General features: G+C 28.9%; 1 long non-coding RNA gene across 1 annotated transcript; it reads right to left on the bottom strand.

Annotated features, from left to right (window-relative positions):
- Nucleotides 1–37,078: 37,078 nt before the first annotated feature.
- Nucleotides 37,079–55,826, bottom strand: LOC122270099 (uncharacterized). Its single transcript, XR_006225602.3, has 3 exons — nt 55,688–55,826; nt 48,172–48,272; nt 37,079–37,399 (listed from the first exon to the last, which is right to left on the bottom strand). It is a non-coding gene; the product is annotated as an uncharacterized LOC122270099 (long non-coding RNA).
- Between the last annotated feature and the right edge of the window lie 16,263 nt (nt 55,827–72,089).

Raw genomic sequence — 72,089 nt, forward strand, 5'->3', positions numbered from 1 at the left:
CATTTTTAAAGACAAAAACATCAAGATATGTAAAGATATTAGTTTGAAAATAATTTTCAGCGTTAAAAAACCATTTTTTTGAAGAATTTTTTTCTTAAAAAGAATGTTTATTTCAAAACATTTGAGTTTAAACAAAAGAAAACCATATACATTTTTAAACATTGAAATGGATGAAATTTTAAAAATAATAATTATTACATATTCATTAACATTTATAATATTGTTAAATTTGAACATAACATCCTTGAATGAACATGACAGATCTTGCTCTTCAGTTTCTGTCAAAATTACCCGATGTCCTATAAAATATATTTTTATGTGTTAAATCGTTTGATTAAGTCATTAGAAAAATCTTTGTAGAAGAAAAATAATAGTTTACCAGGAAGTTTCACGTGTTTCTTGAGAATTTTATTAGAGATAGTATTTCTGTGGATTTTGTACTTCCGAGAAGCTTCTGCAATCGACATACCACCAACAACTGCTTGCAAACATTGTTGCAGCTTTTCTAAAGTGTAATCACGGTAGTTTCTCATTCCAGATATTTTTTTATAACGTCTGACCATTTTTCTGTCGAAAACAAAAACGAATGAAACTTTGCACAAAGTAGCCCCAAAATGCATTTTTTTTTTCATTTTCCATTTATTTGTTATTAATTTTCAAATTTTTTTAACTCTAATATGATATAATTGTTTATTAATATATAAATAAAAAATTTTGCACTTACGACAATTTTTTTATCAACGTCTTTGCATTTCACAGCTAAAGTTTTCACGCACACTTTTTGACATCCGACGTCCTCGGAAAGTTGTTGGCATTGGATGAACGAAACACACTCTGAGATTGTTTTAAAATTCGAAAAAATGTTTGTAGTAATAGAAGAGACTTCTATCTTCAAATTCCACACATTTTTAACGTGAAATAAACATAATACTGAATAGCAGCACTTGAAAAATGTCAAATTCGAATTTGCACAAAGTAGCCCCGAATGACGGTATCATAAGAGTTTTGGTAATTGTGGTAAAATTTAGTATGTTCATCAAGATCGCTTAGGACAGTGGTTATCAACTCTCGAGTCACGGATCAGCTCTGGCCCATGTTTAGAATGTTCCCAGAAACCCAAGAAGGATTAAATTATTTCAATTTTATTTACTGTGGTGTATTTATCTCTAGTTTGTGCTGCTTAACTGGTAGCTGAGGTAAAACTTAATCTGAGATAAATTTAAAACTAAGATCCCTCACTGGAAGCCGATTCATACTACGCATGAAACTTCTCTTTGCTTTAGACTCAGATACATTTCTGAACCACAGAGCTTTCGCCCCTTTTTTCAGTTTGTTTGGATGTGCTGAAAAGGACGGGAAAGGCAAAAACTGACAACCAAAGCAGCTACCAATTTAGCAAAAACTTATTACCATTTAAAAAAAATCTCTGCGAATTAAAAATAATACTAGTAATGCACAGTCTTAAACCATGTAAAAAAATACTGTTCAAAAAAAGAAACAAATTAAAATTCCAAAAAAAAATAAAAAGACTTTGAGAACCGCGCATGAAATTGTAGTTTGCTTAGAAGGCATGTGCAAATACAATTAAATTAAAACCATTTCAAATGTAAATAATCAACGTTCGTACCCCCTTTTTTCAGTAGGCTGCGGTAAAATTATCAAACGTTGACTGATCCAGAGCGATAACAAGTTTGTAGAGAACTGTCTTAAAACATTACATTAAAACAATATATTTATGACAAAAAATTTACATAAAAACAATGTATTTATGACATAAAAACATGAAACCGTAAGTCATGAAAATCATGAAACCTTAGTACTTGTCAGAAAAACCAATTATTTGGATAATTTTACTTAAATATGAACATTAAAATTTTTTTAAGCCGTTTCCACATGAACGGAAAAATAACCAAATTAATGATTTAAATATCGTATATTTCGGTATTATGTTTTTTTTTTCCAACTAAATTCTAAGTTTTCTGTCATATTCATACTGTACGGGGAAATTTTACTAGATCTTCTTTTCTCCGCGTTGCACAGTGCACACACCATACCGACTGCAGTTGCAATATATTCCCAGGGTTGACTAAGCATTGTTTAGAGTTCAATTACTGTCATTAAACCCATGGGTAGGTTTTATTTGTCACGTAATGTGACGTAATGTTACGTAATGTGCCTCTCAATGTGATGTAAATGTAGTAAATTTCCATCAAAAATTACTCCACAAAGCCAGGTGTGCTTGTAGGTTCATACGGTGTCTTCTTTGCCTTTTGATTTAGGGTTCACTATCTCCAAACTACAGAGTTGAATCGCTTGTATATGAATTTGTGGATCAAAGCTAGCATTGAATATAATGTAACGAAAAAAACGCCTTGATATAAATAATTGTTTTAGTTTATAAATTGTATAATTAATGCTTATATATTTGATCAATCTTATCATGAATTATTGCCATAAAAAGTACAGCCCAAAAATAATATTGTAAATTGTGCTTTACTTGGAATGGAGAAATTATTTATTTCAAAATATACGACTTGAAATAGCGTATTGATGATAAATTAAATAATGACTTATCTAGTTGTCTATTTACTGACGAAATTACTAAAGCAAGCGAACTGAAAAAAATTGCATTTAATTATTTGACTTTAGAGAAAATATATATACTAATAAAAAAAATGCAAAATTGTTAGAACGTGCAACCATGATACAAAAAACGTATAATTGTTACTTGTATTGCATCTTACTTTTTTCAAAGACTTAAATCAAATACCTCACCAGAAACAACTGAGCATAAAATTAATTAGCTTTTTTCCCAATATTTAGGAAATGGTTTTAAAACGAAAACTCATTTTTTGAGTTAAAAACCCTATCAACAGGAAAATAATTAAATTTAAGATTTCTTTTCATAAACTATGAGTTCAATTAAGGAGCACCGAAAAAAAGTAAATGCAAATAATTTGAAATGCGAGATTAAAAACTGATGCTACTTTAAACAATTCTAATTTTGTAACCCAGCTTTTTTTTCACCATGAACAACTAAAAAGCACTTCTGCTTTCTATCATAATCTTCTTATTTATATATTTAATCTACATTATTTAATCTATCATTATTTGAAATAAAAGGAGAGTAATTTCGATTTATTTGTTTAATCAAATGTGCTTTCGATGAAAAAAAATATTACGCAAGGACTTTAAAAAAAAACCCAATTAACCATGAAACGCCTAAGAATATTTTAAAGATATTTGAAGTTTTTTTAAGCATATTTTGCAATTAGAGAGAGTTCTTATTAAAGTTCCTGCCGACGTAATTAATTTGAAATAATTCCTAGTATTATCATTGAGTATCGTATTTAAAATTACAAAGAATAATAAGGAAAATTAATTTATTGATGAAAAAATAATGTGTAAAATTTTAATACCTCATTATTGTTTCTAACAGTAAACTTATTGAAATGATGATTTTTCTGTTTTTTTTTATTCTTATTAAAAATGCACTGTACATATTACTGTGAAAAGCACTGGCACTCTAAGTAGAGTATACATAAAAATTCATATTTACCATAAGACAGTATGCATATTTTTTACGGTAATATATATTTAATTACAGTGATTTAGTGACTTACTGTAAAAATCAAGATAAATCAGATTTTTGTTCCATAAAAAATACTGATACCCTGACTGCCGAAACATTTTACGGTAATTTGATCTTGAATTTTTTTAGTGTGTACTAGGAAAAAAGAAACTTCGTCATGCTTTTTTTATAGTAAAGAATAATCGCTCCTTCTCAAGATTGTTGTATTACTTCAATATTAATCATAAAGAACTGTCATACACTCAAAAATAAAATGCTCTGAAATAAAATGTTTTAAACAAAGAAGGCAAAAAGAAAATAAATTTGTTTTAAAATCTCACATCGGTGAAGTCTAACTCTGGAAAGAGATTAAAATGCACTTTTAAGAAATGTGACACTAAAAAATACGTCTTCTATCTTCTATCTTATCACTATTTTCTCTCCCCTTACCCCTCTGGGGTAAAGTTTTGCCCCCTATTTCTCTTTCCTGTGATATTTCCTTGCTGAGGTGTCCAAAAGAAGCACGCCAAAAACATGAAAACAATCTATTTCTTAAACTAGGAATCAGTTTTATTTTTCAATCTATACACCAGAATGCATCACCAGACTATTTGTAATGTGTTTAGAGAAAGTTAGTTTACTGTAAACTAGAAGTCAGAACTCATCAAACATGTAAGTTAAAAATTGCCCCAGAAATTAGAAATGAATACATATGCATACACAGTTATACATAAATTTATTGAAAAAAAAGAGCTTTTATGATTGTTTTTTCCTTCTAAAAATTATGCGACTATTAAGGGTATAAAAAAACTGACGCAGCTCAAAATGCATATTTAAGAAAGTGACACATTATTTGATTCTCTCTTTCAAACTTCTCGTACTTAAATTGTAAGTTAAGAGCTAATTTAGAAAATTATGTAAATTTTTTGAATTAGTCTTTTTTTCTAAGGTGAGCAGTTGTTTTTCCAACGTTGTCATAGGTATCATGGTTTTATAATGCTGGTATTATATTGCGGTTCTACGAATTTAGATTAAAAAAAAAAACACCTTGTACTTTAGTGTCCTGAATGTGAAAAAGTATACCCAGCGCAGAATACATCTAAAAAATATGCATCTGCAATAAAAAAATACATCTGTAGTATGGAAGAATTTACCCTGACCCGCCCTTAATTAGGGCGTACGGGTAAATGTTTATTAAAATAAAAAAATCCAGAAAAAAGTGCAATCATAAAATACATAAAATACACATCAGACATGGCAACAGCCCATGAAGCTAAGCGCAGAGCAGCTAAAATCATGTAAGGTGATAAACATTAAAGCAGCAGTATATTAAAAGTGTCAATTAAAAGAATAATTTAAAAGAACAATTTAAAAGATAAACGTGCAAAATTTACAAAAGAACAATATTGTAAAACATTTAAAAACAGTACTTTTAAAACCAATTAAATAGTTCAAAAGAAAATATCAATAAAATTGGAGCAAGTAAAAAAAGAAGAGTTTATAAAAGACATAGTAGAAAAAATGAGACACCCAAGCTGGAAGGAACAAGTTCCGAGACATTAAAGACCGTCCCCCAATACATCCTCTAAAGTTTGTTTAATAATCTTTTTTATGATATTTCTACAAGTCAGGTTAGCATAGCATTGATGTTGACCAATATTATTAAGGTTATTGCCCCGGATTGTCTGGAATTGAGAACAATTCATTAACAAGTGATCAATAGATTGATATTCACCACAGTAATTGCATTCTGGAGTTTTGTGGAATAATTTATATTGGTGTTCTCCAAACACTTCGTGGCCTGCTAAAAATTGATTGAGAAAGAAAATTGCTTGTAGTCTATTTAATTTCGGGTCTTTAAAAAACTTGAATGTCTGTCTCTCTTTCTCGGAACTCCGCCATTTCAGCCCCCAGCGCTTCATGCTATATAATTTAACCTGAGTTTTAATTTGGGCGATGGAGCTTGGGACCTCAAGGGAAATTTGGCAGAGATTGGTGGCTTTCTTAGCTGCTCGATCCGCCTCCTCGTTGCCTTGAGTACCTATATGAGCTTTAACCCAATTACAGAGTATATTAGATCGCCGTAATTGCTTAGTGTCAACAATTTTTGAGTTTGATACTGGGTTTTGTAAGGCTTGCTACGGGGAAAGCGAATCAGTATACATAGTGGCGTCTGGATATTCTTTTTTGGAGAGCCAGAGAAAAGCATTATTAATTGCCACCAATTCTGCCATGTAAACACTACTATTGTTTGAGATCCTGGTGGAGGTTGCCTCAATTAAAGTACCGTGCATTTTAGTAACAATGCCGAAGCCAGTTCTATATTCTGTGGTATCAGTAGCGGAGTCGGCAACCTCCATCCTTGATCCATCAGTAAAAATTTCAAGGCCGCTGTTTGTTGGGAGTGATCTACCGTAGGGAACGGAAATAAGTTTTGATGGGTGAATCCTAGTTGGTGGATTATCCATATGTGCTGTGAGGAGAATCTGCTGCATCTCTGAGTCAAAGTCGTTAAGTCTCCAATTCCACTTAAGTCTTTTAATGCAAGTGTCCTCCAAAATCTTAAGATGGATAGGTTTCACCCCCGCCAGTATCTTGCGGGCCTCCGTGCTGGTTGTAGAGTAGGCCTTAGTGATGTTAATGAGTGAGATTCTCTGTATGGATTTAAGTTTTTCGTTGATTTTAACAGTATTGTGGTACCAGACACTGGCGGTGTATAAAATGATTCTCTCCGTAGCCCGCATTTAGATCAACTTAAGGATAGAGGGTTTTAGGCCCCAAGTTGCCCTGGTCACCCTTTTAATTAAGTTATTAAAGTTGCTGACTCTCTCTTTGACCTGGTTTAGATGTGAGATCCAGGTCAAACCTGAGTCGAGTACAACACCGAGATATTTAAGTTCTTGCACTTTTTTCACTGAATATTTATGATTTGGACTCATTTTAATAATTGGTTGTCTGCCAATTCTTTTTCTATTTTTTGGAAAAGTTATGCATTTCGTTTTGGTGTCGCTAAATTTAAGATTATTACTCTCTGCCCCGGCTGAGAGTTCAGCAAGGCAGTAGGTGGCCACTTGATCGAAGCGATATAAAATTGGGTGTCTCAGTAAAAGCAATAAATCATCCGCGAATGCTATTATGCGGCAATCATTAAGATTAAAATCGTGGAAAACATTAAAATCAATACAATTAAAATAGCTAAAAACCGAATTAATGTATATCAGCCACAGCACCGGTCCAAGTGATGAGCCCTGTGGCACTCCCATAAAAATGGATTGCCTAAAAATGCAATTGCCCTCCTCGTCAATAAAAGTGACCACTCTCTGGCTAAGGAAGCCAAAAATAATTTTAACCAAATTATCAGGAAGTTCTAAACTGTTAATTTCAGATTTCAAGGTTGCCCAATTAGCGTTATTAAATGCATTGTCAATGTCCAGAGCCACCCCAACACTATGTTTATTATTTAGCCGCGCTTCTTCAATAAATTTGACAACCTCCAAAAGAGCGTCATCAGTCCCTCTCCCGGTTCGGAAGCCAAATTGATTAGGACTTAAGTGTTGATTGTTTTCAAGAAAGTAAGCAAGTCTCCTAGATAGTAATTTGTCTAATATTTTACCCCAGACCGGGAGTAGAGAAATGGATCTATATGAAACGGGCAAACTTTTGCCTCTGTCGGATTTTGGAATCAGGGTGACTCTGGCACATTTCCAAGCCATTGGGAAAGAGCTTAACTCAAGGCATTTATTAAAAACACGCAATAGCCATGCCCTATCAATAATGAAAAAAAAACCTCGTTAGGGAGGCCATCAGGGCCCGGTGCTTTATTAGATTACTATACATCTGTAGTATATCCAGCCAGACTTAGGGGATAGAGCGTTCGCATTCCAATGAGGTGAACCGAGAGCGTATCGCAGCGATGGCGGCTGGTTGATACGCATTCCGCATCCGGCTTGCATGGACCACAGTGCTGACGTAAAATATCATCAGTGTTAGATGGATCATATATTATATTTCCCTTGCCGTCAGGCTAACTGAGAGAATTTTTCGTAGTTTTCTTCTCCGTGTAACGTAAGTGAGGGTTAGTTCCCGTAAAAACTCCTTCTCAAAGGCAAATTTCTAAAAATACTTGATCTTGAAGTTTGATTGTCTTCTGGATTGAGTTCAAAAGTGTAAGGCTACGGAATTGGACATTAGTAGTCGTAAATTTTAAATAGAGTCGATTGTTCAACGACGGTTATAAAGTGAAACATTACGTTTATTTCAATTATTAGATTGATTTTATTGCTTTTTAATAAGAAAGACTGAAATAATTACAAATGGTATATCTGAATATAGAATATTTTGGAATCATAATATATTTATTTAAAAATAAAAAAAATTGCTGCACTAAGCTTATCTGAAAAGAAAATTTATATTAAATACCAATTTTTTGCTGAGAATGGGTTTTTGACTTGAATATGAATAAAAATTCAAGAATACTTTGGAACAAAATAAGGGAATGATATATTTCAAGATCTACTTAAAAGCTTAACAATGGTTAGTATTATTTGTAATCTCCTTTAATCCTAATGCATCGCATAATTAGCCCTTTATATTCATTATATCTTTTAAATTTTAAACGTACATAAAGGTAAGACTTTATCCGGATTAGGATGTTTTCAATTTATGAATAAATCGCAGCATTGTTCTCATATACTACAAATTTTACATAAAATATGTGCACCATTTAAATATTTCATTCTTTAAGGAAAATATTTATTTTAATTATTTTAAAAAAATAAAATACTTACGTATTTAGGAAATTTGAAGATTCATTAGCATGTATATAATATTATTTATAAAATTTCTTCTGCTTAATTTGTATAAATAAATATGTGTAAGAGCCAATGCACTTTATAATTTTATTAGCAATCTTCATTAACTATCTGCTTTAAAAGTAAATAGGCAATTTGTTTGGTTTTGAGTTTTAGAAAATACAACATCTCTTAACATACACAAAAGGACAAATGATTGATAACTGTCGAAAATGTATTTTTACAGCAAGTTACATTGTTTTCCATGTTTTCTTTCAAAGCTATACTCATTTTTTCTTAAATTTTTCTCTTTGAGGAAGTTATTGCTCTGAATTTCGTAATATTTATGCCCATATATTTAGTAAATAATTGATTCTAATCACAATATTGTTCAAGATAATCGGTATGAAAAAAAAAACAAGTATATCTAAAAATTTTTCGCCAAATAATTTCTTTATTAGGAGCTGTGTTGTAAAGGTTATAAAACTTACTATAATCCAAAATCATGGAGCAAATAATTTCAGAAATATGTCGGAATTGGCATAGCTATCTTCTTAAATATTTAAACAACATCTCTAGAATAATTTAGGTGTGCATGATTTTGCAGTTCGTATTCCCCTCAATCTCAAATGGGTGCTTTTTTAATGCAAATTTTCTGTGTCACTGGATGCCCTAGTAAAAATTTTTCAGCTCTAATCAGAAGTCAGACATAGTTGATAGTACCATTTAATCAGTTTACCAAGAAATCGTAACGTCGTTAACATTTGACAAAGTATGATGAATTTAGGGAACATTTTTCAGGTGAAAAGCAAAATTCAGGTAAAAAAAAGTAACATTTCTATCATTATTTTGCGTCAAACATTACATTTATTCAATTTACTTTATGTCGCCAAATGTAAGAATGTCGTTGACATTTGGCGCAATTTAGTGAAGAAAAAAAGAATAGCTGATTTTGTTGTAAGAATAAAGTCTACATTCAATCCAATTCAATATCGCAATTACTAGTAACATCGTTTAAAATTATAAAACGATAAAAGTGTTTCTAAAACGTCCTAGTCATATGTCATTTAAAGAAAAGGTTTTTACGATAATTTATTAGTTGTAATCAACGATAGTTTGTAAATTGTAATCATATTGTATGGGAAAATCAACAAATTATTTTATGTATTATGTTACATCACAAAAGATATTTTCACGCTACGTAAGTACTTTTTTTGGTATTAGAATATTATATTGTAACAAAGTAATTTTGTTTAAGCAAATAAAAATTATTAACCGAATCTGTAAGTGGACACCTTAATTAACATTTTAATAAAAAAAATTCGTTTTGTTAATTAACTAGCACTGTTTTTAACAAATGAAGCTGAAATGGCGCCTTGCGGACGATTGTAACAATAAGTAAAGGGACGATTGTAACAGCTGAAAATAAATAATCTTATGTTTACAAACCATTACTTAACTCTTTAGGAACCACCAATAGTTCCCTATATCATTTATATTATGTTGCATGTGCATTATTTTATTTGTCACTTTTCACAGCATAAATTAAAATTTTTAACCCCTTAAAGTTAAAAGTTTAACCCTTTAGGTCTCTGCTCATTATTATTTTTACTCCAATATCACTACTATTTTGATCAATAAAAAATGTATCACAACTATGATAATATGTATAATTAACTATGTTTTAGTTGAATTTATGTAATGGGGACAATTGTAACAAGTGCACGACTGTCAAAAATTGTTAATAACTAATATAATAACATTTAAAATAAGGTATTTTTTTCCAGTAGAGGATAGTCTCCTTTAGTCGTCTGTCAATTAATACTAATGATGTATTGGATATTTTGTTAGTTAAAAATAGTTAAGTAAAAAATGTTACAATTGACCCCACTCTCTCTTACATTTTTTGCACTTAATGATTATTTTATTTTTCAGAGAAACATATTGATGTCAAACACTCAGTTACATCATTAAGAAATAATTGTCTTTTTTTTATGTTTCTCGAATGAAAATTCGTAAATTGGAATCATTTTTCACGAATAAATCATGGTATATTTTTATGTATAATTTAACACGCAATTCAAGATATAGACAAGTATGAAAAAATAAATAAAGTGATTGAAGAAGATATATATTTCTGCATGTTTGCTTCTTAAGCTCAGTAGAAATCAAGCAATGCAATGGAACGTACATACTATCTATAAGTATTGGGTTTTTAAGATTGTAGTCACGTCGCAACTCTCCACAAACTTTTGATTGGATGTCTAATATTTTATCCGGATATCCTCTTTTTGTTTATTTTGTAAAAAAAGGAGTAAAGAAATAAGGAAGTATATATTTTTATAGCCAAACTGAAACATATATGCTAATGTATCATATGCTCAATTATTTGGACTAATCAACAGAAAAAAATACACGAAAAATCAGAAAAAAATGGAAAATTGGAAAAAACACTCGAAAAATAGAATTTTTTTTTCTTTAGAATAAAAATTGAATAGTGATAATAAAACGCTTGTGGGTTAAGCAAATAAATATTTGAATATCATAATTAAATTTTCAATCCGTTTAAGTTAGAATATTTTTTTTTCTATGTGACGTTAACAGTCTTGTTCCAATATCGCTCAAACATATTTATTTAGTTTTAAAATAATGTATTTTTTGTTGGAAACTAAGCTCATATAAGAAGTAATAAGCAATATTATATAATGATAAATAATCAAAACTATTAAAGTTTTTTTTAAAAAATATTATTAATTTTTTCCTCATGCTCAATGCTACATCAAACACTGATGATTTCTAAAACGAGCAAACCAAAGTAAGGTAATCAAGCGTACATGCACAGAAAAAATTCCGGTAAAAGGTACCGGTACTAACGGAGCCAGTATTTTTTTTTTATCTTGAAATACATTTTTACTGGAACCAGTTACAGAGCAAAAAAAATTATACAGCATCATTTGCACAGTAATAATTACCATAAAATAACTGATTCACTCTTATTAAATAAATATTACTGTGAAAATTATGGTAGATAATTTTACGGTAAAGATGGATTTTATGCCCTAAGTGCCAGTATTTTTTATCGAAATTTAATCCGGAATTTTTAATAGTGTACTATACTTAAAAAAAATTTAGGGTTGCTCTTAAAATTTAAAAAGAAAATATTTCACAACGGAACGTATTTTTCATGCAAAAAACTCCTTACATGTTAGTTTATTACAGCTAATTTAAAGTGTGGATACTTTGCTCCAGGTTGCGCTAGGGTCACTTTGTACCATACAAGTTTTATACTTAAGTTAAGTTTTACTTAAGTTAAATGACAACTAGGAACAGGATTATAATTTGAGAATAGAATTGTAATCATGATTATAAATGGAGAATTTTCCCCATAATTTTTAATTCAGAATTAACCCATAACTTTTAATATAAAACCAAATTTTATGGTATTTAAACCAATTATTTAGTAATTTTTCCTTTCATATGGTAACAGTTTAAGAAATTCTGGTTCTCAAAATTATAGTTCTTATTGCCACACATTTAACAAATAAAAAAACAAAGAAACGGTAAGTAAATTTAAGCAACAAATGGTTTGTATGCTGTATTTAAAAGTATTATGATAAAGTTTTCAAATTTTACCACTTTTATGAAATTTTATCCCATATTATGAAACTATATTTTATTGTTGATTTTTCCAAAATCATAACCAAAGCATTTCTGTGAAAGTTACCGAACTTTTTGATATTGTCGTAAAGTCATAGTAAATGCAATAATCCTCGCCATTATTAATGTTTTCTTAATGCCGAGCATTATCAATAATTATCAAAGTTCTTACTCAAACCTACCTTATCATTGATAGAACATTTTAAATCCACCTATAAAAATTTAATTTTTCTCTTATAGCATTTAACGGGGGATTGAAATAAAAACAAACCTTACAATACTAAACCTTAACTGAAACAATGTCGCACATTTCAAATAGAAATTATTGGATTTAAATCGTCTGGCAGTTGTGACAATAATTTTTAAAATTCTCCATCGAATTAACATTAATATTGACGTAAAAGGTGGACAGTATTGTATCTCTTGTAGGACGTAAAACATTAAATGTAATTTACTTTTGAGAAGAGTAATAAAACCATTTAACCAGAAGTTGAAAAATCAGATGTGTCATATTTTATATAAAGCAACTTGTTCAATAAATGTACTTTATTATATTTTAAACTACAAGTAAAAGAATTTAACTACTTCATCAATATAACTAAAAAGCAAGTTTTAAATATCCTCTTTGACAATTTTTTAAGCTTAACGACGTCTTTTGAATAATTTATCTCAAAACTTTCTGAAAACTTTGATGGCAAAGTGCTATAGTTCGAAGTTTTCAATTAAAATTCTGACATCTTTGATGTCTTAGCCGTTTAAGTTTATCGAAAATTTAAAAATAATATTATTTTTCAGATTCGAGTTTCAAGTTTGTTTTAAGTCAAATGGCGGATAAGAAATTCAATCTTTAGGAAAAGTTTGGTTAAGCGTTCGGAAATACCCTGGAATATTTAGTCGGTAAATATTTAAATAGTTATGATCCATTTGGCTTTCTTAATAATGAAATATGGATAGATAATGGGTTTTAAAGTTTCTCTTTATCTAGTAAACTTCTTTTATAAATAGACGCAAAAGCGCTTAATTCTTGAAAACATTAAACTTACATCAGCTTTTGATGGATTAGATTTGAGATTTGTTTAATTTACATTTATAAACGAAACATAAAGAAAAATCCGTATGTAGATTTTATTTTCTATGAGCGATTTCTCAAACTCAATGAATAATTTATAGAATTTAAAAACTGATTACTCGAATGAGAGAAAAATCGAAAAAGTAAGATAAAAGAAGTCGTAATTTGTAATAAAGAAATTTTTTTTTCAAGTCTAGATTTATTCTTTTACTTGCATATACGTAAAACATAATTTCTTCTCTAAAAGGCTCCATCACCTGTTTGTTTTGTCATTTTTTTATCTTATTAAATTATTACATCGAAATTAAAAATTCTTAAACATTTTTACTGTATTAATTCAGACTTAATTCCTCTGAGTTAGTTTCGGATTCTATTGAAATAAAGTTTAGACTTACTAAAGGCAGAACCACCCCTCCTTGTGCAAAAAATAAATTACATGTTTTTAGTCTAGATTTAATCTTTTACGTGCACTTGGACAAGCATCATTTCTTCACTAAAAGGCTCCAAAACCTGTTTGCTCCATTCACCAATCTGCAAAATACTTTTTCAATCATCTTTTCCATCGTATTAAATTGATGCATTGATATTACAAATATTCTAAAGTTTTTACTGTATTAATGCGGACTTAATTCCTCTGAGTTAGTTACGGATGCTATTGAAATAAAGTTTAGACCCACTAAAGGCAGAACTACAGCTCCTTGTGTAATTTTTTGAACATATTTGATGCATTCAAAACTGGAATTTGGTAATTTAACTCTCCAAATAGTCTTACTATATATCGAATACAAGTTAATATGATATAGTTAAATGATGCAAGAACATTTAATGCTAATATTTACATTAATGCTAATACTTACAATTAAAAACTTACGTTAATAATTCAATAATTTGAGTTAATAATTTAAGTTAATAATTTAATGACGTTTTCTAATAAAAATTCACATAATAATAAAACTTACTTGCTTAATGTGTTTTTACAGGTGCTTTTAAAACAAGTGTGTCCCACTCCAAACAAAACTACTCAACTAGATTTTCCATCTTAATAATTTAAACTAATTCTTCTGATAAACGATTAATTTAATAAATATAGAAGAAATAATGAATTATTTATGATTCAGGTATTATTGTATTTAAGTTGTGCCGACAATAGCATTTTCTATCTAACACAGTTAGAATTTTTGTTCTGAAATTATGGTAAAATAACTAGATGCTGCCTGTCCAATCGATTAACCATAAAGTTTACGATTAAGAACAGTTCCTTCCCTTCATGGTTTTGAAACCGTTTACAGCAAATATGGTTAAAAGCCGTGAGTACAAAATTATGTAGTTTCGTAACCATTTAGAACTGACATGGTTTTGAAATCATAAAAGTGAAATTTAGCTGAACATTGTAGGATTAGTGACATTTCGTCAGGTAATGGACAATAGAGCTACACTGAGGTTGAGTTGTGTTTTATCTAATGGACCATGAAATATAGCTTAGTTAGTTTATGTACTGGTACAATCTATCATAAGACACGGGAAATTTTAGATTTTTTGTGTTAAGCAGCTTGCTACCATCTATGCGTGTATGGGGGCTCAGTACTTTTATAGTTCAAGGTGTTCCAAATGAGAAGTGCGAGACACAGGAAGCGTTGCGTGCATTGAAAGAATTAGGAAACACTGCTGGGTGAACACTGTGAATCAAACTTCCGTTCAGCCGGTCATGCGAGTGCCAGATTACGCTTTTCGGCCATAGTATGTATCCTGCTTTAAGAAACTACGTGGTTCCATAAGGTAGATGATGGTTATTAAAATTAAAGTTGTTTAACCGTTTTAGGTAAAAACAGTCAATAGACAAATATTATTATGGTTAGCAGTTTGAATACCAACTTTTTTACAGTTTTATAGCTATTTAACTGCTATCGGTCAATATGGCAAACTAACAATAAAATAAATTGTAATAAAGTAACCATAAATAAAATAATCATTTTCTTTCAAAAAAATAAGATATTTTTGAGGTTGTTTTGATTTTGACAGGTGCTAAAATATACAACAGTGGTAAAAAGTGAGGTTTTGTTTTGCAAAAAAAAAAAAAAAAAAAATCCCGCAATAATAAACTTGAATTTCAATCTCATTTGCACCTCGCAAAATCAACCTCATATGTAACTCAGAAATAATTTTTGTTTAAATCGGGTGAAATTATTTACACCTCAAATATACGTATATGCTTGAAGTGTAGAAAAGATAATCCGTACACATCAAAAACAATCTCCCTCAGCTCTAAAGTAGATTTCCATCAACCTCAAAACAACCTCAAGTATGAATAGAACAACTTCATGCACTTTCATTTTATACCTTGGGAGGTTAATCTTCTTTAAGGTTGTTTTTGAAATCAACTTATAAACCTCAAATCAACCTTGGTGCCTCATAACAACCTCAAATTTTTGTAAGGGTTTCTTCGGAAAAATTTTTAATAGTAAAAAGCCATTATTGAAATTCTTTATTCGAAGATTAATGGAATTCTCATTGTCTTATTTTAATTTTTTTCTTTTTTGCATGCAAACAATTTAATTTAAAATCAAGAAATTTCTACAAAAAAAGAAATGTTTAGCTATTAGTTTGGTAGTCACGAAGTCAGTAAAAACAAAATTGCAAAAGATTGTTATATTCTTCTCTGTTAAGAATGAAAAATGTAGGGTAACCTTAAGTGAGATTAGTTAATTTTTATTTTGAATATAAATTGTTTAGAATTTTTTATACAAATATAGTTTCAAACTTTCTTTTAAATTTCCATTTAAACAAGAGCTTAAATATTTCCAATTTGTTTAAATAACAAAAAAAAAATTCTTCAAAATAGTTTTTTTTTGTTTTTAGATTCTATTAAAAAAAATTCATTCTAAAGAAGAGATAACAATAGATTGGAAAACTTTCTTTAATATCTAAAAAATCATTCTCAGTTTTCAATTATTACTTAATACTTTTTTCTATAACAAGACTTATATTATAAAAAGAATTTCAAAGCATATTTTGTTTACTACTGAAAATCATTAAGATAGACTTACTGCTCGGGTAGAAAATATTTTTTTTATAATGAAGGAAATAAGCTCACAAAACTAGAAGTTTAATGAGAAAATATTTAAAACAGTTTCGAAAGAAGTTTAAAAGTTTTTTTTATTTACTATTTTAAAATTGAAATAAGTGATTGTTTTTGTTGATTTTTTACAGTCTTTATTTTCATGCATAAAATTAGAGAGCGAAACTATACTAAAAATGTAGTTATTTCGAAATAGACACAAAAAAAGAAATATGTTTCAAATTTACTTGATATACATTACATGTTGAACTAAAATATCACTCAAATGCAATTAAGCATTAATGTAGTATAATTATCATATTGCTTTGAACTTGACCACCCAATGCTTTAGATCAATTTGAAAGTAAAATGGTTTAATTTCTCACTTTCTTTGTAGAGTAGTAGCAACGTAGTATTATAGTTTACGATACTGAAAATATGATGCATTTATAGTATATATACACCGAAGAGCCATTACATTATGGCCACTCTGCTAATAACATGTAGGACCATCTTTAGCCCTCAAAACTGCTAGAACCGCCATGGCATCGATTCCACAAGGTGCTGATAGATAGTCTGAGGTATCTGGTACCAAGCGCTCACCAACTGGTCCTGCAATTTTCTCACATTGCAAGGGAGTTGCGCGGTAGCATGAATTTGGTTTTCTAAGCAGGACCACAAATGCTCTATTGGATTAAGGTCAGGGGAGTTTGGGGGCCAAGGCATGACTTGAAAGTCACTGGAATGTTCGACGATTCGACCCTTATTACATGGTGCATTATCCTGTTGGTAAACACCATCATCCGCAAGAAAAACTGTTGCCATGAATGGGTGAACCTGGTCTGCAACTATGTTCAAGTAGCTTAGAGACGCCAGGGATTGTTCTATGAGGATTATGGGTCCTAACGTGCCCCCATGAGAACAATGTTCCTGGGCGAGAAATCCTGAAAACCAGGGCGAGCCTTTTGTTATAGATGGAGGGTGGTCATAATGTAATGGCTCTTCGGTGTATATTCCCCGGGTGACCGATATCAGTGCAACCCATGTGGAAAGCTAAACTGTTTCAATAGGAGGTTTTTTTGAAGGTAAACTGATTTTCAAATAAAATTAATTTTAAGGCTTCAGTTTCGCTACAGCATAACCCTGTTGAGGCGTGAATATGGTACGATTTCACCGTACTGTGACGTCACTGCAATGTTAAATTTCTCTTTGTGGTCTCATGCTGAGACCTGTTTTCATTGATATCATCAATGGAAGGACACTGAAACAATTTTGACTTACATCGGCGTTGCAAAATATACACGTGTCTTCACAAATGAGTATTCGTGACTGACACATATTTGTTACAATTTGGTGTTATCTGACTATAAGCACTGATTTAAATCTACAGTTGAGTCTCTGCATAACTGCATTCTACTTCACGATTATTTAAATCTATTTGTTGTGATTTCCGCTCTTTCAGTGCAAAAATATCTATTTTAAGACAGTTATGTCAATAATTTCTATTACCGTGTCTATTTGTCTATTGCTTAATCTATTTAGTGATATTCTGTGTACAGAAACAAGTTTGGTTTCTGCCGGATTGAGAAAAACTAGGAATATATTTAGTTAGAATGTTGATATTCGTCATTTTGACGAATTAGAAACAACGGTTTTTATTTATTTTTTTAAAAATTAATTTATTTCTTGCATTATTTTTCTCTATTTCGTTATTCACCTTTAATATAAAAACTAGCTCAATTTTCGCTCTTTGCACATGTTGAAAAGAAGTAAATAATCAACAAATCAGTTTTAATCAACACTACGAAATCATGTTAAAAAACTAAAAGACATTTACCGACATAATTAATTACGTTAAAGCAATTCCAATTATTGTATAACTATTTTTTTGCCCTTCCCAGTTGCGTTTTGTTATCAAACTAAAAAAAAAAAAAATGTTTTTTGAAGATTATCTCATCCAGGTAAAGATTAATTATATCCAGTATCAGTTGATATAATGCCGTTGCTCGAGGTCAACTCCTGATAGTCTAAAATTACAGTAAGCAGCAATTTTCTCTGGTATTTATCCCTTTTGATGGGCCAAAAGAAACCTATTTCCTCAGTACCTATAGAACAATATATGCATATAGAGTAGCTATTAAACACATTATTCAACATAATTTCTGAGCCCTGATAGCTCAGGGGATAGAGCGTTCGCCTTCCAATGAGGCGAACCGTGTTCGAATTCCAGTCTATATGAATTCCACATCCGCTTTGCACCGACCACAGGGCTCACGTGAAATATCCTCAGTGGTAGATGGATCATGGGTTAGAGTCCCCTTGCCGTCTGGCTATCCATAGGAGGTTCTCGTAGTCTTCCTTTCCATGTAACGCAAATGCGGGCTAGCTCCATCAAAAAGTCCTCCACGAAGGCAAATTTCTTCCTTGTCTTCTGGATAGGGTTCAAAATTATAAGGCTACGGCGTTGAACACTAGTAGTCGTAAACCTATAAAATTGTGTCGGCTGTCAAACTACGGTTATAAAATAAAATTAAAAAAATACCTACTACTAAAATTAAATAAGCATCATAGGTGACTATAATAATAAGGCTATTATTTGTGATTTTTTTCGTGAATAAATTTATTTTCTCCATTAATTTATCTTTTTAACACAAAAATAAGTTTTTATTTCAATTTCTACACATTTCCAAAATTAATCAAGCATTCCTCGCGTCAGTAACAATTCGCCAAATTTTTCCCATCCTCATATACGGATACTTTTTTCGATTAAATAAGTTTTTTAATGCAAAACATATTTTTTTTAATTTCAAAATGCATCTATTACAAAAACTAAATAGTATCACTCAAATATTAATGTAATTACTTTTGACGAGTGAACGAATAACGGTACTTATTCCATAAAAAAATTGCCAAACTATCATAAACGCCAGTGATGCTTTGCCAAATGTGGTATTAAGTATAACTTTAACTGCCGTTATAAGTGTTGCGGAGCCGAGGTGGCTCAGGACATAGAGCACTCACCTTCCAATGAGGTGCAATGAGTTCGAATCCCAGAAGTGGCCGTGTTAACTATTTTCCCCTAATATTGTTTAACTACCAGAATTTTATTGAAACCAACTAGGCCCAACTAATGAAGTCATTTAGTTCTGGAAGGTGTGTACATATTATAGCCGAGTCAATCTAATCTGTCACTCTCCATCGATCACAGTACTAACGCAAAATATCCCCAGTGATAGGCGGGGATAGACGATTTAGAGTCCTATTTCAGTCAGCTAACCGAGGGAGGTTTTCGTTGATTTCCTCTCCGTGTAACTCAAGTGCGGGTAAGTGCCATCCAGAAAAAAGTCCACCACGAACGAAGATTCTTCCCAATACTTGATCCAAGAGTTTCCTTGTCTTCTGGATTTGGTTCAAAATAACAAGGCTAGGTAGTTAAATATTGGTAGTCGTATACCCAAAATTCGGTCAGCTATTCAACTACTGTTATAAAGTATGCTATGAGTGTCGTGGTAATGAGAACCTCTTATACCAATTAAAACGCATTGTATAAGTAATGTGGTAATAGGCTCCTACCATCCCGGATAGGTACCCTAACGGATAGATACCCTAATATACCAATAATTGACATTCATTGCATCCAATACACAACCTTTATTTTTATTATTTGTTGTATAGTCCATTGCGACTTCATATTATTAGATTTATAATAATACGAGTTAGAAGTTCAACTCATCAAAAAAAAAAAAAAAAAAAAAAAAAAAAAAAGAAAAAAGAACCTATACATATAGCATAATTTAAAATGGGATGTGAGGAATTTATCACAATTTCCTCATCGCTTAATAAGGTTAACTTTGGTTTTATATATCTTTCAAAATATGAACTCGGTAATGTCATGCAATGCGAAACTAATACTGTTGATTTTACTTCTGATAATTTAATAGCGGATACCAGAGATAAATAATTCACGAAAAAAAAAGAAAAAAAAGTGTGCTACAAAACCTACGTTTGGTTGGTTAGAGCTGCAAGCAAGAAATCATTCCTGTCATAACATATTTATCATGTCTTATGGAAAACTCTTTCTTAGGAAGTAGAAGAACTGAAGGTCTGTTGACAAGAATTGATGTCGGAAGGAATGTTTTCGAATGTATGTACACCAAATTTAGAATTGAGATTTGTATTAAATTCATACAACCACACATGTATAGAAACATAGTGCTTATTTATATAGATTTGTGCTATAAGAAATAAAATAGCGTGAAACATTAAAAAAAAAATGCAATTTTCTTACGAAATACTATACTCATAAATTTACTGTCCAAAATCTAAGAAAAACGTCAAAAGGGATATGTTTTCATTGTATATTAAGTAGTAAAAAAAAGACAACTGTATGTGAAGAAAATATTTCGAATTAGGAATATAGAACGTGTGATATAATGAGAAGTAATAAATTAGAACTAATTTTACTTGTTAAAGATATTTAACTATATATTATAACAAGTAAAACTTTTTCTGTATTCTATATGTAACGATAACCTTATGTTATATAACAGTTTATTTTGAAAATGGTTTTTACTCCTCTTGAGTCTTTAATAGTTTTAAAATATTTTAAACTATTTCTAAGATTTACATCTAGCAGCATCTAATATCTTGCTCTTATTTTTCTTGTTTTATTCATTCATTTTTTTGCTACTTTTGATATGAAGTGCACGAGCTTATAAAATGAAGATCTCGATAGAGATATTCTTTTTTAAAAAAAGATCATGATAAATAATTCTTATTTAACATAAATGTGTGAAAAATTGCAGAAAAATCAATCATGATAATTTTAACTTCTGGAGAGAGTTTTCTTATTGAATGGATAAAACTATGAGATGGTTCAGATTAAAAGTTTTGCATTCGTTCATTAGAATAATGAGCAATTATTACATTTTATACATTCGATTTAATTAGATAAATATAAATTACAATTTACGCTTGTTTAAATTTTTAATAATTCCTTTAAGTTTTTTTAACTATCTAGAATCAGGGAGAAAAGAGCTATTTCAATGTTTACAAAAATATTCACTTTTACAAAAACTGAGATCTAAGATCTTTGTGAATTTAATTTCTTTCTTTGTTTTGCGTTAACAACAGGATAGTATGAGTGACACTAAAAGCCTTTTCTTTCATCTCCTTTAATAATGTTTTCAACTTCTGTTGAAATCCTTTCATATAATTTCTTTTCCTTCATTTTCATTTTTTTTGTTAAGCAATTATTCCCTTTTCCGGGATTAAAATTTCTGTAAATATTGAGCCCCATTTTTTAATTAGAACAAAACGGTTTTTTATTCTGAATAAAATTCAAAAGTTTGAAAATAAAGCGTAGGAAGCATTCTTTGAACGATTATTTTAACAAAACGGATTTTCAAATATCGAAATTTAAATACGATTTTTGAATGTATTATGGATGCAGTGAAGTTTCAGGAATATTAAAGAGTTTTAATAATCAGTATAAGGACGCACAGCTTAAGAAAATGTTTCACTAACATTCTGGTCTATAATAATAAGAATTTAAAAGCAATAAAGAATCAATTATCCATCTTAAAAAGTTAAAACATTATTATGTTGCTCCCTATTAATTCAATATGCATTATTAAATTTAAAAATTAAATAAAAAAGTGCTGCAGTACTTGGTTCTATAAAAACTCAACAAGCTTCAAAATTTATTATGATAAAAAAGTGGACATGTTTAGTGCACTCGAAAACAGGCACCCATTCTCAAGACTAAAAAGACGGGAATGGTGTAGCAGAGAGTAAAAAAAAAATGCTTTTCAAGTGCTGGGAGGAGGTAAAGAGGAACTCATGTCGTTAACTGGAGAATCAGCATTCAGAGAATGAAACAAAATTTGAGAGCATCAAGATAAGTTGATGTTTAAAGAGTGGAAAGATTTTAGGCATTATCGATGTCAAATTAACACCCAAATTACCAACAATGTACGGCTGCAAACGATCCGAAGAATCGTAGATGATTAGTATATCTGTCTTGTTTTCTTAATGTAAATTTATAAAATTTACAGAGCATCTGGTTTTCTTGATATAGCCAAGGCTGCATTGTCAAGTCATGTGGTAACTTCCTCAACGTTAAACAATACAGCTAAGACTTTCAGGGGCTTAAAAATAATTTTATTAGCAAGTCTCAAAATGACTTAAACCGAAGCGAGACAGGATATAGCAAACTTATGAGGAAAACGAAATAGCAACAATTAACTATAAGGATTAGGAGAAAAGGGTTTGTTCTAGCAACATAGCGCTTGGTCTAGTAAGTTTAGCAAAAGATATCAACTACCGAGAGGTGGAAATTTTCTCAATAAGGAGAAGATTCAGAGCAAAAGCTAAAGGGAGCAGAAACCGAAAGTATGAGTTTTCTTAATGCCTTGCAAATTTTAAACTAATTTAGGCTCGAATTACCGCAAGCGTCATGCTGAAATATACATGGCATATTTCTTAACATTTCAAAAACGAAATTATTTTCTTATTTAATTCTTCTTCAATTGAGTGCAGAATAAAATCTATTTTTAGAGATTCTCGGTTTATTCACCAGAATGGAATTCGGAAACCGTTATATGGTTCAGTTATATGGTTCGTTATCGGATTCAGTAAAATTCGTTATTATTTCTCACGCTTTCTTTTCCACCTACAAATTTGAATGCGTAAGGTTAAGAAAAAAGAGCCTTAGCATTAAATTTAATCAATTAATAGCCAATACATGGATTCCTTAACTTTTCTTGACGAAAACTATGGTGACGTACAAATGCAACTCGCATTTTTGATTTCTTGGTTGACTCCTATGGGGCTTAGCCATGCACTCACATCTCCATGGCCGTTTTCCAAATTTATAATTTGATGATGTATATTTATATTAAAAATTGATATTAATCTTCACTTTAAAGCTCCACCACACAATATCAAAAATAAATTCTTTTTAGACAATTGAACAATAAAATTGAAAAATTCAATTTGGACAATAGAATTATTAGACGAATGGAAAATCAAATAGTTTTTGTAATCAAATAGTTTTGTAAGGTAAACTAAGCAGTGAAGGAGCACTTAAGCTTCGCTTGCCTTTTAAAAAATCATATTAATTTCAAAATTCTTAATTTTAGTTAAATGACAGTGTCAACATATTTGTTACTAATCGCAAATTATGTGAAAAAATTGTAAAGAACTTACATAATATTGTTTTAAAGTTTTGGAGGTTCAAATAACACGTAGCAAGAAGACCAAGTGAAGGATCAGCTCTTACCAGTGAATGAACACCCAGTAAAAGAAAACTTAATTTTGGTTATTTTTTAATGCTCTTTATGAATTTATAAGCCATACAAATATTTCAAAACAAGCCTATTCTTAAAATTATAACATATAAATACTTGGAAAATGTTAACTTTTTTGTAATCATGAATTGAAAATTAAAGTGTCAGCATATTAACACATACTGTTCATTCACTAAGAAATTTATGCCCAGTAAAGGAACATGCCTGTTCCCTCACTGGTTAGAATTTGCTTTTCGTATTTTCACCATACTTTTGATGCGGAACATTACTAAAGGTACAAGAAAATTAAATTTTATCTTTTATTTTCATTAACTTAGAAAAATCCCAGTAAAGGAACACTTTTTCCTTCACTGGTTTTTCATCGTTTGGTGATCCAGTGAATAAACACCCCCTTATCTCAGTACTTTATTATGCTATGATGCTTAAAAAAATGAAACGTAACTTCAATAACTATATTTTGAATTCTCTTTTTCACAGTGAGAAAAATAAAACGTAGCTTCAATAACTATATTTTGAATTCTCTTTTTCACAGTGAGAAAAATAAAACTATTACATGCAATTAATTCCACCTCAAACATATAAATACAAACACTCACCTCATAATTTTTTCAAAGAAACAAGGTGTTGCAGAGATAATAACAAATTCAAAAATCTTTCCAGAGAAAATTTGACCAGGTAATCCAAAACATTGCTAGATGACTTCCTATTATTTGGCAGTAAACTATTGTTACCTATCAATCTGAAGAAAAACTTTCAAATTCTTATTTTTAATCAATATATGAAATGTTCCTTCACTGGTTGGTTTACGCTAATCAAATAGCTCTTGATGCATTTTTTCCTGCTTTTCTCAATAATAATTAGTTAAATTTCTCAATAATAATTAGTTAAATTCGATGCTTGTTTGTTTTTACTTTGCTCGAAAATCATATTTCGCTCAGTCTAAAATAGCTATAAAATAAATTAGAGGCAAATTTAAATGAAATAAATAAATGGACAAAATAGTTATCACACCTCCGAGTCAAATCTTAAGCTTTAAGATTACCGACGGTTAGATTGACTGAGTGTAATCTTTAATGACAAAAATCAGGAATATAGTTACAGTGCGTGAAACACCAGGGGGAAATTTTAATAAGAATATTATTATTATTACTGAGTTGCACAGTCACTACTGGGCTACATATAAACTATGACTAAGGTTTGAAAAAAGGAAGGAATAGGAGAAAACAAAATTTTAGTCTATGATTTGTGAACAAATACGACATATTCAATTAATTAAAAAATTTCCCTACTTTGTATCCAAAACGTACTTAACTTCATTAAAAATGTTGGAAAAAATTTTCATCATCAGTTCTCAAAAATGAACCACGAAGCAAAACCATATTGAAACCATGAAGAAAAAATTATGAACTTTCTAATCAGGGTTCCAAATTAATTGATTTGATTTTTGCATTTTCTTTTGATACAAAATATCCAAACAAATTCAAAGCTTTTTATTTTATTTTAAGTACAATAAAAATGTGACAGTTCTACAAGAAGTTCGTAAATATGTCAAAATCTTTAATGCCAAGACGCCATGTGTTCGTTAAATCATCTTTGTTGCTCATTATACCAGAGAGGATTAAAATGATTAAAAATAAGAGTTAAATGAACTAGAAATGTTTTATGAGTTACCACAGAATGCTTTTTTTTATTTTCACTACAGGAAAAAAATGTGAAATCTCTGTTAATGATTAAATTTTGGACATTTCTTCGGTAGTTGTACGACGTTTATACTAAATACACTACTCTTTGATGGACCATTAATGACAGCAGCAGCACTGCGTTCATCACAAAACCATTTTATCAAACTTTATTTTTATTAAAGCCACATCTCTTTTCATACCTTTAAAAAATTTTTTTTTATGGTATTAAAAGGGTTTTAAAGCTTCTATTTTTTTTGAGTAGCGTCAATTTTTTTTTTGAAAGCTAAATCAAAAGATTATTGTTTTAACACTGCTATAATCTTTAATTTGTTTTCTTCTTTCACGAAAAAAAATTTATTTACTCAATAATAAAAATGTGTTTTGATAAAAAAGTATTCTACTCTAAAATTTAAAGACATATAAATCACAAACATTTTGCGAGGCAAATACAAACTGATGCATTGAAATTTAGAGCAACAAGGGGTATAATTGATACAATGGTTTGAATATAGCTACTTTTTTTGTTAATTGTTTCAAATAATATCCATTAGGTCTTATTAATAAGTTGCTAGTGTTTATTCATTAATTTATTACAGTTCGAGAAATATTAACCGCAATCAATGTATTCTAATTATAAACAATTCATTCAATATATATATTTATTCAGTACATTGTTCAATATAATAGAAGTTTCCAATATTTCTGATGTTTTTGATACCTTCTTGTATTAATGATAATTTTCTTCAGTTAGCTTCCTTTTTTATGAAAAATTTGTTTTTAAATTTGAGTTATAAAAGAGTTTTAGGAAAGTTTTTAATGCCGCCTAAAGTAAATATTTTTAAAATTATCCTTTTAAAAACCAAACTTTGTTAAATTGGGTTATAAGAGATTAATATAACAATAAGGTGTTTTTGTAAGATATGGGCACAATAAGAAATTTTGATTCTCTTATTATTACAGATTACTTAAAATAAATTTTTAAATTTTGTAGCAAGAAAATTTTCTTACCCGTGACAAAAGTTAGAAAAAAATAACATAAAAACAAGTTATTTTTAACGGTAGTTTTCTTGCTTAACCCTTCATAATTGCGGAAACAAAAGATTAAATAAAATGCAGTCTACTTCCTTTCTAAAAAGTGTCCAGGCGAAAATTAAAACCGCTGTCTTGCAAAAAGTCTTAAGTCGTCAAACTATATTTTCGAAAAGAAAAGAATTGCTAAAAAATATTTTCTTTGTCGTAAAAGGAAACTTTTAAACAAAAAAAAAAGTTATATTTCCGAAATGTTGTATTTTTACTTCGTCATTTTTTATTAAGGTATCTTGTAAACGAGATTTTTTTAAAAAAAATTCTATTTTTTTTATGAATAATTAAACAACTTAATTACAATTCTTGTTGCTGTTTTATAAGTAACTAATTAACGTAACGATTTAATTTTTAGTGGTTTCACCGATCCCTTATTAAATAATGGGATTTTTAAATAATTGATGCATAGCCATCATGCAAGGCCACAATTAAATTTACCCATAATAAAATGAGTGTTGATTTGGGTTTGGTGGCGTGCGCTCTTTATTTGGACGCCATCACACTTTTCAACTGTGTTCCAGAGTACTAATAGTAAACAGGCGCATGCATCATCATCGCATGCGTTGCCATGGCGACCGCTGCTGTTTGATAATTTGTTTTAGAATTCTTTTTTTTATTTTCCCCAGCAGACTTTCATAATGTATTTACATAATAATAATTTAAAGTATTTTAATGCTCTTTTTATTAATAACTTATAATTACTGTCTTGACGGTGATTTTACTGTAAATGAATACTGAAGAAGGAAAAGTATTTTGTGACGTCTTGAAACCCGATTTGAAGACCAATTCGAATGAATAAATGAACTAAAACCTCTTTTTATCAAAAATATAACATAAAATGTAAAATTAAAACTTACGCTGCATAATTAATATAGCCTTATTACCTGATTGAAAAATTGATTCGCTACAAAAATATACAATAATGAAATAACAGTCGAACGCATCAAAAATAGGCACTCATTTTCAAGACCTACGAGACGTGAGTGTAAAGAAAACAGTAATGATTTGAAATTAAAAACGCAAAGTTACTAACGAAGAATGGAAAAATAAAGGTGAGAAACAAAACTGGAAATAACACTGAAGCCGAGAGTGAAAGCAGATATAAAACATAACAGGAAAAACCCCAGTAGCCGAGAACTAATCAAGGTAAAATGCATTTCCAAGCGTTATGGAGAGTTAGGGCAGAATTAACAAAGGAATCAACATCCAAATGAATAAAACTAGATTCCATGGCATCAGGATGAGCTTATTAAATATGGGTGAAAATAAGTTAAGTATTTATTTTAATTGATAATAACCCTAACAATTGATTTAATAATAGCCTTAATCAAGTTAAATAAAACCGGGTAAAAAACATCTGTAATTTGCATTCATAGATTCCTTAAAATTAAAAAAAAGTGCTTTATTTTCTAAAGAGTAAATGCCTAGATCTCAACAAGATAAGTTATTTTCATTATTAAAAAAAATTACGAATGGATTGAAACATTTAAAAAAAAGTTCAATTTAAAATCTAAAATTAAAACTTGTGTTGAATAATTTTCGTAGGCAGCTACAACTACTTACCCAAGTTGGAGTAAACAGAATGAAAATTTGTTGAAAATTTTTGGCATTTAGTAATTCTCGTAATTATTAAAATATTTGCCAATGCATATTCGTTAGAACGTCTTAGTTATTCCAAAAATATAAATAAATAAGACCTTTGAAATTTGTTTGTTTGTTTTTATTTGGAAAAAGCCTTGAATACTGCTATTCACGCAAAAATGTTAAAATTTAGCTTAATTACCAAAATGAATTCAGTAGAATAAAAAATGAAAATGTTCGACGTTCTTAAATCCTTATTTCTCGAAAACCATTAAATAAATTTCGATGAAATTTAGAGTTTTATTATATTTCTAGTTACGCAGTCTTACACAATATAAAATTTAAAAAAGCCAAGAATTTAAATCTGTTTTCAAATGCTGTTAAACTAAAAAACTAAATGATAAAAATTAGTTAAAATATTTTTTTTTTTAACGCTTGAATGTCACTTTGGGTAAAAGAGTTTCATAATTATGCGTAAATTTTTTTCATTTGGACAATTTTGACTATTCTATGGATAAAATTGGTGTCATATTTCTAAAATTTAAACTTCTCCCCCATTTAGAAAATTAAAAGTATGAGCTTGAGAATAAATTATCAACTGACAAAATATCAAAACTAAAATCTCAAGTAAGTATTCAAAATTATAGTGAAAATATCGAACGAATGACATGAAAAAAATGCAATGAAATATGATGTTTTGAGCACTTGTTCACAGTAGCTCTGAAAGAAAGTAGTTACGGTACAATATTTTAGTTCAAGTTGTAAAAAATGCTGAATTTACCGTTCTGTGTTTTAAAGACATTTCTAGCAAAAAAAGTCATTATTATGGTAAAACTAAAATATACGGTACGAGATAGTTAAAAAACTTCATTTACAACAAAAATATGCTGAAGGAAATCAAATTCAACATAGTTCAAGATTAATATTAAAAAGAAACGCTTATTACTTAACGTTTCTTTAAGTTACCAGGCTTTTTTTATATTATATTACGTTTTTGTTTAATTTCGCTAACGTAATTATCAGTTATTTACTCAAAAATATTTTCTCAGTGTGTAGGTGTAGTTGACTTTTAAGTAATTATAAAAGTTAGCTTGGAAATTTTCCCCAGGCGGTAGTTTGTTCACGTCATATTTTGTCTGCACAATATTTTATTCAGGATGGATTTTGTTCACTTAATATTTTCCATGCGCGACATTTTTTCCTCGCGTACTTTCGTCAGAAAACCACAAATATGACCTCGAGTGTTGTGATGGCTCAAGGAATAGAGGGTTCACCTTCCAATAAGGTGAACCGAGTTCGAATCTCAGCAATAGCTGGTTGAATAGCTCGTTCCGACCACAGTGCTGACGTAAAATATCATCAGTGGTAGAAGGATCATGAGCTAGAATCCCCTTGGCATCCGACTAATCGTGGTAGGTTTTCGTGGTTTTCCTCTCCACGTAAAGCAAAAGCTGGTTAGTTTCATCAAAGAGTTCTTCAAGAAGGCAAATCTTTAATACTAGATCTAAGAGTTCCCTGTTCTCCTGGATTGGGTTCAAAATTACAAGGCTACGGAATTGAACATTAGTAGTTCTAAGCCCAAAATTGGGTTTACTGTTTAACGATGGAATTAAAACTCAAGACCGAAACAACGGGGGTTTGTCTCCCAAAGTAGACATCATAGTATTTTCTCCATTTCATTCAACACATAAAGATTTCCCAACGTCGTGCAAGACCCAATTTGTGACTCTGTGCTTTTGGGATATGATACTCTCATTCATGCATAGATGGCAGCACCATAAATCAGCTGAATACAAAAAGTGTACCTTGCTTGTGTTGAAATCATGTTAGTTGTGAATGGTTATAAAACCGTACATTTCTGTATTCCTGTCTTTTTAACCATATTAGTTACAGGCGGTTTCAAAACCTTAAAATAAATTTAAATACTCTTTACCGTAAGCTTTACGATTAATTGAATGGACAGATTGTTGCCAGGTATTTTACCGTTATTATGTAATGAAAGTTTTAACAGTGTGATTTTTAGAAGGATGTGGAATATAAGATTTGGACAGATATTTTTTAATAAAAATAAGAAAGAAAAACATTGAATTATCTGTATGCAATATGCAATTCAATAATAACTTTTAATTAAATGAAAATCACTAATATCAACCTAACGTCTAATATATATATAGAAAAATAAGCTAGTCATGGATATATAAATATATTTTGATGCTATCCTATACTCGTTTGAATAAAAGAAGGACTAACAAAGGAATCGATCATTTAACATCGATAGACAGATGACGTAAGTATACTTTGATCTCCAGCAACAAGTCTTGACAGATGAAATGGGGATAAAAGCGAAGTGCTACTTAATATTTGTCTTGATATGGAAATATAAGAAATGAGCTACTTTTATATAAGGACCGCAGGGAAAAGTGAATTGAAAGCTTAACCTGTTTTTATAATTTTTATATGAAGACCTCAGGGAAAAGTGATTTGAAAGCTTTATCTGTCTTTATAATTTTTATACAAAAACAGCAGGATAAATAAATTGAAAGTTTAAACCCTTTTTATAATTTATTTGGTCCTTGTCTCCTGCTTGGAGGACACAAGATAACCTTCTTTCCAATACACCACGTTCACTTTTCCCGTAAATTAGCCATCTTCCCAACATTGCTGACCTTAAGAAACCTCAGCTTGTTAAGTGCACCAATAAATTTTTTTCAAAATTTGAAATAAATTTACATAGCATCATTTAGCGAAGCGCTTTGGCTGTTTTTATTTTTACTATGTTAAATTTGAAGAAAGTCATGAAGTCCGCCCTTTCTCCTCCCTTTTCAATCATACCATGTTAATTCAGAAAAACAATAGTGTTAATTTGATTTCTTTACTAGCTATCGTCTTCACAAAATGATTAGCATGTTTGAGCACATACTGATCCGTTTATTCGACCTAATGTTATTAAGGAACATTTTTTTTTTTAAATTTCTCATTGATGTTTCTTTTTCTATTTTCTAATAAAACCTGTTATTCCCCACTTTTCTCACTCCGACATTTAGTTTTTTTTTTAAATGTATATAGTAAAGATAAATTTCCTAAAAAATATCTTTAAAATTCTCGACCTGCTTTGCAAGTATTTGAAGCAATAAAGTATGAAGCAATAAAGTATGAAGCAGATGTATTTCATCGAATAGTTATGTATTCATTCTGAATTTAAATGAAATATTTTATTACAATACTTTCTTCTTGCCTCGCACTGTAAACGTATTCCCAAAGTGTCACATTTAATTTGTTAAACTTTAGAGATATCTCAAGCGAATTTTAATTCGACTACTCCCTTGAGAATATAAATGCGTCTTGAATTAAAATCAACTTGATTTCTTATTGTGCATTTAGCTTTTCTAAAAAGGAGAAAGCTTTTGTTCACTTTCTTAAGCTCTTTTAAGTATATTAAATTATTGTATTTTTTCTAAAATCTAGAATTATGCTTTGAAGAAAGACACATTTTTTAATCCAAATTATTCCTTAAAAGTTTCGTTTCGAAAGCGATTTCTTTCATTCGAACAAAAAATATTTATTTTATTATGAGTTCTCTCATTTGTCTTATTAATGTATTATTATTTTTATTTTTTTCTGATTTCATTTTATTATATTAGTGTGTGTAATATAGCAGGTACTTTGATGATACTGATTTTTTGAATGCGATTTCTTTTATAAGCATATTTTATTATTATTTCAGTTCTTTTTTAGAAAAATATTACTGTGATTATAGATAGTAAGTGATAAAGCAGCTAATTTAAATATAAATTTTACTGAAATACAATTCTCTTAAGTAATCTTTTTATGGGTATTTCCTGTTTAATTCAGATTTTTAGACATTATTCCATTGGATATAGTAAAAGTGAAGTACGACCCAAACAGCTAAAGAGGGTAAGAGATGTTAAGAGTATATATCTTCAAAACAAATGGCGTGATGCGGTCAACATTGCGCACTGACAGCTTTTATTTCACAGATAAGCTGATACCCATGGGTGTGAGATTGAGTCGATATTACATGGGATTAACCACAATTCTTCACAATGACAGATAAGTGTCCTCTACCACTGCACTTATTGTGGTATAATATTTTGTTTGAATGCAATTTGTTAAGCATCTGTTTGCTGCATATATTTTGTATTTTTGCATATACAAGGTGATTCTTATTATAAGTTTTGTTTGGACAGCAGCAGATATCTTATGTGTGTTTTTTTAGTCGCACGACACACATCTGGCGAACAATTCATTTCCGTGAAACGTATGTTAAGGTATCTAAATCAAATTCGTAGATAGTGGCTATGATAAACTTTTCAGCTTCGCTTAATAAACAGGAGGATGAGTGACAAATACCTTGTGCTTTACAAAGTCTAGTGCTAACTTCACAAAAAGAAATCACAGGTGTTAGGGGTTAGGTCAGAAATTTTAGATGGCCATTGGGTAAAAATTTTGTGGTCAGCAACAAGTTCAATCCTTTGATGAGTATCAAAGTAATCTCGCACGTAATGCCGAACAGTGTGTTGGTGTACCATTTAACTGGATATACAAGTGTTGTTTCTTCAAGCTAAATATGAACCTCATATCACGTTAACTAGCATAGTTAAATTTAACATTGTTTCAAGCGTGCATGTTTTATTTGGTATTAATTTATTAACCTTGTTGGACTTTATGATAAAGGCTGTTAGTGACATTAAAATCAACCTTAAACTGCTATATGGTTAATTGTTTGAACATTATTACGTGTATTGTTAATTTCATAACCATTATTATTTGTTTATCTTTTTAGTTGATATGATTTATCTTTTTACTTGGTAGGATATCAATTAATATGAATTCTCAAAATGGGACAATTTGACAATTCAGATCGCTTAATCTGCACAATGCAAGTAATTCATTACTTTTGTGTTCAGTTTTTTTTGCAGAAATACAAATTATTGGGTGTTATATTTTTGCCTTCAAATATTTTTGTTTAACATCGATCTTATCTTTTTAGATGACACTTCCTTCTCGGAGAAATAAAGAATTTTTTTTTTCTTTTCAAATCAAAGATGTTATCTTATTTTGCAATACTTTAAGAGACAATTGCATATTCGTGAACTTTTCTTCATTGTTATTTTAAAAAGAATACTGTTTTTCTTTTGAAGAAAACTATGACGGAAATCCGATGAAAAGGAAAATATGAATACAAATCGATGTTTGAAGAAAGGATATTTTTGAATAAAGAAACGACTTCCAATACCAACTTCTAAAAAAAAAAGCAGTCTGGTAGCAAAATATATAGTTCGATTATCTGTTCCCATCAATTCATCTAAAGAAATATAAAGATCATTATCACGTGCTAGAAAAAAAAAGAGATTGGTTTTTGTCAAACTATGTTCGGTAAACATTATAATTCTTTTGTTCTAAGCAATGCCAGAGCTTTAAAATTGCATTAAATTTTTTGTTTAGTTTTTTGAAAGAAAACAACGAAAAGCTAGAAAGCAAATAGACGCATTTTAAAATAGCATTGTTAAAAAATTGTAAAATTTACAGAAAAATGCTGACAGCTGGTTTACTAGTTAAAAATCAGTTTATTTCACAGAAAAATACTGATATTTAAAAACGGATGCCAGTTTTTTAAGCAGATAAGCACTGCAAAAAACTCTGTTTTTTAACAAAGTGTCTCTTTTATTTCAACAAATGAAACGAGAACGCATTTCTCAAATTCTATAAACCATCTGCGTCAGCATTGTGGTCGGATCGAGTCTTAAGTAGATTTCGCATGACCAGTCAGTTTCGGGATTCGAACCCGAGGAACCTCATTGGGAGGCGATAGCTGTTTCCTGAGTCACAGCAGCTCTAGTATTTAGTTAAGAAGAAAAATCAAAAAATTCATTGATTTTAAGAGTCCTACTTATTGAAACCATATTTAAGTACAAAAATCTTTTTAACTATATTGGTTCACCGTCATAAAATATCTAGCAGTTTTTCTTACCGAAAAATTATGTCTAAAAGCAGTTAATAATCAGCTAAAATATCAACTCGAAAATGAAGTCGACTCGCAAGATGCTCAAAACTAAAAAATAATCTGTGGGTACTAGTATATATTTTCAAATGTTATGTGAAAACTGATGAAATAATAACTTTAGTAAAGCTGGGATCAATAACTCATTACACGCGATTTAATGACTGTTGACTGTTGTTTTTAAAGTGCAACATAAATAATTGAAATAAAAAATCATAAATATACTACAATCCTTCTATTTTAAATTAGTTTTTTTATTCTTGAGGAAACTGAAAAATATATGCTTAGTAAATTGAATTTAATCAAAATTATTTTTTAATTATAGTTTACTCTTTAGACTTAATTAGACTAATAAAAAATTAATGTCAAAATATTTTTTGAAAAAATATTTAGTATGATTTATATATTTTGCAATCTTTTTCACATTCTAAAAAAGTAGCAGTGAATAAAAAAAAGTGTACTACGATAAATTTAAATAAATTAAAATTTAATGATTTCGGAAAAATAATTAAATTTCATGAATTAGTCTCCTCAGAAGTATCATTTACTTACACTATCTAAAAATAAAACATATAAAACGTCAAGGTAATTTTAATTACAACAATTCTTGAGTTTAAACGTAGACAGTACTTTATCATTCTTCTAAAGACGCGACTAATTTAGCCCAAGTGAAATGCTTTGAGACACCACATTAACATTTGTAATTACGTAACACAACATCAAGAAAACAAGAAAAATTCCAAAAAGCTTAAGTTTATAGAAGCATTATCCTCTCAAAATTGCCCTTTTGAACCTTAAGAGCACTTCATCATATGCATAGCTAATTGAGCAAAACATTCTAGAAATTTTAACCATCGTTTTTATCTTTCATTGTTCTTAACCAGACAAAGCAAGTATAGTTTAGAATCAGGACTTTTTGAAGATTATGATTTTGGAAAGGTTTCTATTACATCATGATTTATTCGTTAATATATATATACACATATATATTTATATATATATATATATATATATATATATATATATATATATATATATATATATATATATATATATATATATATATATATATATATATATATATATATATATATATATATATATATATATATATATATATATATATATATATATATATATATATATATATATATATATATATATATATATATTCGATATGCAGAATAATTCTATCTATCAGTCCCTTTAAAGAAAAATATTGTATTGCTTAAAACATCTCTTTGAAGTGAAATATGCAACACCACATATGATTTTAAGACTTGCTAACTATAAAAATAATATTGATAATGATAACTAGCATTTATTGTATTATAAGAATAAAAATACTTTAGAAACGAAAATGGAGAAATAGATCAGACACATGAGACTCTTCTCTATGTTATAATTTTCTGAATCAGCTGAATAATATTATATTGAAGGTAGGTTTCCTATCATCCAGCTGATACAATGCAGCATTATTTTAAGTAATCAGAATAAAGCGTCTAACCAAAACTCATTTAGTCCAGACTTCTTCATTGATTCTTTTAGTATATGTGGTTGACATGAAGTGGCATTTTTCCAAGCTTAAATTTTAATTTTAAGAATAAGGGTATTAAGAGTATAAAATTGAATTTTAAGTGCGATACTTAAGCAAAATATGTATTTCCTTTTTGGTCAACTTTTCATTTTTGTTCACTCAGTATTTTTTTATGTTCGCGGTGTTGGAATGCTAGGTTAAATCTTTTATAATTCCAGGACAGCTTGCGCTAAACCAATTTCGATCAAAATCAATCTTCTTTGTTTATAATCAATTTTGTAATCGATTACAGGAAAATTTAGCTCTCAATTTCAAAAGTTTGGGAGAATTGTTTGAAAATTATTTTTATTCACACTGTTAAAACATTAGCCATTGGGATGAATGAAATTGTGGACGATTCTGTTTAATATTTTATTGCACGTTCTTTAATTAATTATTTTTTACAGGCTCAGTGATCAACGTGAATGGTATGTTGAACTATGCTACGTCACTGAATTATTATTCCTAAAGTTATCTGAAGCCGCATGCTTATTTGTTTATAGTTGTGTTTTCCAAACGTGTTTCAAATGTGTTGTATTGTTCAATTGGTTTTCAAAACTAAATAATTAAAAGTAAATGGTAAATTGAAACAACGAAAAATAATTTATGTAACAAGAAGCAAAATAAATACAGAAAATATACTGATTCATTAAAAAGAATAGTAAACAAATCGCCATACATTATTGATTCTAATAATTCTTAATCGATTTTGGTAATTAGTATTACAGGAATAATAGCAATTTGTGTGATTTTCAGTACGAAATGTAGGTATTACTGTACTGTGTTTATAGAATTTTTACAGTTCACCGAAAGGGATAAGCACTGGAGAAAAATGTTTGATGATAATAAATATTCAGTTTCATGAGTTGCCTTCGAACTGAAATATTAAGGGAAATAATACTGACTACAATTAATCTTTATTTTCATATGCGATGAACTTCTATAAAATTTTTTATGCATAATTTAATTACCTAAAGCCATTGACATGTATTAAAAAGGCTTCATTAATTGTTACGGTTTATATCTTTCAGTTTCGTGTTCGATTTCGTATTGATCATTAGTGCTGTAGAGTTAGTAGTGGAAGAATTCGAATCTAACTCCAATTTCGGACGTCCTCGAGAGCTTATCCCCGATTCTGACCATTACTCAATTAAAATATCCCCTAAATTTTAGGAAAGTATTAATGGTTATGCTACCATCTTTCATAATTTATTTTTCATGTAAATTGAGTAATTTATTAATTAAACTGATTGACTAATTTAATTGAAGATCTAATGTTAAAATGTTTACCTTTAGTCTCTAACTACTTTATCTATCAATCTTTACTTTTATTCTATATTTAGTTGCTATCAACCTTATCTGACTACTATGTTAATATTATAAGCATATTTTTATGAGCTTCTCTTTCTAGTTATATGTCCGGGTCACCACTTATCTTTGGCTAGATAGGTTGTGTGTATTTTATCAACATTTCAAATATATGAATCGATAACGATAAAAAAGGAGAAGAGTCACGTATAAAGTTAACTTTATAAAAATAACCACAAACAAAAAAACAATAATAACAACAAAACCACAAATAAATTTATTACGACAAAACCATGCGTAACATCTTAAGGATTCCAGACAACAATCATGAGGAATAGTGAAAAAGCACAAAAAGGAAAAGCGAAGATCAAACTTTTACAACAGTATTTAACATTTCATTGATTTGAATTCAGTTCAGTTCATTTTAGGTTGCACTTCAGATTTAGTGTAGAAGTTTACTAATTCGACAGGTACATAGGAACTTCGGTACTTGAACCTAGTATGTTGTTGACATTAAACATTTAAAAAAGTGTACACTCAAAATCACAGATTGGGAAACTTCACCATGACAAAATCTCCATGCTATTCTGTCTTCTTGGTTAACCGATGTTTGGCATAATCGAAAATGCTGACTTTTCCAAAGTCAACTTGTTGTCTTGACTTAGTTGTGAGGATTTTGGTTCCTGGAGATATATCTATAGAAGCCATGTATACTATTTTGAATCTTGAAGCTCTTTACATGTTGTCAATTAATAAATATTTTGTAATTACAAAAATAATATTTTTCAAAAATAAATATTTTGCATTTTACAAAGTACCAACGAGGAAATGAATTTATTAATACCCATTGTGCTTGATATTTACTGACAAGTTAACAATTCCAATTTTAATAATTTTACAATAACTGTCTCAACGACAGTTATTATTTGATGATTTAAGCTAAACACATTTCCTTCTGAAATAAACTGAATTTAGTTTATTATGTTTCATGTTAATCAGAAAGAAGCGAATATAAAATTGTCTTAACAACTGCATTTATGCAATCAATACTGAGATAGATTAATTCATATGTATTTATGCAAACTTTATTATTTTTTATGAATATCCTTTGAAGTTACAAGAGTGTATATACTTTTGAAATAAAGTATGTGCTTTTATGATAAGTTATGCTTTAGTTATTAAATTCTCTTTTTGAATGAATTTGATATGAATAATAAAGATTATAATATCGAAGTAGTAAACAGTCGTCGGATTACTGGAAGCAAAAGAGTGAATGTCATTTAATTTCACTTAACCTTGCTAAATATACCAAACATACCTAATTGATATAGAAAATTTAAAAAAAAATGTAGTTTTTTAATAGTTACTTTTAGAAAAAAAATTTAGATAACTAAAGTTCAAGATCCTTTTTCTTTCGGAATAATTTATATTACATAGAAAAATGTTACAATGGTTGAGGAATCAGTTTATTTTTTTTATTAAGTACTTAATAATTGTCAAATTATTAAGTTTTATCATTAAGTTTCAAGTGTTTATTAAGTTTTCAATAATTGTCAAATATTTTCAAGAACTATATTGTGAGCTTTTGCTAAACGAATGAGATTTTTTAAGTGATTCACTGACCATACATGGTAATAATTTTAATTGTACTTCGTTACTTTTTTAATTTTGTACTTTTACTTATTTTTTCGTTACTTTTTTGCAAAAAAGTACAGGTAATAGCAATGAGAACATCGGAAGAAATCGTTAAATTTTTTCTGAAATTTTTTAAAAAAAATTTCTTTTTAAAAAGTTTTTTTTTGAAATTTTTAAAATTTATTTTTTTAATTTATAAATTTAAAGTATAATACATTCTTTATTAGCTAACTACTTTTTTCAAAGACCTGTAAGGATTTCAATTTCCCGAAAAGGAGAGGGTGGCTGGTAGGAGGGAAGGTGAAACCCTTACTTTAATGGATTTACCTCCATATAAATACAATTCTTTTTTACTTATTTCTTTCAACAAAAATTATAATGTTATCAAATTTGTTTAACAAATTAATTTGTTACTTAAAATTCTGAAAGTAAAAACTAAATTTCTAAATATTTCATAAATTCAAAATGAGCATAATTTAAAATTCCCTTTTATGTGCAGACATTGAATTTTATTATCTTGTGTGGTTTTCTTTTAACCATCACTATTTCAATGGATACTTTGTAACATTTTCCTGCATTTCAAAGTTTTATACCATGAAATTAAAATGTAATGCATTTTAAATATTTTTTTAAAATTTTTTAATTAACTTTCAGATTACTTTCAATTTTTGATTTCCTCGAAATGTACTTTAAAATCCTTACTTTTTTCGTTTTAAACTTGTACTTTTACTTGCATTTTTTAATCGTTACTTTTTACTTTTTAGTTGTTATTCTTGCTTAAAGTACTTGTTCTTTTACTTGTTACTTTTTAAAAGTAACGTTCCCATATTTGTGAACGATTTATTAAATTACTTAGAAACTTTGTCAAAAGAACAAGCGAACTAGTTTAAATTTCAATGTTGAAATATAATGCTCTTATTACAGATATATGAGACCTTCAAAAATATTATTGTTTTTGTCGTGCAAAAATTAATTTTTAAATTTCAGACATAGCATATTCATCCAAACATTATTTTTATCATGTCACCAGACTGTATTCCAGACATTATTTAATTAAACGTAAATGTTTTCCAGCTTCAGTTAGTGGAAATACTTAAAATAAATGAATAACAAGCTGTTTATGGAAGTCAAATAAAAACATTTTTTTTTCTCGTAAGAAAGTCCAATTTGAAAATACCAAATTTTACTGCAGAAAATGAATTATTATTCGCTGTTAAGATGATCAATCATATGGTTTAAATTCGTCAAGCATATTTAGGATGAATTAATCCAAATCTGTGTAGGTTGAACTAATGATTAAAGGTGATTTTCTTTCTTAGAAATATTAAACGAGTCATCTTTTTTAAGAGACAGATCAAAATGCGGTAAAAAGTTCTCCCCTCCCCCCGAGGGCGATGCTTTTCACCGTAAAATCAATTCTACCGTAAAGCTTTTATAGAAAATTTACCGTTATTTTTACAGCATATACTAAACTATGATGTTACAGTATTGTAAAATTACTGAGTCACTAAGTAACTGTGCATACCTGAAAAATCACTGAAAAAGGATATCACTGATACTGCCCTCTGGGTGCCAGTACTTTTTACCGTAATTTGATCCAGAATTTTTTACAGTGTAATTGCTGTTTAATTAGAATAAGGGCGAATCATTATTTTTTTTAAAAAATCTGAAACATTAAGTATTACAAAATTTTACATGCTTTTGACTTATTACTTGAAATGTTTCTTACTTAACATAAGTCTAAAACTCTCATCAAAATAAATGAAATATGGAATACATTTAAAAATTATTAAAAAAGATTATTGTCAAACGTAAAACATTTGATAAGCTTCATAAAAATGATGAAGCGTAGTCAACATGTCTTAAAAGTAGAAGAAACAAATTTCTAGTAATTTAGATACTGGTTCCAATAATGAATAATTTAGCTTGTTCAAAACCTTTTAACTTTATGAAATTCATTTTAAAGTGTATGATGATTATAATGAATTGCACTGATTTCACTGCTGATTTTCAGGAAATTCTTTGCTCAAATGACTTATGATGATTGTGTGCCAAAGGTAATAGCAAATTTTTCTTTGGCAAAAAAAATATCTCTGGGTGTTTTTTGTGTGCATATTATTATAACTAAATATGCATGAAAAATATAAATAAAAACATAATATACAGTGATCAATAATTTTCTAAACAAATCTGTAGGCCATCAGTATAATGGTTTTTGAAAATGATTCAATGAGTTTTAAAATAATTCCAGCTAATTCTAGAAAAGAATTCAATAATCTTGATATAGGATTTTTTCGTGAAAATTGTTACAAAGTGTTCTTTCATGGGTGGTGGGGATAAGTCTTTTTTTTAAATATCAATATGCAAATTCCTATTTGTTAAAACTAATTTTCTAGCTTAATTATATATTAGAAAACAAGAAGTGTGTTAATCATTAAAATTCTTTCTAAAATAATTTCCTTTTTTCGAAAAATTGATATTTAAATGCAGATGTTAAGACTTCCGGAGAAAAAGGGAATCCGAAACTAGTATTTTCAATTTAGATATATAGCGATAATCTTCTAACGCTAATTATTAATTTGCCATAAACTATGATAATTTCTACGTAGATTGTTTTTATCATGAAAAAAAAACAGCATTAATGAAGAATTTTCTAGAAGCATTTGCTTTCCTTGTTTCTTTACATAACTAACAACAAAATATGGGTTTTTATATGTTAGGTAGTTGAAAATAGATAGATAGTTGTTTATGATAGTGTAGCATAACGAGCATATTTTGATTGTCTCGAACTGTAATTAGATATCTTGATCGAGTTAAGTACGATCTATGATGTTTGTTTTTTCTCTTCTGATTTTTTAAGGCAATATTTTGTTTTTTTTCTTTTAAAAATTCGTGTATTAAGTTTTGAAATAAATTTTTAGAACTAACTTCATATTTTCTGTTAATTGCGACACAGTATGGTAATACGATTTGCTGTAAAAAAAATTCTGATTATAGAAGCCAAAGTATAAGGTATTTATTTAATAGTTTTTCCGTTCATATGTTAGCTGTTTACCAGAAGTCCTGGCTTTCAAGTTTATATTTCTTATTACCTCACATAATTCTTATTACTTCTACATCAAAGATTATAGTTTTTTTTATTCCCTATTTAAGAATTTATGTAATAAGTTTTAAAATAAATTTTTTAGAACTGTTAGTAGTAACACTACTGAAATATTAATAGAGTAAGCGTTGAGGATTTTTGAAAAGTTTAATTGGTTTATTTCAGGAACTTTGAACTTCTTAAATTATATTGGAAGTTGTCTAGTTATTTGAAAATACACTGAAACACAGTTTTTCATCCGTTTTAATGCTATAAGAGTTATGAATTTTCTTAATAAAGGAAAAAAATCGGATCTCTTTGATCTAGCCGAGGAGAGAGGTCTCACAGTTCCTCCTCAAGTATATGTGCTTGAAATAAAGAAGATGATTTAGGGAAGTAAAAGTTATAAGATTGAGGGTGTGAAAATATCGTTGACTAGAATTATAGAAGAGAGAGTTAGGCAAGAACAACTTGGGCGATAAAAACGAAGAGAAGAAAATGAACGCTTAGAAGGAGATCGAGAGAGACAAAATGCTTCAGAAATGCGAAAGCTAGAATTAAAATAGAATACTCACGCTCATCTGCGTGGAGATAGAGTGGTGTCAGCAGAACCAAATCATAAAATAGAACTATTAAAAATAACTCCTAAATTTAAGAGAGAGGATAAAGATGAAATGACAGTAATATTTTTAAATTATGAGCGTCAAGCAGAGATTGCACAAATTCCAAAGAACGATTGGGTAGCTTATCTATTAGGCTTATTTTAAATATGTTGAAAAGAGAATAAGCTAAAGATGCAAAGAACTGTGATTTCCGAAATAACTGATACTAAAACGACCGAACCTAATGCCGAAGAACGTCAATAAAATTTTTACCGGCATTTAAAATCCTCTGAAAAGCCTTGGCCAAAATTTACTCAAGAATTGAATTATTTTACAGATATGATTTCTAATGAGAAATGGGTGAAGTTTAAGGATTTTTCTATATTAGCTGAAAAACTGGTTAACTATGAAAGTTTAAGAAACAGCTGTAAAGAAAAATCTTTGTTGTATAGCAGTAGAAAGAACCAAAATAAATTTTTGCATTATTTCATGACCATCGTTGAACAGCCGACTTAATTTTAGGGTTTATGACTACTAATGTTCAACTCCGAAGACTTGTAACTTTTTGAACCCAATCCAGAAGACAAGGGAACTCCTTGATTAGGTAAGGTATTGGAAGAAATTTGCCTTCGTGGAGGACATTTTGATTAATTTAACCCACATTTCCGTTACATTGTGAGGAAAACTATGAAAACATCCCACACTTAGCCTGATAGGAAGGGGATACTAACCCATGATCCGTCTACTTTTGAGGATATTTTACGTTAGCACTGCGGCCATTGCGAGCCAAGTGTGAATGCCGAATCAATCAGATATCGCTGAGATTCAAACCTGTAACCAAAATGATTCTTGGTGAACTTAGATTAGAATGGATATTAGAACTAAAGAAGAGTCGGTAGGGCAGAAAAATATGGTATTTATAGGAAATGATCTTAGAAAAGAATTTGAAAGAAGACAGCTTGAATGCTACAAATGCGGATCTTATGATCACTTGCGGCCTCAATGTTTCAAGTTAAAGGAAAATTTTGAAATTCTGGTTCTTTAGACTTTTCGGAACATTTGCCTAGTGATGCAATGTCACCATATAAAAGTATTGGCATTGTGAATGATACTGAGATACCAATGTTGCCAAACATTGGCTCCGTCTTGGATTTAGTATCTAAGAAATGGGTGAAACCAGAAATGTACAAAGGAGAATTCATTTGGATAAAAACCCCTGTATGGAATGAATCGGTAAGTTTACTCTTAACTGAAGTTAAATTAAATTGTAATTTAGGGAAGGCGGTTGCCAAAACAGCCATATTAGATGATAATCTTGAGCAACGATATGATTATTTGATAATCCATGATCAATGATAACTGGAATCTTGGTTTTAGTTTCTAAGAAATAAGTGAAACCCGAAATAAGATAATACTCTTGATCAACAATATGATTATTCGATAATCAATGATTATCGGAAAAAAACAGTTGTTGTTGTCCATGAAGCCAATACCCTCAGGAAGTGCAGGACCAGTAATGAACTACCAAAAAGATCTTGATAACTGAGCCCTAGGCACTCCAACATGTTAGTTGGGGAAGCCTGTTCAGAGGAGTATCTGGTACATCCGTCATAACTTCTTAAACCATCTGTGAATGTCATAGTTCTGAGATGGCCACTGAGAAAGAGCAGAAAGAGACTTCATGTACGTCCCTATTCCACCCAGGAACACTTCCGCTCTGATTTGAGGTGGACTGCAGGACTTGAAGGGGGTGAACACTTTTAACGAGTACCAATTCAAAACGAAAAAAAAATTACAAATCTAGTGGAAAGAAACATTTTTAAAAGCTAAAAAACATGAATAAATTAAAAACGTTGCTGGGAATTTTTGTAAGGAAAAGCAAAATTTGCCGAAATCTGTACAACTGGAAAACTTAGAAAAAATGCGCCGACTGGAAAATGATAGTCGGTATTCCGATTCTGAATATATTGATGAAGTTCTAGTTATAAAAGATTTCATGGGTTTAGTAGATTGCTTTTGAAAAGTAAACTCTCGGAAAGGAGGAATTAGTCTGTAACATAGTGAGCATTCTTTAACAAAACAGAGCTTAGAGCTAAATTAATAAAAAATTGTCTCAAGCTATAGTTAGATAGCCTTATCGAGTTAAGCACGATAGGTGATGTTTTTTTCTTCTTCTGATTTTTTTTGAAAATTTTTTTTTATTTTTTATTCCCTATTTAATAATTTGTGTATTAAGTTTCAAAATAGTATTTTAGTACTCACGTCGTATTTTATGTTAGTTGTAACAGTACGATAGGTTACCTCTCTGTCAGAAACGACGCCCGAATATTTCATTTTACCATTTTTTTTCTGTATACAGGTATAATTTTCCCCCTGGAATGGACTCTATGAAATATTGATAGGTTGTTTTTCATGCATAAATATCACTTTCTAATAGTGTGATAATAGGTTGTTTTTTTGTTTCAAGAATGGTTACTTCTTTCAACTCGACTCCTTTAATACTCAATAGGGTTAAGGTTGAATAAGGAGCCAATCCAACAAAAGGAAGTTTCCATTTTTGAATCAATCTCTTACAATACCAGCAGATTAGTAGGACTCATATCATTTCATTGAGTCTACACCTGGCCATTATGGTAAATCATCTGAATTATAGACAGCATTCGACCAGCCACAATGCTTATAAAAAATATGCAGGAAGTGTATAATTATTTAAGAATTGCGTATAACATCATACACAAAAATCAAAGATCCCAAAGCATAACAGCACACCATTAATTTTCAAGTGAAAATACTGTTATAGTTAATTTACATAAGACTGTCAGATGATCATAAAAAGTGTGATTTTCTATACAGCTATTCCTTAAATTGATACTTTTTGAAATGTGTAATATTATTCTTGTGAGCATAAATACTTCGGTTGTTAACCACTGTCTACAGGTTGATCCTGTGATCAAGGGACACATTTGGATTGAGTGGCTGAGCATGCTAAAATGTGTATTTACAACTTATTCTACCCGACAAAACAATGCAATGATTCTCATCAGTTTCTCTTGCTAAAAATATAAGTTATAATTTTCCCTTAAACTTACCCGTTACTCGAAAAGATGGGCAATTTATATTTTCGTTACTAGTCCGATTATTGCACAAATATTGATCTGAAAAGAACTTTTTAGGCAATATTTGAAGGTCTTGGAGCAATATCGAGCAGGTGGGGGATCTTCTTATCGAAAAAAAACAACAACTAAAAACAAACAAGCAAACACATTACAGAGTTGATATAATCTGGTGCGTGGATGTGGAATAGAAGGGAAAGGGTGTTCCATTTCAAAGGTACGTACTCAGATCTCTGTAGAAAGCTATATGGTCGTTCTAGTTTGAATTTCATTTTATGCATCTGTAATTTAGCCGATTAAAAGGTTTCTTTAATGCTGTGAAGTACGTTAAAAATGGGAAACGTCTCGATAAAGTTAAGTTGGTATAATTGTTTTAGGAATTAGAGACTTTCAAAGCCTTGTGATCAAAATGTTCCAAATGCTGTTATAGTGTTAATAATTATTAAAATTTAAAGAGCGTGAAAAATACACAATTTTATATATTAAATTAATATCTATGGAAGAAGTAAAATATAATTTAATCTTAAGATCAACTTAGTTTTTAATATTTATAGCTTTAGTTTACCTAGATTAAAATAGAAATACTTAAATTTATGAAATTACAAAGATATGTTTAAAAATATTTTGATTGTTGCTGTTTCGGGACACTGAGATACGAATAAGATGAACTTGTTTAGGTAAATAAAGATTGAAAGTATCTGTTTGAGTTTAAAAAAAATACAGAAACTTGTTAATAAAATAATGTCTTAGAGAGACATCAATAATTTTGAAAATAAGAAAATGAAAAATGCTTATTTGAAACATTGCCAAAATATTTTTCTTTATTTAAAAAGTGTCCCCTAACGAAAAAGAAAATTTCTTCAAATGTTCTTAAAAGTAATGATAGTGCTTCTTTTTCTATAAATATTAAAAAGAGAAAATTCGTAAGACTTACATTTAAACTGAATGCTTAAATCACAGAATTATTTATATCACCGAATCCATTAATCTTATTCACATTTCCTATTCATTACTTTTAAAGAAAATGAGCATCGCGAGGTATATTTGCAGAACTGCTTTATCAGATTCGAAACTCTTTTTCTGTGAACACGATAAGTTATTTAAACTGCGTATTTATAACTTCAGTCCCTAAAATGTACATTGGAATCGAAAAAGAAGCTTTAATATTTTTAAAATCAAATAACATGAGAAAATTGCATTAATTTGCTCATGGCGTCGTGTTTCAGAAGTACTTTTTAATATGTTGTTTCTGATATAATTTATTCTTATTTTTAAGCCCAATTACTTTTGAAGTGACTTTTTGTTAATATATTAATTATATTTTTGAAAAACATAGTCAAGATAGTTGATAAAAGGAAATACCGTTTGTACAATGCACAAACCCCCTGAATAACTATTGATCTAATGATCAGATTTTCGCATTCTAAGAATCAGTCATAATGAATCGAAAGGGTGATTTCAAATATATGCTTAAACAAATATGCTTAAAATTATGGGAAAAACAGTGAGATTGGTGGAGAGAGTAACCATGTAGATTTCTTATTCTATCGGAATTTTGTAAAATATGGTTAACATATTTGAAATTTTAGAATTGATAATCAAAATGTACAGAGTGCAAAACAAAAAACAGACCACCCTGAATAACTTTTGATCTAATGATCGGATCAACACGTTCTCGTACTCAATCTCAATGATACGAGGGGGTGACCTCAAATATGCTAATTAGTTAGTGCAGAGTATAATTTAAGTTACTAAATCAGATACAAAAACGTACTTTCTCTGAATAACTTATCTTTTTTCGGCAGATTCAAATTTCTGACCCCCAAAATATAGGGGCAGCCGCAATCTGGGAAATATGGTACCCATAGTTTGGTCAAGAGAGCGATCCCAAATATAGACCCCCAAATGTTAATTTTGTTTTCTGCGTATTTCAATTTATCATGAAAACTTTTTAAGCAAATTTAAAAACTTTGCTCACAATTATAAAACTCGTTTATCGGAAGAGAAATTCACATAAAAAGTAAATTTGCGTAAAGTTTTAATATTTTTTTACTATTTTATTTAGTAATAGTTGAAAGAATTTTTCAATCGTAAGGTATACAATTTTTTATACCATTTAAAATTATTTAATTTAACATGGCAAAATAAAAATTTTGAGCGAAGTCGGTTGAGTAGTGACTGAGAAATCGAATATAAAGGAAGCCATATATTTAAATTTGACGACCAGATGGCTGAGTGGTTAGCGTGCCTGCGTGCGGAGCCGATGGCTGCGGGTTCGAATCCCGCTCAGGGCTTGGATGTTTTTTTCTTTCTATGTCCTTTCTTCTGTGTGATTGTGTGAATGTGACCCACCCTATACACGAGTTTGTGGTTATATGATGTGGGCAGCGCTACTCCACCGCCGTGGCGTAACCATAGGTGCTCACTGGGTAACGATAAAAGAGTAGCAGGAGCTAATCTACCGATTTCTCTCATTCAATTTTGTATCTTGCATACAAAATAACATAATTTAAACTTATGTAAAAATTTATGTGGTTTACAATTTAATATTTTGCGATTGTTATTAAATAAAATAATAAAAAATAGTAAATATTTACTAATTTTTTTTTTTTTGCTTAGGATTGTCTTTGGATAAGCGGATTTTATAATTATGCGCAGAACATTTTCAATTCTCTTAAAAATTTGTCGAGTTATAGCGAAATACGCAAAAATTAAAATTAAATCTGATTCCAAACTTTGGAGCGCTCTCCTGACCCAGATATTTCCCAGATTGCGACTACCCCCTATACTTAGGGATTCCAAAATCCAAATCCGTCCAAAAAAAAGCTATGTTAATTCAGAAAAAATACGTCTTTGTGTCGGATTTCGTAAGTTAAATTATCGTCTGAACTTATTAATTAACGTATTTGAAGTCGCACCCTTGAGCCATTAATATTGTGTTTCGAAATATTAGATCAAAAGTTATTCAGGGTGGTTCATTTTTTTTTGCGCATTGTACATTTTTATGATATTTTACTTTAAATTAAATTATTTACCTTGACGGTGTTGTTTCGTATCAATTTCTCAGTAAAATATGAGAAAAAAAATGTTCAGTCTGTCTTTATTAGTTCTTTGGTTGGTACTTATGGCTCACAACCTAGATATGAAAAAGAAATAAATTTGAATGGGATCTTAAACGAGAGCTTGTATTTAAGCCGGACGCGATTTTTTAAAAGCTTGTCATTGCAGCACGCTGTGGCATTGGTTGGTTGGTTACCAAACTAAGTAAGTTGGTTGCCCTACCAATTTGTTCAGCTTTACCTACAGCAGTTTGATATTTATCACGAGATATCACGGGAAATTTTCCTGGCTTAAAATTTGAGACTGTCAGCAACTTTAAAAGTAGTACTAAGAGATTGCAAGAGTTTTACAATTTTTAATGATTATAAATTGAAGCAATGGTGTGATTTTTCCAACTTAAATAAATGCAAAACGCTTCTTCGTACTGCTATTCGAGGTTACTTATACTCGTAACCGCAGTAACCTCGACCCAGCGTGCTGCATGATGTTGGGAGGAGTTCTCGTAAGAGTCAGTCCGTAGCTCCATCTGTTTCAGCTGAGATGTTCGCAAACAAGCCATAAAAACAATTAATTGGTATATTTCATTGAAATATGTTAAACGATTGAAAACGAAAGTGTTTTATACGCATCAAATTTTAAAAAAAAATCATTTCTCCTTAATTCACAAACGAAAGTAAAATACGCTAAATTTATCGTAAGTTTCTTCTATATGTATATTATTACAACAAATTATTTTTTACAGCAAATTTTGATTATAAACTGAAGAAGTAATACGGGATAGTGCAATAAAAAAAACGATCGTGTAATTAGATGATTTAACTCTATTATCTTATTAAAATAAACTTTAATTTATATTTCTTCAAATACGCGACATCGGTTTCTTTTTAAATTAAGAGACAAACAATCTATCTTCTTAAATTTTTCTAAAATATAATTGTTTTCATCTAATAATTGAGGACATTTATTTAATTTATTTTCTCAGTGGAAGTTCATCTGTAAGATTATATTCTAAGGCATTTGTCATATCTTTTAAAGCGATGATGAAAAGTAGGTCAGTCTCATATTTCTTAGCAAAAAAACGATGTAAGAATTTTTCTTACATTCTTTTTCATTCAATCTTAAAGAAGATTAATCATTTTTCTTGCTGCAGAGAAAAATTAAGACTTGAAATTGAGTTTTCTTTTCCGACAAAACTACCCCTAAAAATAAATATCTGATTCCCTTAAAAGCAATTTCATGTGCTATACTTTTAAAATAAATATTAATATGAATTATGAAATAAAAAATAATTATATTAAAATTATAGAAAAATGAATATATCTTTAATTTCATTTTTTGATTATTTTACCATATGTAATTTTAAACTTTATGGAATTCAATTTCAATAGTAAAATCCATCGTTACAGACTTTAATTTTTAAGTTTTTTAATATCATTTTCAAATAATAGTTAAAATTACGAATAAAATAATATAGTGAATAAATAAAGCAATAAACTTTAAAATCCTTTTCATAATTTTTCTCAGAACTTGTAATGTAAAACATTTTTTGATGATTAGCTATTTTATAAGTTCAACAATCAAGGGCGATGGCAAGATTTGCAATGCTATTCAAAAATAATTTTAAATAGTAAAATAAAGATTGGGTACTAAATTTTCAACTCAATTTTGTATTTCTTATTAAAATGAAATGAATTGTCCATATATTTATGATAAATTTAATATTAGATATTTAAAAAAAAAATGCGTTTCGCAGTAAAAACGTTTGTGTTTTTTAAATTTATTTTTCCATATTTTTTGATCTTCGAAAGTTCTATATTTAAAATAGTTAATATTTAAAATTTATTTATTTAGAGCAGTTAAATGCATTTTACCATGTATTATAGACTTTCGGTAGCAATAAAAGGAAAAGTTTTTTTCTACATTAATTACGAAGTTAAAAAAAATGCATTCAATAGAATGCATATTTTACAGCCGAATATAAAACTCATCCTAAAATAATAAAAGAAAACTCAAATTTTTTTGTAAACAACTATAAAAACAAAATGGTTGAAACGATTATATCTTGAAATTCAGTATTAAAATTAATTATGATGATCAACGAAAAGCAAAACCTCTATTACTTATTCCAGTTAAATTTAATGTTGGCTTATTTTATTTTTATGAAAAATGCTAAAAAACAAAATATAATTTGTTTAGAACATTTCTACAGTAAAAAATATGTTCCAAATTATTCAATCCTTTTGATTTAGTACCCTTGCTTTCATGCGAACCGTGGGAGGTTTTTGTGGTTTTCATCTCCATCTAACACAAATGCAGGTTAGTTTCATCAAAAGGTCATCCACGAAGGCAAATTTATCCTCATACCTGATCCAGGAGTTACCTTGTCTTCTTTATTTGGTTCAAAATCGCAATACTACGGAGTTGAGCATTAGTAGGGGAGAGTGGGGTCAATTGTAACAGAGCAAAAATTTCGAGTGTCGGGTTCTAGATTTGTTCCTAGGTGGCGCACAATGTGTATTTAATAAATCTACATGTACACCCCTGCTGGCAACCACTTTTATGTACTTTTGAAAAAGTTACATCACAAAGATGTTTTCACGTATTTTTTTTGGTATTAGAATATTATATTGTAACAATGTAATTTTGTTTAAACAAATAAAAATTATTAACCGAATATGTAAGTGGACACCTTAATTAACATTTCAATAGAAAAAATTAGTTATGCTATTATTACATTATGTTTTGTTATTACAATGCTAGTTATAGCATTGTTTTTAACAAATGAAGCTGAAATGGCGTCTTAGTGACAATTGTAACAATAAGTAAAGGGACGATTGTAACAGCTGAAAATAAATAATCTTATATTTACAAACCATTACTTAACTCTTTAAGAACCACCAATAGTTTCCTATATTATTTACATTATGTTGCATGTGCATTATTTTATTTGTCACCTTTCACAGCATAAATAAAAAATTTTAACCCCTAAAGTTAAAAGCTTAACCCTTTAGGTCTCTGCTCATTATTATTTTTACTCCTAAAATATCACCACTATTTTGATCAATAAAAAAATATATCACAACAATGATAATATGTATAATTAACTATGTTTTAGTTGAATTTATGAACTGTTACAATTGACCCCGTAAAAGGGGACAATTGTAACAAGTGCACCACTGTCAAAAATTGTTAATAACTAATATAATAACATTTAAAATAAGGTATTTATTTTTTTTTCTAGTAGAGGATAGTCTACTTTACTCGTCTGTCAATCAATACTAATAATATATCGGATTTTTTGTTAGTTAAAAATAGTTAAGTAAAAAATTTTACAATTGACCCCACTCTCCCCTAGTCGGAAACCCAAAATTCGGATGGATGTTCAAGGACTGTTGTAATATTAAATAAAATCTTACTGATTCAGTTCACAAAAATACCAGGATATCGATGAAAGATATGAACAAATAAGAGAAATATGAACCAATGAACACTATTATCGATATCACTGTGTCCCTAATTATGTTTTTTTGAGAATAGGTTGTTGTAGTCGTCAGCCATTAAGACAGAGGACGTGCGATTGTTCTTGTTTTTCAGTGGAGCCATCTTCCGCCAAGAATTTGACATTTGCCACACCCATACGCCACATCCCTTTATAGGCTTTATAGGCCTTCATACATCCATTCATTCGTCCATAGATCGTAATTTTGACCTGAACCAGACAACGATTAATTCACAATTCAGTACCCCAAGAGGTATTGACTTGCTTTGAGAACATGGCGGACTTTGTGAAACTTCAGAATTAACGTGCACAAGTCAATATTTATTACACGGGAAGTCTTAAGCCAGCTAGATTTCAACCCCCGTTCCTGCAAACGAGTCCTGCACCCTACCAACCAGGCTATCCCAGGCGTTTCTCAAATTGATTTTTATGGTTTTTAAGTATGTTTAAACATGCTTTTATGTAAAAGAAACTTCAATGTTTTTACATTTACTCGTGTCGTATTAAATAAATGCATTCCTTTATCGACTTAATAGTATTTCTCGTTACGTCAAAAAAAAAAAAAATGCAGCAATTTTCTTAGATTTATGCTCTGTAAATTAGGAATATTTTATGCCGGATGTGAATCTCATAGTACTCATTGTCGACCATAAACCTTTAAAATAATCTACAATTAAACTGACCATCATTTGAAGACATCACAATTAACACGGAAAAAATGTGTTTTTAAAATTATTTTTGAGTTAAAAACAATACGATAGATGATAGACTGACAGCTTGCTGATAAAGAACTTTTATCACCCAAACTGAAAAATTTTATAATAGGGATGTTCTAGTTATTTAACAATGATTAAAGAAATATTTATTTAGCATATATTTTTATTTAAAAAATTTTTTGTTCTGTATTATTTTAACCCTCTTACTATGTGTTTGATTAAAAGTTTTTACTAACCCTTTTGACCAATCACAAGGCACCATGCAACGCAAAACAGCAATAGAGGAATTGCTCACAATATTTTTACGGAATTTAGAGTGAAATTAAACTGTGGATTTAGAGTGAAATTAAATCGCTTTCAGTCATTTTGTTTTCTTTTTGAAAATTTTTAGGTAGTGCTTTAAATTAAAGCGAGCGTTTGATAAAACGAACGGTTTGTGAAAAGAGTTGGAATTGTGGAAACAATGTATCCTGAATAAAGTAAATCATTGAAAAAAGTAGAATAGACTAGGCACATTCTCTTCTTTTTTTTTAGTTTTGGAATGCATTGGTGCGAAGAAAAAATACTCATTGTAAATTGTAATAAGCATAAAAATGGCATGAAATTCTATAATTGGTTAGTATCTTCCATTCGCATATCTTACACTTATAAGTATCCTAAGTAATTAAAATTATAATCAGTAAATTAAGAAATAAATTCATTTTTTGTGCCAACGCAACGTTTTAAAACAAAACAAAAAATTACCAATTTTTCATAATTTTGATTGATTTGAACCTTCATCCTACCCTACCAGTCATCGAATTATTTTGCATGGCATTTAAAGTCACTGTAAGAAATTCCTCATCAGATTAATATAAAACCGCTGTTTCCCTGAGTGGTGCTACTTTTTGCTGTAAAATACATTTTTGCTTAAAATTTTTAGGAATAAAAAAAATCTGAACTTAATTTTTACAGTAACTGTAAAATCACTGTAAAATTTACTGTAAAATCACTGAATAACCCTAATTAAATAATTATTAGTCTAAAAATTAGGGTATAAGATTTTAAGATAAAAAAGGATTTTAAGGGAGCTGTAGTACAGGTACTAGTACAGTTACATGCTTCGAATAAAGTCCATAAATATCAAGTTAGTAATGGATAAATAGGAACAACACAGGAGCCTATATCAGTTATGCCTAATTTTTAAAACAAAATCAATCTTTGAATATGTAATAGATACAAAAACTTAATAATACACACTCTTAGAAATAAAACTGTCACTTTTAAAGATTCAACAATTTTTCAGCAGTATTTCGTTAATTTTGAGAATCATTTCCTCACGAAATCACGTGATTTGTAACGAAACGCGAACTTTCAAATGCATGACGAAAATGATTCCGTTTTTCGAAACCTTTTCGCAGTGCTTGTGGGAGATTGTTAAATAGAATGATGGAACTACAATAAAGACTCGACAATCGGAAATATTGGTTGTATGGTGGTCAAAAAGTTGGCCTTGTACTCAGAAGATTCGGAGTTCGAATCCCTCTGTGATCATGGGTATAATTAATTTATCTGTCCTTGTTATTTCGTGCGGCTTAGATGATGCCTATGTTAAAGTGATAATTAGAAAGAATAAATACAGTAGGCACTACCATTTTTTTTTTGAAAAGAAAAAATGGAATGACGAAATATTTATTTCTTTTTTAATTTTGACGAAATTTGCTTCCTCGAAGAAATATTTGCTCGGAGCGTATACTAGGAAACAGTTTCGCCAAAAACATAGAATATTTTGTGATAATCGAGTATCATTTTTTATAGTATAGTAATCAAAAGAATCCAACTCCATTGAAAATATGTATAAATAGTTGTAAATACTATGTAACTATGGGCTACACAAAAAAATTGGATGGTTGGTTAGTATGGGGTTAAATTCGATGTGCAGCCATCGACACATGGTGAATTTTGGGGAATTTGTTTTGACGAAATATGCGAAGAGTTGTAAATGGAAAATTACAAAAAATTGATAAACTTCTGTTTTTCGTTCTTTCTCGATATAACCCGGTTTAAAAATTTTTATGCCGTTTTTGCTCTTATTATAGTAAGCAACTCTTCTGCACTAAAGTGCTCTAAAACTAAAATTTTAATTTATTTTTCCACTCAGTCAAGTACGAAGCAATCTTAAACTATAATTGCAGTTTTTTTATGTGGACTACATTCTCCAATAAGCAATATAAGCAATATATCTTTTATAAGCAATATAAACAAACTAAATATGTGGTGCAATGAACTAAAAACGACACAAAAAGTGAAAAAAATAAAATCTTCGAAAAAAAGGTGAATAATTAAATTCAAGTACTTGTATTATTCAGCTTAAATTTTATTTCACGTCAAACGGTACTTTGAAATAAATCTGAGGCCTGACTTAACCCCTTGACATTTTATTTCTTGATATAGAAATGATCTTGATTGCTCTGTAAACAACAACTCGCAACCGAATGTTACAGAGATGCCAACTGATCCGGACACCCCGAAATAATTAAGAAACGGTACATAACTACAAACTAAATTTTGCAAATACTTGGATTATTTTTGCTTGCTTTTTAAAAGGTATAGCATGACATAACTACTGTAAAGTAGTGAATTATATAAATAGTTTAGTTTAATTATATAAATAATTTAGAAATAGTGGTAAATAAAAATCAACTAAATTGAATTTATTATGCCAATAATCACAATTGATAATTTACCACTTTAAAATATTTATTTGCTGTCCGGAGCAACTTGATATCTCTGTGTTGAAGACGTCTGACACACGTCAATCATTGTTTTGACATAAGATCAAATGACGTCTCCCAGACGTCTGCGTACGTCAAGGGGTTAATACTTATATATTTATATCTGTCTAATATTTATATATATATATATATATGAAAATAAGTCACATAATGTTGATCAGTTTTGAGCTGGAAAACTTTCGATTTTACTTGCATCATCAATTATGATCTTCTGGACAAATGAATTTACAAGTTACACAATTAAAATATACTTTTTTCAGACAAAGGAATTCTATAGGAACCTAATGTTTTAACACAGATAATATACGTAACGCTAAAATGTGATTATTTTATGAATTTTTCAAATTTTTTTTTAAAAGAGCTAGAAAAATTCTCCATGGGGAAATTTACAATTCCGAGGAAGATATCCCATTATTAGACATTTTTATTTCCAAATAAGTTTTAAAAAAAACGTGTAAGAAAAGTATTAGTTTTCAAAACTTTAAAAAGTATCTATTCTTACATAATCCCAATCGCTTCTCGAGCTTCTCTTGTCTAAATTTTTTCTTGTCTAGACAGACGATATTTCTTCAGAAGTTTAAAGAATGTTTTTTTCAGGATAGATGAAACTTGAATAGAATCTGTGAAAGTGGAAAGCAAATTAAAATATTCCTTCAATTCTTTAAAATTATGAAATCAAGTTTGCTAGATGTAGAAATCTCCGAGTAAGAGAAACAACTGAATAGTTCCAAAGTTGATCCAACAAAAATATTTTTTCAATTGATTTGACTGAAATCATATGTGTTAAATTAAAAAAAAATGTTGCTAACGATAATCTTGAATTCAAAAATTTTCATAGTGTTTTTAAGATGCCTCTTTTAACTAATTTTATCTAAAAAAGAGATGTGGGTCGTAATGTCATCGAAAATGAGCTTTTAATCGCTAATATTTTTGACAAATAGGTTAATTTTGTTATTTACATACACCATACCTATTCCTCATCACCTCAAATTAGACTTCTATTTGTGGCAGATATTTGCCGCTCCCCGTGTTTTTCTGATTATTTTCAATTAACTTAGAATCATCCTGCGGCAAGTATTTTTAACTCTTCTTCTTTTGCTTTTGCCCTGTGGGTTCCTATCAAAAACTTGTTTTACTTTAAATTTTTCAGGTTTACGTTGAACATGATCAATCCATTTCCATTTATTTATTTTAATTTTCATTTCATCCGGTTTCTGCTTTGCTTTTCTAAAGATTTCTGCGTTACAAATTTTATGGAAAAACTCGATACGTAAGATTCTTCTTACAGTGCTGTTAGGAAATACTAATATAAGTATTTTTATGTAATTTTAATCCTAACTTATCCACAAGGTAGCGCAAATATTTATAATATTTTCGCTATATTTATAATAGTCCGAGGTGTATTGTCCTGTAAAATGTTTGACAAAGTTCTTTCTGTACACTATAAGAAATTTCAAATAATATTTTTTAAATTTTTTTCCTGAAATTTATTATTATTCTAAATGTGCAGTTAGGTAATGTAGTGTTAAAATATAACCGAAAAATGCCAATAGTTTATTTACTTCTTTTATCTTTTAAGTTTATTTTTCTTACTGTCATAAAAGGTGAAAAACTAACATTCCGAAGGAAAGGTTCCTTCCGGGTGTTTGAATATATATATATATATATATATATATATATATATATATATATATATATATATATATATATATATATATATATATATATATATATATATATATATATATATATATATATATATATATATATATATATATATATATATATATATATATATATATATATATATATATATATATATATATATATATATATATTGATAGTAATAAGAGTAAACTTATTTCCTAATAAAGGTTGAGCACTTGATTACTAATTTTTGTTCCGCATACATGCTGGCAGGCTGAAATCCAAAAATTAGGCTCAAAGAGCAATGCCCTAAACACACGAAAGTAGAAGACGAACTAAAAACGGAAACAAAAAGAAAACGAAAGTAAGCTAATAGTAGATAATATTAAGCGCTAAAGCGGCTTTAAATATGATCACTATAACATAGCACATAAATTTGTTAGTTACCTTGGGTGGGCCCTGAAATGGATGCGCGCAAGGTAGAAATATAATACAGGATAATTTAAAGTTTGTAATTAAAAAGTTTGATAATTAAAACAATTTAAAAAAAAAAAAGAAAAAGAAAAAACGGGATTTACTTGTTTTGAATTGATTTTTAGCAGGAGCCATAATATATATATATATATATATATATATATATATATATATATATATATATATATATATATATATATATATATATATATATATATATATATATATATATATATATATATATATATATATATATATATATATATATATATATGCAGTGCTGACCAAAAGTGTGGACACTTTTTGAAAGTTTCATGTTTTTCCACTTTGTGTGCTTGTAGAATATATTAATTTTCACTTAAATACAATGTTTATATATCAAATTGAAGGTAATTTAATGTAAAATTTAATAATAAATACAGTATTACAATATTTGTATTACAAAAAAAATTATGCAACTAAGAGTAAGATCTATCAAATATTTGCATTTTTTTAAAGTGATACTTACACAATCAGTACTTAGTAGGATAACCCTTATTTTTTAAGACAGCTTCACATCGTCTTTTTATCGAGTGAACGAGTGTTTGGTGTTCATCTTTCGTAATCACATGGTGCCAAGAATCAATTATAGCTTCACTTAGTTGTCTTTTATTGGATGGACGTTTTTTTCGTACTAGAATTTTCAAACGTCTACACAAATTTTCAATTGGATTGAGATCAGGCCTGTTCCCTGGCCATGGTAATATATCTATGACTTTATTTTGAAAGCATGCTTTGCATTCTTTTGCTGTGTGGCATGGAGCTGAATCCTGCTGAAAAATAAATGGTGCTTTGTTGGGGAAGAGATCCCTGATGGAAGGTATCAATTTTGGTTTCAGGACAGTTTCGATGTATTTTTTGGCATTCAGGCTGCCAAATCAGACCGAAAAAAATGCACAAATGCTACTACCGATAGAAAAATTAAATGGCTATGCCTTCTAGATAGAAAAATGTCATCAGATGCCATTAGATGTGAAATGAATGCAGCTGGTATTGCAGTAGGTTCAAGAACAATAAGAAGAAGGTTTTCTGGATTTGGACTACAAGCTAGAATTCCAAGGAAAAAACCATATTTAAGTCAAAAGCAAAGCGAAAAACGAGTTAAGTCGGCAAAAGAACACATTAAATGGTCAGAAAATCAATGGAAGCAAGTAATCTGGAGTGATGAGAGTAAAATATCGCTCTCTGGAAGTGATGGTAGAAAATACGTGAGACGTAGAGTAGGTGATGCGCTTCATCCTGATTGCATTGAAGCAACTACAAAAAATCCAACAAATGTCATGATTTGGGCATGTATGTCTGCAGATGGTGTGGGCCGAATTCAAGTAATTGATGGCATCCTGAATGCCAAAAAATACATCGAAACTGCCCTGAAACCAAAATTGTTACCTTCAAACAGGGATCTCTTCTCCAGCAACGCACCATTTATTTTTCAGCAGGATTCAGCTCCATGCCACAGAGTAAAAGTATGCAAAGCATGCTTTCAAAATAAAGGCATAGATATATTACCATGGCCCGGAAACAGCCCTGATCTCAATCCAATTGAAAATTTGTGGCGACGTTCGAAAATTCTTGTACGAAAAAAATCGTCTATCCAATAAAAGACAACTTATTGAAGCTATAATTGATTCTTCGCACCATGTGATTACGAAAGATGAACTCCAAACATTCGTTCACTCGATGAAAAGACGCTGTGAAGCTGTCTTAGAAAATAAGGGTTATCCTACTAAGTATTGATTGTGTAAGTATCACTTTAAAAAATGCAAATCTAAGATAGATCTGACTATTTGTTGCATAATCTTTTTTGTAATACAGATATTGTAATACTGTATTTATTATAAAATTCTACATTAAATTACCTTCAATTTGATATATAAACGTTTGTATTTAAGTGAAAATTATTATATTCTACAAGCACAAAAAGTTGAAAAACATGAAACTTTATATATATATATATATATATATATATATATATATATATATATATATATATATATATATATATATATATATATATATATATATATATATATATATATATATATATATATATATATATATATATATATATATATATATATATATATATATATATATATATATATATATATATATATATATATATATATATATATATATCTATATATAATTCCAATACCCATTTAATTAATATTTTTCAACACAAATAAATTTAATTACTACTTCCTAGGTAATAAAAGAATTTCTAAATTTTAATTCCGTCATAAAACACGGTAAAGTGGCTATAAAATAGTAAAAAACTCTTTACTTTTAAATAGCTTTAAAAAAAAGATTCTTCGATTGCTTCAAAAAGCAAGTGTTAAGTGCTGATTTTTAATACCTGTGCAGTTTTATGCCCTACATTTCTTTCGCTTTTACTGTTATTTCGTTGTTATTTTGTTAAAAGAAATACAAATTTTATATCAATGCAATAATCAAATATTCAATCAGTATATATATATGGTAATTAAACAGGCTGTTTTAAATGGGGTTTTTTGTTGTAATTTTTTAAAAATATATATGCTACCGGCGAAATATGAAACGCCGGCATTATATAGAATGCCTAGGCATTGTACAAAATGCCGGATGTTTTTAGGCAAGGTATGAAATATGAGAAATATTAGGTGCTTTCCTTAGGCATTGTATAATACCTAGGTATTCTATAGAATGACAAATGCTATCTAGGCAAAGTATGAAAAAACGTCCTGATGAGGTTATTATGTAAATGATGTGCATTTCTCAAAAATAAAAATGTTGTTCTGAAAAAATAAGGAGAGTGCATCAAAGAAATTATATTTAATATTATATATTAATTTACATTAATTTATATTCTCTATCTGGTTGAGACTGAAAGTCAATAAGATCTACATGAAAACGAGAATTAAATTCAGATAAAACCGTAGGTTTCTCAACTATTCTTGTTTTAATACCTTTCTGTTTAATCGGAGATGTATTTTATGCTTTGCCGGCTTCTCATTTGGCATTCTTAGAATGCGTAAGAAATGTGTGAATTATAAATCGCTTCATTCATTGCCGGCTAGTTTTAGGCATGTTTAAGGCTAGTTTTTACAATTCTATAGAATGCCGGATTTCAATAGAATGCCGGATTTCAAACTTTGTTAGTAACATATATATTTTAATTCCAAGCAAAGTAAATTATTTGTTATATTGAAAATGATGTTTGAACATTCTTTAAAACTTACTCTCAAAAAATTTAGTTTAAAGAATGAACTATTTTTTTTTGTTAATTTTAAGTTTATAAAAATAACAGATATTGCTTTATTTTTCTTTTCTGCATTTTAAAGATGCTAAGAAAACTTTAATTTTTATTCGATCATTATAATTTTAAATTATAAATGGTATGAAAATCGTCCGAACTTACTTAAAATTGATTAAAAACATATAAGTTTTTGAACCATGCATGTAAGTTGATATTCAAATTTAATTATCAATTTCCCATGGAATGATCGACAAAATATCATTTAAAAAACAGAATGAACTATTTGCTGCGTATTAATTTGGGAAGTCAGCTACTTTTCCTCACGGAACGGGAACAAATCTCATCAACAGGTAGCTCTGCTATCTAACGGAAAACATAAAATAATTTTTTCATGGAAAAATAACTGCCTTTTGCAGCTAAACGGAGCGAAATTCTTATATAGAGAACAAAATGGCAGCCTGAAGATAAAATTATGAAATGCTTGTGCTATGTACTGTGTACTATGAAACATAGTACATGGTATACTCTCCATTTTGAACTTATTTAATGAGTTCTTAAATATTTATATATATATATATTCTCTTTACAAACAGTATTATTTATCAGTTTATTAATTTAAAATGAAATAATTGTTTTAACATTTCGAAAATATTGAATATTTTTTATGAAGCAAAGAATGTGATTCTAATGTAAAATGTAGTAATTAGAAAATATCGATATGATTATTAAGTAATATCCTTAAATGTAACTAACTTTAGCGATGCAATGTATTTTGACTATGCAGAGAATAAATTATTTCAATAGATTGCTCGTAAATGCCCTGAAATAACATGTTTCAATGTACCTTTTATGAAGCAGAGATCTATTTTACTCGAAAAAAATAATTGCAAATAAACATAGCGTATCTAAATTATATATTCCTAGTAATATTTACTTACGATAACACATTCAATATTCATATAAAGTTGAATCTATCTAATTATTCAATTAATTTTGGAAAATGTTGTTAAATTTCTTTTAGGGGTTCAAATATTTCGATTACATAAAGTATAAATTAATCGAAAAATAGATTGAAAAAATAAGCCTTCTGGAAGTTGATAACTAATTTAAATCATGTTTTTGCCAAGATGAGAATATAAGATGAAAAATTAAATTTTAGAAAGCTCTGTGCCCCAAATAAAAGAAATGATGAATAATTTATGTGCAAAATCTAATAGCACGCCTGGGAAATCAGGCAATTTATGATAAATGGATTTTCTTTTTTGTTTACGCATAAAAGATCTTCACACCTAAGTTTATTACAACGATAAAAATCAGGATGAAAGGGAGATACGAACTACCCTGAGATTCAAGAACGTGTATTTATATTTTTACACGGGAAAATCTGTCTAATTTATGTTTTAGAATTATAACTTTCATTTTTTTTTTAAATTACAGGAAAGAACGAAAATAAAAACACTGTATCGAATAATTTTTAATATTCCGTTTTATGCCACCTGAAAATAAGCAAGTGTTAATATAATTTCAGAAAATAGATTTAAGGGTAAATCGTAATATTTTTTTGCCAAAATTCCAAATCAAATTGCTGTTTAAAGTATCGACAATTTTGGGAGCATCATCCATAAAATCTATATTACCTTAAAATCCATTTTCGTAGTAAAATATTCTGCAGTGATTTTTACAGTAATATTTATTTAATTAGAGTTATTCAGTAATTTCACGGTAATTATTACTATAAAAATTACAGTATATCTGTCTTATTGTTCCGTACCATGTTCCTCTAAAAATGGATTTTAAAGTTCTGTACCAGCACTCTGAGTGCTATTACTGTTTGCAGCAATTTGCTTCGGAATTTTTTACAGAGTTAGAATTTGAATTATTTGATAATTTGAATTATGTTGCTGAAACTTCAGTGAAATGTTAAACTGATCCGTATTTCTATTTAAGATGAATCACAGTAACATGTAATATAGTTTAAGAAATATGGTAACATGACATAACTTAGCACCATATAGCACGGCATTGACATATAATAGAATTTAGGAAATATGAAAATATGCATTAACTTAGCACAATATAGGATGGCAGTAACATGTAATAGAGTTTAAGAAATATGGTAACATGACTTAACTTAGCACCATATTTAAGTTGTGGGAGTCTTGGGTGATATGACGATTTAACATGAGTTATTTCTCTGAATTTTGATATCTTTCTTAAAATTTTAAGAATTCTAAATATATCATTGCTTATTATTGTACATTGCGCAAAAAAAGAAAGAAAGATATCACCCTGAATTACTTTCTCTTATGATCGAATTTTCTTGTATTACGTGTCAATTTTAATGGTTCCTGGGGGTGACCTCTAATATGCTATTTATTTTGAGCTATTAATTAATTTAAAGAATCTATTACTTGAATTGAAGAATCGGACACAAAAACATACTTTTTCTGAATAAACATCCATTTTTTTACATATTTGGATTCTTTACCTTCAAAATATGAGGAGTAGCTGCAATCAGGGAAATACGGTCCCCATAATTTGGCCAGGAGAGTGATCCAAAGTTCGGAACCTTTAACGTTAATTTTACTTTTTTGATTTTTCAATCATATTTTTGAAACTAATTTAGCAATTCAAGAATTCATTTTTTTAATTATTTAATTTAATTCAGGATTATGAGGCATAAAATGTTTTATACAATATTAATTGACACATTTTTCTATTAAAAAATCTAGAGTTTCAACTGCTTTTTTAGAAGTAGAAGCGGAGGAAAATGAAAATTAATTATTTTCAAAAAAATAATTTGGCGACAATGAATAAATATTTAAATGTTTATTCACAAAAAGTGTGATTTTGTGTATGATTTCGTAACTTAATAATAGTTAGCACTAATTAATTAACATATTTGACGTACTTCCAGAAACCATTAAGATTGCTGAGGAACAGTTATTGTTTTGTAAGTAATAATTAAAATTTATTGTATGGTGTTCAAGCCACATATCTTTGATTCCATATGATATTAAGTCCCTTAATTTCATATGAGTTTCCTTAATTTGAACGGCTTTTTTGAAAAATATAAAAATGCATTGCAATCTGGGGAAAGCACACTGCTAGAATTATGGAACTTTTTCTAAACTTTAGGAGCAGCGTAATTCCTTTCTTTTGCCTGAGTAAAACTTGTATATAATTTTTTTTTTAATTAAAAAACACAGTTATCTACATTACAGGGAAACTACGTTTGAATAAAATAATTTCGACTTAATTTAGAGTAACTTTTTTGTCATGACATTACTCTCTTATACTGCGAAATGAAAACTATGTACTCATTATATAGTTGCAAAAGAAGAAGAATACCATAGTTCTGAATAGCATTCGTGCGAATGTGTTTGACATAAATAGACTGTGGCCCAGAGTAGACGCCAAGCCCTGTCATTTCCTTCAATAGAAGGAAATGTGATGTAGTAGATTCTAAGGAATTATTCTACAATATATGAAAGTTGCAGGTGTCTCCCATTTCTTCACAACTTAAGCCCTGGTTTCTTAGGAGCTTGAAGCGAGCGCTAACCCCTGATTGGTCAATTTGTGAGTTAGACAGTATACGTTATCGAACGCTCAGCTTGAACGACGACTAAAGTCCGAATCAACTGCAGTTGGATTACAACGTAACGCTATCGACCGTCGCAATGGCGGACAACATCCAACAGAGCATTGAAATCAGTCAAGATTTTGATTTTAACATTAAACATTGCTTCTTCTTCCTCTTCTTCTTCATTTAGCTAAGCTATAATGTGTTTTTTCTTGGACAAATTCATTATTTCTTCTCTAAACCACTGGTCGACAATAACAAAATCAATACAAATTCAAAATAAATATTTGTTTACGTTATTAACGCATGCGCAATGCGAGATAATGTATACGTTAGACCGACTGCTCACGGTGAGTTAACAAAATAGTATTTTGTTGGAGTCAAGTAACGCTGACGCCCAGATAAGGCGCTTGTCCTAAGAAACCAGACCTTTAGGTGAAATTGCTGTCCTCAATGCTAGAATTGTTTTCAATGAATCCCTTTCCACCCCAATTACTCTTTGCAAATTCATTCTTGTCACTGTTGAATAACTACAAATTAGTAATTTAACTCATCAGATTGCCAATAACTGATAAAATTCAATCTCTAAAATGTAAGAAGCATGCCCTTTAACATTGTATAGCACAAAATAAAACGAATACTAACTAGGAGAAATGCTGAATTTTTTTTTTAATGTTATATTATCACTTTCATATTACGCGGATATACTGAATACATCTACGCTAATGCCTAAATAATGATTGAATTTAAAACATGTTTAATGTTAATGTGTATTATTCATGTTCATTTGTTTGCTCTTTTTCGTATTACTTGCGCTTTTTCGAAAGAATAATTATGGGATTGTTATTGCGCAAAATGTAATTTCTAAAAATCTCTTAAGTATTGTATTTTGAGCAATATTTATCATTCAAAAATCATTCTCATTGAAATAAAATAACATCAATTTCTTATGGGGATCAAATAGTCCACAAATAGCGGTTTTAAGTGATTTCAAAACCCGGCTGTTTTAGTGTTAATTCAAGCGGGGTAAAGGGCTTTCAGTTTCCCTTTTTTTGTAATCTCATAAGTGCGGATTTTTTTTCCTATAAATATTAATTTCCTACCGCAAGTAAGTATAGTTTTACAAGTAAATATAGTAAGTTTATTTTACAATTTAAAATATTTTCAACCATTATTAAATAAAATAGTAAAAATACTAAATATATACCAAAATTTATTTTTTGCATCCGAATATCTTTAAAATAACAACTTTTATAATTGTGTGAAAAAAATTTCAACTGACTTGAAAAGTTCTTAAAATAGGACGAAATAACCATAAAGTAAAATTAACATTAAGGGGGGTCCAAACTTTAGACCGCTCTCCTAACCAAACTTTGGGAATATATTTCGGGTGTCAGAAATCCGAATTCGCGTCGAAAAAAGGCTTGTTAATTCAGAATTTCTAAACCTTGTTCTAAACATTTTTTTTTGGAATTTATATGTAAGAAAGTTTTCAAACAAAATAGAAATTAGTTTCTAAAGCATGATTAAATAATGAACCATATTTAAGAGTAAGTAATCACTGAAATAGATTTATTTCCAATTATACACAATTGCTTAAAATTGCGATTAACGAAGTAGACATTTTAAAATTTAATAATTATTTTAACATTTAATTAAACATCATATACTAAAATTTTTTTCCAAAATGGAAAATTTAGATTGAGGTTTTTAATTTTTTTTTCAATATTAAATACTCGCAACGCGCATGGAACGAATAATTCTTAAAGTATTATTTTAATCATGAAGTATTTTTTTAAATAGCGCTTAAAATATTAGTTTATTTAAATTTAACAAGAAAAAAGTAGTAAATGTTTTAAGTTTCTTGTAAGTTTTTAAATCGAGGAAAAATGTTGCGTTGACAAATCATAAAAAAATTTGCATTTTGGAATAATTTATGAAACATAACTTAAATAAAAAGTCATATTTTGGGCGAAAAAGCGTTATCTCATAAGATTTTAAATTTTAAATTTAAAAATTTATAAATTACTTGCATTTATTAAATTTAATGTATAGTATTAATTTCTTCGTGATAAAAAAGAATACATATTATATTTTAAGTTTTCAATGTATTAGATTTTCGTTCAATTTAATATTGATTAATTTATTAGAATTTTATTTTCTTTGAATTAACAGGCTGTTTTTTTTTGAATTTCTTTATTTTACTTTTTTCCTCGTACCAACTGTGCAAATTCAGGAAAAACAGTCCTTTGAAGAGTAATATTTTTATATGGGAGGCCTTTAAACTAGTTTCATCTGAATTATATGCAGGGGAGTCAAGGAAGGAAAATTTATTTTCGTTGAAACCAACAACTGGAATGTTCTTTTATTCATGAGTCTATGTTTATTTCTTCACTTAGAAAAAGACATTTAGAAACTTTTGGGATTTTTTTGGGTACTTTTCAGGTTATGATTCTTCCTTTCTTTGGCTATTAGAGACAATGCGTCTCGGAATCGGCGCCAAGTGTTTTTGTTCGAAAAATATGACCCAGCATGCTTAGTTTTTGACTTTCAAAACTTCGTATTTTAATAAGGAATTTCTTCACAGGAGTTTATCATTTAAATATATCACTAAACGAGGCTTAGAGCTTCAAAGTTTGCTCATTTCACTGCTAATTTCTACAAAATAAATTATTTTAGACATAAACATATATAAAAGGAGTGATTTGTATAAATCAATTTTAAGCTTGTTATAATATCAATATTTTTTAATATCTTGTTATAATAATCAATATTTTTTAAGAAAGTGTAGAAATACATTATTTGAATGTTTAATAAATCTGAATTTTGTGAATCAGATTATTTCTAGAAAAAAAATTTAAAATATTTAAGAATACTATAGAGTTGTATATATTTATTATTCATCCATGCATCTATAAATATCTAAGAATGCCATATATTTATATATTAATATTATACATTAATATTTTTAAATATACTAAGAATATTATACATATTTTTAGTATAAGTATAAAATTTTAATGTGTATCGAATTGGGATGTGTATTATTAATTTGTTTATATAATTAATTTCATGTTTGTTAATTTCATGTAAAATATCACAATAAAAGAATATATCATATTAATATTTTCTTTCAATTCGAGAATTTCATTTATATAAGATTTTCATCCTTTTTTTTCTATTTTGATGACAAATATTTGAATCGCAAAATTCTCAACTGAATTATATTAAAACCTTAATTAAAATATTTATTTTCAAAAGAAAAACATCAAAACTGATATTATGATCTTTAGTCTTACAATTTGGAAAATTCACAAATATATTTAAAAGCTATTACTTAAGAAAATGTAATTAAATATATTAAACTATATTATGAATATTTGAATGGTAAAATTCTCAACTGAATTATATTAAAACCTTAATTAAGCTATTCATTCTCAAAAGTAAAACATCAAAAGAGATATATCTTTTTAATTTTAAATTTGAAAAGTTTAAAAGCTATTACTAATAAAAATATGATTAAGTGTAGTAAATTATATTAGATTAGTGATGTATCCATGCAAATATTAAATTTAAAAAAATATATTAGAAAAAGAAATTTGAAAGAATTTTGACTGTTTCTTTACATTTTTGACTCGACATTTTTGCTAATTTTATTCACAAAATGTATTTTTTTGCATAAATGTAATGAATACAAAATATTGTTTTTAGTCTATTTCTGATAAGTTTAATTAATTAACTAAACACTCATTTTTTAATTTCTTGCATTTGATCTTTCGTTTATAATTTATTTAAATTTTATAATTAGTTAACAGTACATTTTACGAGACAAATGCATAGTATAAATTTAATAATATAATTATATTGTATAAAGTTTTCAAGCCCATTTTCTGTTCGTAAAATAACAAATTTCAATATCAACTTCAAAAACAAAATGTTAATTATTTAGTCTGCTTATTTTTAATACTTTTTTCGTTTCCCTTGATTTAAAAGTCTTGATTTAAAGTTTGTGATTGATAAACATGGTAATTGATTTAAAAGTATGTTAGGGTCTCTATTAAAACATATTAATTTAATTGCTCGTTTTAATTTTTTGTTTACTTTAATTTAATTAAAAATGTTTTTTTTTCAAGATATTTTTATCTGTTCTATATGAAATGATTCAATAGATACTATACTTATTTTGGCACTTTTAGTGACGAAAACAAAATGTTTTGTTTTTTATTTAAAATTGTGAGCTAAGAGTGGAGAAATGCGAAGCATTAGTATAACTTTTAGATAATATATTAAAGCTTAAAATTAAAAGAATAATTACATCAAATAATTTTAAATAAATTGAAAAACACTTAACATTGAAAATTCTCTAGCTCAATATTAGAGTAAAATATTTTTCGCGTTACTTTTAATCCATATTTTATATAAATTATTAATCAAAAAAATGCCATACGGCTTTTAAAATAAACATACGCACTAAATATTTCATAGTTACAGAATAAAATGAAGGTTGAAGTTAACTTTAAAAACTCCATTATCTTCAAAATTATACAAATGTGAAATAACAGGTGACATGTTTCAAGCACCCAAAAAACAAGCTCCCGTTTTCAAGACTTGTCAGGACGTGAATGAGAAGAGACAAAATTGATCAGAATTTTAAAACTTAAATTTTAAATGAAAAATGAAAAAATAAAGGTGAGAAAAAAACAGAATTAGAGAAAGAAAAAAGATGGAACAGCACAAGGAAAAACCACAGAGGCCAAGACGGGCAAATCAAGCTAAAATGTATTTCCACGTGCTCTGGAGAAGTGGCGAGGAATAAATGTCGTTAACAAGAGAACCAGCATTTAAGTCGCCATATTCAATGTTTTAAGTAAATATTATTCACATTCACGCTTATCTCTAATCTGATAGAAATTTTTAATTTTAGGTAAAAATAAAGCAAATATTCGCATGCTGCATACATTCAAATTGGGTAGCATAAGTTGCCTTAAATTGATCCTAACACTTTCTCAAAGAGATTATTATTTATGAATTTAAAAGAATCAGTGAACTAAGCTAGAGCCATTTAATTCCCTCCGAAAAGCAATTATATCAAAATAAAGCTCTTTGAGAAATTACCAGTCGGGTCAGTTACATACGAGATAATTACAGTTCTCTCTCATTAACGACGTAAATTTATACTGATTAGGTTTAAAGCTTAAAATGCATGAGACCAATGCAAATTTCAGTTACAATTGATTCATTTAAACTCTTTGAATGCCAATTTATCACGAATGGAATACGTTAATACGCATCGTGAGGAGTAAACATCGTAATTTACTGAACATAATTTAGTGAAACTCTAAATTTAACACATGGAATTTTAAATTCATAGCCTGAAGCAAAGCTCGTGATACTATATTTTAAAATATATTCTTTAATTCACATCTTTATTCCTACGTCTTGATGTCGTTATCCTTTATTCACTTTTACAAGCAAGTTTTAATTAGCTGAATTAAAGTTTTAGAATTTGATGTATTTCTGTCAGTAAAATCACGTTTATAAAGGGAATAAAAGGACATTATAAATGGTTCTCTTAATTTAGAAAACACGATCATTACTTCCTTAAGAGAAAAAAAAACTTTGTATGATAATTATTTCTAAGAAATAATAAATAAAAAGAAAGTTCTAAAAATAAATTTCTTTACCAGGAAATGGAATATTAATGATGAGAAAAGGATTTATTCTGAATAAGGGGTAAAGGAAGTTTTAAATTAAGCATTAATGTAAAAAGACTCGTTAGAGGCTTTTTATGATAATTTTTAAATAAATTAATAAACTTCATTTAATTGTTTAAAATTAATTGAAATTTATTGTATGTAAATAAATTTAATAAATGAATTTGAACTAACTAATTTGAATTTAAAAGTTAATTAATTAATTTTATTTAAATTTATTTGCTTCTTAATTTAAGAAAAATATAATAAAATAAATATAATTCTCCTACCTTAAAATATTTACAGAAAATAAAACTGTACTTCATTTGCAACACCTTTCCTCTGTGAGGAGCATAATCAATACGAAATGTACCTAAAATTATAAAAAAAAGGCAATGTAAAATAATACACCATGGTAAAAAGGATAAACTTTACTGATAAAGACAAAGCACATTAGGCCCAAAACGCTATGTTTACAAGTTAAGTTAATGACTTTCTTTATCTTTAATAATCTCAATGAACCTGACAGTCTCAACGAAAAAAACTGAAGCAATATCTCGTTTAGATGATGAAAAAATGTACGCCGAAGAAGGTCGGTTTTAGCAATATTAGTATATGCCCTACCGACTCCCCTGAAATCAAATGGAAAAATTGCATCCACTTTAAATATATAAATATTTGCAAATATTGGTCACATAAATGGTCTGAAAAATTGTATTGTTAGGATTGTATTTGCGGAATAAAGTTTCGTATCTCAGCAATCTTGTTCTGGAAGACACTAGTTTTGATACTCATCCAAACAAAATTTTTGATGGTATCATCAAAGGATTTTGATGGTTTCTGTTGATTTTAATAAGATTCATGATGATGCAACATGTGTTGATGGTCACCATCGACAGCGATTCCATCAGGTTTTAATGATTTTAATGGTCCAGTAAACTTCCGTCATTTCAAAATGAAAAATGTCGTTTTTGTGCTATAATGGTAAACCATTAAATGATGCTTGATTTTTAATGGACTAATATAAACCATCATATTTTGATGTTAGATTTTGCTTTACCAAACAGCAAGTTTTGCTAATAATTGTTGGAGCAACAACAGTCGTCAAAAAATAATGAAAGATGCTGTATGACAATTTTGATGGTTTACCAACAAGTTGTGATTATTAATGTTGGAGCAACTACTACTACTCAGTGGCGCGACAGCCCATAGAGGGCCAAGGCCTACTGTGTCCATCTCAGTTTTCTTGACCTCGGGCTCTGGGGTGCAGGAGTAGATGTTCCGGCTAGGTGGTCAACCGAACGCGGAACCCCCAGTGTTTAGTTCCCAAGCATGCTTGGTACTCATTTATCGACCCACTGAAGGGATGAAAGGCTGAGTCAACCTTGCCCAGCCCGAGGATTGAACCAGGGACCTGTGACGCGACTGTGCGAAAAGCTACCGCTCAGCCGCCGGGCGTCATGTTGGAGCAACAACAACTGTTAAAATATGATAAAAGATGTTGTATCACTATTATGATGGTTCAACCAGCACGTTATGATTATTATTGTTGGACTAACAGCAATCTTAAAATTCGATAAGACATGTTGTTTTACCATTATGATGGTCAACCAGCATGCTAATATATAATTTTTTATCGTTGGACCAACAGCAACTGACAAACTAAGATTGAAGATGCTACATCATAAAAGGTATATCCATTTTTTATTTTGACTGTGATACTATTATTGGCATTACATGCATTTCCTAAGTTTTAAAATTTCTTTAAATACTTAAACTTATTTTTTTTAATCATTGTCAACCGAATTATACATAAATTAAATCAATTAGTTATTTTTCATTAAAGGCGAACATAAATTATTTTATTCTTTTCTTATCGATCAATGTAACTACTAACTTTATATTTCAATACTAATGCAAACTCATTAATTCACTGTCACACCAAATAGAAAACAAAAATCTATTTATAACTCTTTATTATAAATTTCTCACCACAAATATTTTTCAGTTACTTGTTTATTCTAATTCTCGCAGTCTTATTGGCGATTCGCAATCGCCAAAGTTTTTTCAAAGCTAATTTTGATTATGGGGGGGGGGGTAGCTTTATTTTGGCTATGTTATCTTTTGATATTTCGCCAACCTTCGATCTCCTCTCCATGCTCCTGTTGTCCGTGGGGAACAAATTCATTCAATTTCAATTTCAAATTATTGACGGCTTGGGGTGCTCTTT

The sequence above is a fragment of the Parasteatoda tepidariorum genome, chromosome 1, assembly GCF_982258835.1.
Source record: "Parasteatoda tepidariorum strain Cologne lab strain chromosome 1, Ptep-v5.0, whole genome shotgun sequence".
Lineage (NCBI taxonomy): Eukaryota > Metazoa > Arthropoda > Arachnida > Araneae > Theridiidae > Parasteatoda > Parasteatoda tepidariorum.